Here is a 72,089-nt window from a genome sequence, read left to right on the forward strand (position 1 = left end):
TTAAATGTCCTAAAACTATGTAGCAAACATATCCAACATGTGTATGATGACCTAAATGGAAAACATGGACCACAATTATAATGTAGCGATGTATGCGTAAGGATGATGTGCTGGCTTGGGATCTGCATTAGATCACTCTACCTCTAAATCCTCACCCTGTTTTTCCTCATGTGTTAGATATAAGTCTTCAGTGTGAGATCGCTCAGACTCTAATTTTATAAGAATGAGTTTTTTAACTGCGATGATACTGTTGAAAACATTTGAAGTATATTTTATTCAAATACTTTAGATTGTCTTTAGTAAAGTTTTATTTTTATTGGAAAAAAACTTTAAAAAATAACATACAAGTTGTTAAAATTGTTTATGTTAGCAATGCTAGACCTATAGTAAGGTGCATTAAATGCTAATTAAAATGAATAAAACCCTAGGGTAGCACTATTTCTTAGAAAAGTATCCCCAGTGCCCTGAAAACATTAATTAGTAAGGGACTAGATTATTGATGGGGAGAGTTCTTTAAAGATAACTGGGCAGTTACATCCTTGGGACTAGAAAAGAGAAGATTCCGTGTCTGTAGTCATTGTCTAGTCACTAAGGGAGCGAAAACACAAACACCAAGAAAGTAAAAACAAAGATTCAATCGTATTAATAAGAAACATTCATCTGGCTCAAGCTGTTCTGTTAAGTAGTAATTTTAGCTTGGTCTCAAATGTCTCCCACAGAAGTCTGAGATTTTTCAAAACACATTTCACCTATGCCCATTGGATGACTTCTACTGATATCCAGGTGGCATGCTTACCACTTAAAACCCTTCCCCATATATCTCTTGTAGGTTCAGGTAATCTCTTCTGAGCAATTTATGAGTGCCTGCCACACTCTGAGATGGACAATGCTTAATGTAGGGGAGGGTGAAGACGTCTGCCTCGAGGCATTGTTTCACCTTGCTGCCAAAGCAGCTGGCAACGCTTTCCATTGCTGTAGAGGCTGTTGGTGCCAACACCGTGGCTGCTTTGTGCCCCCACAGTCCTGTGGAGATGTTTGAGCTTTCACTCACTTGTTAATTACAGGTCTTAAAGACTCAAGCATAAACCAATGGGATATCACGGGAAGGGAGCTCTAATGACTAACTGAATTCCAGTTGAGAATAATTCCTCCAATTTTATGCTGGTCTTTGGACCACATTTTTGCAACCAATTTTTCTTAATAAAAATCATACTTTCCCCAGAAATTCTGTATTTCTGTTTGTGGACTGTTCACAAAGCAATTGTTGGCAACTCAAAAATTCCCAAGGGTTAACTATGTTATACCAGCGCTCTGTTTTCAACCAAAAAGTTTTCTGTATAGAAAAGTCAATATTCCTGTTGTACATGAAATTCATTCTAAATAATGCTGTTACTTGGAACTCTTTCATAAGTCTGATATTTGCAGGACTTACGGGTTACATTGTAAAATAAGCATCTTTTGTCTTCCTCATTGCCTCATTCAACCTGCTCATACAGTAGTTACTCTTTATTCATGGTGATAGCTTGGAAAAATTCCATGTTTTCTTTAGTAATTTGGGGGCAAGTCAAAGGTCTAGCATCAATTTAAATCATGAACAGACTCAGCAGTTAAAATACCGGTCCAAGACATTAATTAAATCATGAACTTAAAGTGAAGTCTTCTCCATTCATTGATCTGGGATCTACAATAGGTAGGCAGCCTGTCCTAGACAAAGAGGTCATGGTGAGCTGCTTCTAATGTCCAATAAATGCGCTCTAGCCTTTCTCTCTTTTCAATAAGGCTTGCTAGAGATATATTAATTTTATTAATTTTCAAAGGACTTAGTTTTAGCTTTATGATTTTTGTATATTATTTATACAAGTTATTGATTTCCATTCATTTTTTATTTCCTCCCTTGTGCTTATTTAGTTTAGTTTGCTCTTCCTTTCCCAGTATTTTAAGGTAAAATGTTGGGTGCTTATTTTCCCTTATGAGCATTTTAACTTATCACACTTAATGTTGAAATATACATTTTTTGATAAACACTGTGTGTTTATGCATCTCACAAGTTTTGCTACACTGTGTTTTCATTATCGTTCAATTTTACTTATTTTCTAATGTGCCTTGTTCTTTTGTATTTGTTCTAAAATTTATTTAGAATTCTTTAGCTTTATGCTCACATATTTGGGATACCTTAGATGCCTTTTTGCACTGACTTCTAATTTATTTCTTTATTTTTCAATTTTGTTATTGTTTTTAAAAAATTGTGTGGGTACATAGTAGGTGCATATGTTTATAAGGTGCAAGAGATATTTTGACAGGCATGCAATGTGAAATAAGCACATTATGGAATTTGATTCAGTTGTGCTCAGGGAACATAGTCCATGTTATTCAAATCCTTGAAGATGTATTCTAACTTATTTTAGGTTCTCACATATTGTCATCTTATTAACCTTTCATGTATATTAGAAAAACAAAGAATATTCTGCATTGGTTGGGTATAGTATTGTATAAGTGTCAATTAAGTCAGGTTGGTGGATAATGTCAGAATTTCTATGTTCTTATCCCATTTTGTTTTCTTATCCTAATTATTAGGAGATGTGTTTAAATCTTAAATTTTACTTGTATTTCTCCCTTTAGTTTTGTTCATTTTCTGTGGACCTGAACCTCTGTTATAAATGGGTAAATATTAAGGATGACTATATTTGTCTATGAATTCACTCTCATATTATTGTAAAATGATTTTCTTTTTCTCTATACTTCTTGTCTTGTAATCTATTTTATCTGACATTTACAAAGAATCATTCCTGTGAATACTGTTTGCATGGATTATTTTTCATATTTTTCATTTTATCCTACTTGCAGCTTTATATTTAAAGTCTTTCTCTTTTAATAATCACTTAGATTGGCCTTGCTTTTTATCCAGCCATACCATCTCTGCTTTTATTTAAAATGTTTAATGTATTTATATTTTATGTTACTATTAAGATGGATTTAAATCAACTATCTTACCATTTGTCATTTGTTTTCTATGTTCTTGTTCTATCTTTCCAACATTATTCCACATTAATAAAATATTTTTAATATTTCATTTTATTTTATAATATTTTTGCATAAATATTTGCTTATTTATTTAGTGCTTACTCTAGGGATTGTTGTATGTATTTTTACCTTATTCAGTGTATTTTGAAATAATATTATTCAACTTCAGTTTTAAAGAACCCTACAAAAGTGTGTACCTACTTAAATCCTTCCATTCCTAAGAGATATTATTTTCATATATTTTACTTTTACATATATTATGAATCACAAATGATATGTTATTATTACTATCAAATATGCCACTTTTTTAAAGAGAGAAAAGCTCATATTTTTGCATGTTTTTATCAGGATAAGGATGCTGGTGTTTTAAAAACAAAACAGTAAGAAATGGGTGAATGTGGCAATTACAGGTATTAATTTAACAAATAAATTTTGAATACTCTAGAAATATTAATTATATACTAAACAAGCTACAATTTATTTGTATTTCTGTCTACTACATTTTATCTGCATAACAAATGTCTCCTATTTTAAAGAACAAATTAAATGTAAAAGTAATGTTTACTTTTCCAGGGGATCGTATATTTTTTTAAATTTTAGATAAGAGAAGGATCCTGGATAACTTAAAAGAATATAAAGCTATATACTTTATATGCATTTGGATTTAATTCTAATTCTAATATTTTGGAGACATAGTTTTATTTCATTAAAGCTTAAATGGAAAAAATCAAGTTACATTATTTCCTCAAGGAAATTAAAATTAGTTTAAAAATAACTGCCTAAATAATTTTATACTTGATATAATGTCTACTCTCATCAGAAGACCTATTGCTCCTTTTGTCAATAAATACAGTAAATAAATTCTAGCACTTTTCTTATGTTCCTTTTTTGTTTTTTAACCTCATCGAAAGCAGAGTCTGGCTTTAAGTTGAATAAGTTAGTGAATTTAGTCAATCCGTATTAAAGGAAAAGTTAGTTAACATCTTTCTTACTACACCCATGACAGTTTGATTTTCCATTTGTCTATATTATTTGGATAATTCAACTCTTTATTATCAATAGGATGATTGACTAACTATCAGGCAGATAAATTTTGAGAACTGAGAGCAGGAGGAGAGGTAAAGGAGAAGCTAAGTATAGAATAATTGAGTATTTTATGTTTGTTTATTAGGGAAACAAAAGAATGCTATACTGGATTTGTTCATTCTCCAATCATTTGTGTTGAGTTCAGTAGCTCCTAAGTATGTGTTTTCTTTAAATTTTTGTATTTTCCAAATGTCACATTTTTGATGAATGTGAGTTGGTTTAGAAATAAGTAAAATTCATTGCATGAACTCTCAATATAAAATAGGAGTAAATACAATGAAATCTTGTCATTGCTCATAAAGCCTTCAAATCCAAGGTTTCATTTGCCAGGAAAAGAGAAACTGAATGTAATTGCTTTTCAACACTGAAATAAAATGCTTGTGTTTTAGGACATTTCAGTTTTGTGTATTGATGGGCAGTGGTGAGGGCTGATATACTATTGCTAAATTGCTAAATGTTATTAGGAAGGTTTCCTAAGGTTAAGGGTATAAAAATGTCAGTCAACAAACCATACTTGTGGTGAATCATTCAACGGTATTAAACCTGATGTGCCTCCTAGGTTTAATGTTGCATTAACTTCATCTTGCATTAACTTCAAATCCATTACTGAGCTATGGGTCCAAAAATACCCTCTTTTTGCCAGCATTTATTTGTAAGACTCTTCTGATTGCACTGAGTTTCCTGTGCTGTCTTCCAATAATGACATTGTTTCAGCTGTGAGAACATATTAGGAAATATATGATGCTTGCAGTTTTGCAGAAGTTGATTTCCCCCTGTGGAATAATCTTCATTCTAATTTGACTTAAAATCCCTATAAATTATTTCAATCTCATTTTAGACTGGGACATATTTCATTGATTGGTAATAGCCTTAAATTACTTTTTATTGTGATTGTAATGTTTTCTTGTCAAATAGCAGGAAACAGTAAATTATAGAGTAATTTAACAGGTGGAAATATACACAAGCAAAAATTGTTAGCAACAAAGATAAACCATTAGAACAAATTCCAGTCTGTGCATACCTAATCAGTTCTTCCATTTCTACAGTTTAAGAAAGCAGTTCTTTCTTCCACAAAGTTTAGTTTATTTAGAATCCTGAACTCATTTTTAAAATGTAATCTGTATATTTGAAAATCATGGAACCATAAAGTTAGAATGCAACAAAATATATTTAATGGTATTTATTTGGGGTAAGGTTGCTTTCATAACAGAGACTCCATATTGAAAGCCCAGCAGTAAACTCTTATGCTAGCCATAAACCGGTAAAAACTCCTTGACCTTAAATGAGCTTTTCTAGTACACACTCAGTCAAAATGACGTCATCACTTTTAGTGAAAGAGAAGTGGGTTACATACAAGAAATATAATTACATTGAGAATACTGTAACCATAGAGTTTTCATGGAATTTGTTTGCACATTTCAGATGGAAGTCCTCAGGGATTTCTAGTAGGCTCTAATCAGAAATAAAAAGTTATGAAAATCAGTTTTCTTTCATAAGAAGGCTGAATCTGCAAAACCTTCTAGTTATCTGAGTGGCACTGTTATCTAATCAAATGTGAGTACTCCATTTCTAAACCCAAATCAGATCCACTTTAGTGTCCTTAGAAAATAGCCCAACATTTCCAGAATCCAGTGACATAATTAAAGAAAAACATCACTTTGGAGAATTTCAACAACCCCTTAATCATGGACCTGGCTTTTTGGAAATTTTGAAATTATTAAATTTACTACATTGATGAATGAAATTAGCAATAGTCGGTTATTATAAAAGCAGATCAGTGAAGAAATGAGAAAGACCAAATGCAATGACACGACAAATAGTGAACTATATTTTATTTTGGGAAATATTAAATAATATTAAAGAATCATGTGTGTACGATAGTGTATAAATTGTATGCTTGACTGCATTTGTGTATCTGTATATCTTTAAAAGTATCTTCAATTAAATATTACATTTTTAATCACTAGAATAGCATATAATATATTAACATTAAATAAAGCTAAAGAAATGTACTATACAATTTTTTTCAATGAAGTAATGGAATATGGTAGACATTATATAGATTTCTGTGCCAAGAGGCTGGTTACAATATATACTTTTTATATAATTTTGTTCATGGAATCCTTTTCTGCATAACTATAAAAAGGGTAAGACTTATTTTAAGCTATGACACTAAAATTAAATATCATGTTTACACCTGCCTTAAATACATTCTGAAACAATAAATAATGACATAAATTGTTTAGCATAGAGTGGATGTTTCATAAGTTTTAACCATATTATTTTACCAAATCTGAACTGTTACTCACATATGAGTGGGTTCCATTGCTGGAAGGTAACGGCCCAATGACTACAACCAGGGAGGTTTAAAGAAGAGAATTCTATTACTTATCAAAAGTAAGAAAACCAGGGACAGTTCCCAAAGCAATCCCTCTTCGAACAAAGATGTAAGTGAGACATTTATTGTGTTGTTCAGCCGAGTCATTGTATGTAAAGGTCAGGTAAAGGCAGCACAGGCACCGTCATGGATCATGCTTCTTCATACATCACATATATAGAAAATGGTGAATAAGCTCCTCCCTGGGGATGGATGTTAGTGAGTGATATGGTTTGGCTCTGTGCCCCACCCAAATCTCATGTCAAATTGTAATTCTGTGTTGGAGGAGGGCATAGTGGGAGGTGATTGGATCATCAGGGCAGATTTTCCCCTTACTCATGATTGTGGGTGAGTTCTCATGAGATCTGGTTGTTTGAAAGTGTGTAGCACTTCTCCCTTGGAGTTCTCTCTCTCTCTTTCTCTCTCTCTCTTCTCTCTCTCTCTCTCTGTCTCCTGCTGCCATGTGAAGAAGTGCTTGCTTCCCCTTTGCCTTTTGTCTTCCACCATGATTGTAAGTTTCCTTAGGACTCCCCAGCCATGTCTTCTATGTAGCCTGTGGAACTGTGAGTCAATTAAACCTCCTTTCTTTGTAAACTACCCAGTCTCAGGTAGTTCTTTATAGGAGTGTGAACAGACTAATACAGAAAATGGTAATGCAGAGAGTTCATCAAAGTTTGCCTCCAATTTAGGCTTCTCTGGGTCCAACACATTTTTGTTTGCCAGGGCTGGGCTTCTTCCTGTAAGTTTTGGATGCAACAAAACCTCAAGGTCTGACAGTTACTAATGGTTACTTTTTCAGAGTGTGCATCTGAAAATATGGGGGACCCTTGATTGCAAACCTCCCTGAAACATTCCACTCCTGATTCTTGAGGGGTTAGAGATGGGGTCATTCTTCTGTATCTACTTCATATTGTGTCTTCTACAGTTAAAGGAATGAATCTCTCCAGCTGCTGAGTTCGCATAAGTTTTTGGGTCACCTAAAATTGCTTGAAGGGGCTGGTATTGTATTAATAATACAAGCGGAAGATGGAACTGTTGAAGTTTGGAGGAAACAAAGTTTACTATCAATGTAAATGTACAGGGACCAAAAAGTAACCTGAGAACAATGACGACTAGGGGCCCCAGCAGAGAAAGAAACCAGGTGAAGTGAGAGTACATTCTAAACTTGGTTGGTTGAGCTACACTTTTGAAGGAATAAAGCTATTCTGCTTGTTTAAACATTTCCTTTATATTAACCTCTATTTCCCCAAAGGCATGTACCCAGGTGCGATAGAAGATATTGGCGACTGCATGTATCCCTCCTTGTTCTGTTAGTAAGTAGTCTAAGTCCAATCGATTATCCAGTACAACATTAGCTAATGTATTTAAAGAAACATGCATATTTTGGAGATTCTCCCTCATTTTAGCTTCCAGATTCTCAAGTGTTCGGGTTAAATTTCTAAGGGTGACCTCAGGCAAAATTCCAACAAGGGGAAACCAGAATTAGTGCAATAACCCTTTGTGGTCTATTATAGTGGGTGTTCACATTATGAAATGTTATCTGATGGGTCCCAGACGGCCCACAGTACATTGTCCTAGCTGTATTCCATTGTCAACACGGGGGCGAGCCACTGCAAGTAGCAGCGGAGAGGAAAGAACCATAGGGGATTTATAGCTAGGGAGCGGGTGGTGGGGTGAGCCACAGGTGAAAACATAGCCTGGAGGTGCACACCCTCGTGGGAGTGATGAAGTTTAACAACCAAGCAATTGGAGGCCCCAAGGAGTACAGGTGGTCCCATCACATGAGGAGAATAAGGATTCTCCATAAGTCAGGCTAAGATTTACTTGTCCATTTGAAGCTCTTCCGTCAGCTTTGAGGGTGGGAAATCATAGTTTCCAATATCCAAGGAATTAATTTATCCCTTGCCAAAGTTTACATTATGATAACCAGTGTTACGGTCTATTATGTCCCCACAGACCTCTGTGAGAAAACACTAATGGTTGGTGTTTGGAGTGCAAGGGCTAGTGAGGTTAAAGTTGAAAAAGTACATAACAAATTCCTCTCCATAACATGTTTGACACTTTTCCCCTTTTCTTGAACTCTTTAAATGAGCAAGGCCTATTCTCCTGGTGACACGGCCCTTAGGGGTAAGTTCCACACAATCTGTAGGCCAGGAAGGACCCATTCAGATCACAGTGGGCACAGGAGGGATTTGGGATCTCCACTTTGCCACCCTAAGGTTAATGTCTCCCCTCAAAGATAAGTAACACGCCACCTCATAGGAGTCTGGAGATGCCTATGGCATATTCAGCATTGCACAGGTTATTCCCACTGGGTATAACATGGGAGAAGTTTACTAAGCATTGGCTTCCCAGAGACCACTGGCTGAGAAGCCAAGGGTCTAAAATGGCCAACCAGCGTAAGGGAGAGAGAGAGTTCATTCTAAAATATTGTATGGAGAAATTCATTACCAACTAAGAATCTCAACAGAATAGAAAAGGATAATAAGCATGAAGATTCCTAAGGATAAGAAAGATGCCTACTATGTCAAAAGAATGACAAGGAAACATTTTATTTATCGGAGCTTTTTATTCTGAAAACCAATTTGAGGTATATGACAGGTTCACAAGTGTATGCTGCAGAGGCATTCTCCGGGAGCTCCTGGGCTTTGTTCACTCTGGAGTGATGGATCCAAGGAGTTATTCCCTGGAGTTTAAGGGAACAATTTGTAGTTAGAAGAGTTAGGTAGGGCCCTATCCTTGCGGGGGCTGAGTTGGTTCTGGGGGAACATTGTCTTCCAGGTCTTGAACTATACCCAGTCCCCTGTGTTGTATGAGTGAAGTTTTACCTTGGAGGGGACTGTGAAGCTTAGGTTGCCAAAAGGGTTAAGAGAAGCTACCATGAAACCCAAATGAATGATATGCTTTTGTGTCTCTTTCTATATCCTTGTCTTGGCAAGAAAGGCAGCTGGTCAGGCCCAGATAAGGCCTTTCATATAATATTTCAAAGCGCTAAGTCCCACTTTGCCTCTAGGTGCTGCTTGTATATAGGCCAAAGCTACTTGTAAGAGCTTCAACCAATTCTCTCTGGCTTCGTGACATAACCTGGCTAAAGTACCCTCGAGAATTCTATTAGCCCTTTAAATCTTCCCTGAGAATTGTGGTCTCCAGGCAGCATGCAACTTCCATTGTATGCCCAAGACATGGGAAGATTTTGCCACTAAGTTAGAAGTAAATAAGGACCCATTATCCTTCTGGATGGACCTAGAAGACTGAATGGGGGGATCGTGTTTTTAAGTAAAGCCTTTATGACTTTTCCTGCCACTTTGGTCCAGCAGAGAAAAGCCTCTATCCAATCGGTAAAAATATTAACAAGTACCAAGGGCTATTTAAATCCTCCAGGAGCCATAGGCCTACGAGTGAAGTCAACGTGCCAGTCTTCCTTGGGCAGTTTCCCTGAATTGTGTCACTTTAGCGAAAGGAGGTATGGGAGGTCTGGTTTGGGCTTTGTTTTTCTGACTAGATACCATCACTTTGTCATTGTTTCCTTGGGGTTCTCTTTATGAGAAACCACACATAGCCTGAGGAGTCAGGTGAATGTTTTACAATAGCCCATCTCAGATTTTTGGGCACTCATATCTTGCCTCTCTTGCTTAGGGCCTACCCCACTGAGAGGGAACTCGATGATATCCTCTTGTGTGACTTCCTGCAATTCCCCAGGGGACACTTCAGTTCATATTTGTAAAGATGTACTGAAGAAAGCAAGGACATGTGGAGGACCTCCCCTCTTCTTACAGCTCTTTTAGTCACAGAATCTGCCAGGTTGTTCCCCATTAGTATTTCAGAGTCCCCATCTCATGACCCCAGCAATGGACTACAGCAATCTGTCCGGGCATTTCCATTACCTGCAGCATTGCCAACATTTCTATTGCATGTTTGATTTCTTGATTAGTGGCATTGAGAATCCCCTTGTCTTCCAGAATGCAACAGAGGCATGGGCCACAAAGAATGCGTATTTTGTGTCTATGTAAACAAGTCAAGGCCTTGTCCTTTCGTAGTGCTAGGGCTGTGGTTAAGGCCATTATCTCAGCCGCTTGGACTGAAGTCCCTTCAGGGAGGCCCTTAGGCTTGATAGTTTTGTGTAGGGACACAACTGTGCATTCTGCCCTTCTTTGGCATCCTTCCTTGAACGGACTGCCATCTACAAGCCATATGTCTTCCAAAATAGGAAGAGGGTTGCTCTGCAAATCTTTTCTACTGATATATGTTTCCTCTATGGTGGTGGAGCAGTCATGAATTAGGGTAGCCTTGGTAATGGGCATTAGGTTAACAGGGTTTAGGATTTGGCATACATGCAGCGGATGCTGGGGGTGTACACCAGCAGGGTCCAATACTGCAGCATTCTGTGCTTGTTAACCAGTGATGCCCCCTTGACTTCCAAAACACTTACTTTTCACTTGGTGGGGGACCTGAATTGTCAAATCTTGGCCCATTGTGAATGTCTCAGCTTCCTGGGTAAGTGTACAAGTGGCAACCACTGCCACTTGCAATACCATCAAGTTGTTTAGAGAAGTAGGTCACCACCCTTTTCATGAGTCTTAGCATCTGGGTCTCTACTCTTAAGAGCTACTCCCTGCCTTTCATGGATGTAGAGATCAAAAGGCTTAGTAAGGCAGAGCTAGAGCTGGAGTTTCCAAAGCAGCTATTAAAGCTTCCGGAAGGCCTGATTACAATGCCTCTTCCATTTGAAAGCTTTGGTGTTGGACCCTCAGAGCTTGTCACAAAATGGTTTTGCTATGAGGCCAAAATTTGGGATCTAGATGCAGAAAAATCCTGCCCTGCCCCCAAATTCATGCAACTTCTTATAGTTTCTAGGAGAGGCCGGACACAAACAGCCAATTTCTGGTCCTGAAGAAGCCTGCGCTGCCCCTGAGAAAGAGCATGTCCTAAATATTGGACCACTGGACCATTGCCTTCGACATTCGGGCCTCCTCTTTTTTTTTGTTTTTGTTTTTTTTTTTTTTTTTTTTTGACAATTTATAGGTCTTCTCTGTTAGAAAGTTCAGGACCAGAATGGCGTTTTTATCAGAGTCCCCCTTAGAGGGGCATGAGGATATCATCTGCACATTGGAGGAAATTGCTCTGCCCTGTCTGCAAGTCCTGCAAATCTTGGCTTAGGATACCCCCACAAAATGGTTGGGGAGTTCTTTGAGGTCCTGGGAAAGGACCATCCAGCAATACTGCGGTCTCTGACGGATCTTACGTTCTTCCCATTCAAAGGCAAATAATTCCTGAGAGTCAGGGCTTAGAGGAACACAGAAGAAGGCAGGTTTGAGATCCAGCACCTTGAAATATTTGTTGTCCCCTGGGAGTCTGGCTAGCAGTCTCTGGGGGTTAGACACTATGGAGCGAATGTTTCGAGCAGCTCTGGTGATCACTCAGAGGTCCTGCACAAACCTATACTTTCCTGATCTTGGTTTCTTAATAGGCAGGATATGAGTATTTTATGGAGACTGACAAGTCCTGATCAGCTCTTGGCATAAGAGGCTTTCTAACACAGGCCGTATTCTCTGTAGTGCTTCAGATTTGGGGGATACTGTCTTAACCTTAGTGTTGGGCTGTTTAGTTTTAACAATACCTGTACAGTTTCTTCAGTGACAGCTCTCCTATTTTTTCCTGTGACCATATTTCAGGGTTATTTGTGCTAAAATATCATCTGAGGTCTTCATGAAGAAGAGCCAGGAAGTCAGCTCCATGAGGTCTTGGAACCCCTACTTCTAACTAGTCTTGGTCGAGGCAGGCCAAGTGGCCAGTGGCTATGTGTTTTGCCAACAAGTTTCTCCCTAGCAAGGGGATGGGAAACTCAGGGCCATACAGGAACTAGTGGATCCAGGCCTGTGAACCAACTTCACAGGTAAAAGAGAAACTGAGTAATATCTCTTTAATATTGCATCTTTTTTTTGAGAGAGAGCACCCTTCCTGGTGGTCAATACAGAGAATGTGACTCTGCTTTCAAACAGAAATTTGATTGGCTGCATACCTTCTTGTAAGGTAAAACAAGGCTCCCATGGAGAAATAGGGAGGAGCCATTTGGGAACCCATGGAACCCCATTAATCCTCTTCTTCTGTCAAAGGAGTTGTTGAACTTCCCTTAGTTTACTCCAATTAACAGAATGTTCAATGGTTTCTTTCATTCTTCTCAACCACATAATATGGTAATGTTCAATTTCTTTTTTTACTCTATTCTAGTACTGGGGTCCCTGTTGGGTTCTGCACTTGGGGCCGATGGCTCTGCCAGCATTTAATGCTGTTATCAGGCTGGTTAGCATTCTGCTTGTCAGCCTCACACCTATCCTTAGCCAAAACTGTGAATTTCTCCTCCGCAGTTAAGAGAGTAGTCATCAGGGTCTGAATATCAGCCCAGGTAAGGTTGTGTATGAAAAATATGCTTCTTGTAAGAGAAACAGATCCCTCCAGGTTAGCTTAGGCCTTGGGTAAGTGCTTTCCAATTATAGAGGTCAGAGATGGTAAACGGAACATGCACTCAGTTCAAACTCCTCTTCTCATCCAGCCTTGCATGCCTCCTGGCTTGTAAGAGCTCTCCCTCCAGGTTGTACTATCTGGGAAAGCAGGATAGATGTTGGAAGAGGGAGGAGGCCCATGACACGTCAATTGGAGTTTACTTTCCAAGTCGGGCGAATATGGGGGAGGAGACTTCCCTTGTAAGGATGGAGAACCAGGGCGTTTGGGATGGCAGACTCTCTCTCTCCATCTTCCCCAGTGTTGAATTTCATGGGGTGAAGAAGGTCTTTCTCATCTGAAGGCTTTCTAGGACTGGGAGGACTTTCTCTGGTGGTGCAGTCAGAGGTCCAGGTGGTTCCACCTTGAGAGCACAAAGTCTTAACTTTATCTGTAGGGCCTTGTTCTGGTAAAGAAACATAAAATATTCGATAGGGCATCTCATCCTATTTCTCTTTCCACTTCCAGGAAAAAATCTAACTGCAGAATACTAAGGCAATTAAGCAACCTGCTCCCTGGCCATTGTTCTGGTCTGCCTAAGGCATATTGTGGCCAGCTACTATCACAACCACAGAGTCAGTTCTTAAACAGAACCACCGAGTCTGCGGTTCTTTGTTATAGCAGCTGAAGCCTGTTCATATAGTTGCAGGCCAGGTTGTATTGCAGAAGCGAATCATCTTCTCCTTAGTCTGGGGGATGTCCAGAGATTTTCCAGTGCTGGAGGACACACCCTAATAGGTTTTTCTCTGGCATTGATGTTCCATTCCCCACATTCTATGATCTCTTCCCCAAATTCAGGGTCTGCTCCCAACTCCCAGTGGGTTTAAACAAAGGGTGAGCAGTTACGCAGAAGTGTGATGATTGACTTTTTCAACTTTTTTTCTCAAAAAGTAACAAACATATCTGATGTTTAGAACAAACCATAAACAAAAGTACAAAAGTACAAGGGAAACCTGGTGGGTCCATAGTGCAGCCTCATAGACTTCTCTGCCCATGCTGCCCAGTAACTTCTCTGCATTAGACGAGGTAGCTGCTCCTTCTTTTGAAAAACTAGTACATAAGAAGAATGCACGCAGGTGGTTCAGGTATATGATAGCTATATGCTTTTCCTCCTAAGTTAACAATTTCCAAGCCTAGCTAAGTGGCTAGTCTGTCAAGGTCAAGGGCTTTCAGTCATCCGTAGGTCACTTACAACTTTGGGATATGCGCCCCAATCTAAGGGCCATAAACCTACCTTCTTGGAAAAATTAATCGTTTATCTCCCTTTTGGCTAGCTGAATTCTGATTGCCAACCACCTCAATGGATACGTATTTCAATAATTCAGACCAGGAGGTGGCCATTGCCATTTGCTGGTCTGAATTATTGAAATACATGTAATGGGGGTGTCTCTCAATACTCCAAGGCACAAACCATCCAAAACCAGAAACCAAAACTAGAGGTGTACTGCAGTTAATCCAGGGATCCTGTTGCTAGATCCAGAGAATTCACTCTGTTAGTCACTCTATTTAGTCAACTCTATCTGATTCACTCTATTAGTCAACCCATGGGGCTAAGACCATCTTGAAGGAACGCTGAATGAAAGGTCTGGACAGCCACTTTGACTCTTTGAGGATAGGTCCCAGTGATGGCCAGCAGTCCCAGGGTTGATTTGTGCTAAAATATCATCTGAGGCCTTCATGAGAAGGGCCAGGAAGTCAGCCTCATGAGGTCTTGGAACCCCCTACTTCTAACTGGTCTTGGTTGACGCAGGCCAAGTGGCTAGTGGCTATGGGTTTTGCCAATGAGTTTCTCCTTAGCAAGGGGACGGGAAACTCAGGGCCATATAGGAACTAGTGGATCAGGGTCTGTGAACCCTCACAGGTAAAAGGATCCTTGAGAATTGTGCTCAACCTTCTCAGGCAGTGTGAGCAAGTTAGCCCGGGTGAGCTGCTATTGCCCACTGCTTTGCCTATTGGGAACCTTCGAGGAGTTAGGGCTGGGACATGAGTCCTAGTCCCATCCCTGTTTCCGGAATTTGTTACCTACACAACAGGTAGGTTCAGTTGCTTGGCAGGTGACAGTTCAATGACCACATCCAAGGATAATTTAACAAGGGATTGTACTACTTGCAACAGGTAAGGAGACCACCAGGGATAGTTCCCAAAACAGTGACTCTTTGAACAAAGATAAAAATGTGGCTTTTATTCTGTGGCTTTTATTCTGAGTGATTGTATGAAAAGAAGTAAAGGCAATGCAGGCACGGTCATCAATCATGCTCTTCGTATATCACGTGCATAGAAAATGGCCTGTGGTCATGCAGAGAGTTCAACAAAGTTCATCTTCAACTCAGGCATCTCTGGATCCAACTGGTTTTTGTTTTGCCAGGGATGGGCTGCTTTCCAGAACTTTTTGAAACAATAAAAACTCAGGTGCAACAATTACTAGTGGATACTTTTTTGCAGTGTGCTCCAAAAACCTGGGAGCCCTGGGTAACAAAACTCTCCATTTGTTAGACAAGATTATGTTCTACTCTAAAAGAACAAATAAGCAATGATGCTAACATTTTAAAATATTTCAATATAATAGGTGGTTTTATCTCCTTAGCCTTCAAATGTCATTCTTCTGTTCTGAAAGCTTCGAAATTGCCTACGCATTCAATTTTATCTTAATAAAAACTATACAAGGCTTCAACCACTTGTATTTTTTTTAGGAGTTATAAACCACTTTGTAGTTGACTTGTTTCACTCATAAAATGGGCACCCTACTATTATGTTCCATGACTGTTTTCATTCTCAATTACTTTTTTTGTTCAATGCCAAATCAATGAATAGCTTATTTTTTCATTTTTAAAAGTTTTTAAAAATAGTTTTAAATGGAAATTATATTCAACATGTGAAACACCAACAATACATATGAACTTTACCAACAGGTTCTAACAGTACATTCCAAAGAAAAATATCCTCATGCTTTCAGCAAGGGGAGTGGGAAAAGAACCGTTTTAAAATACACTAGAGCATTCTGTTCTTGTTATCCAGAGCCTACGCTGCTGGGGTATTATCAGAGCCTGAATAACCTGAAGGAAGGAAAATACTCAACCGCAGTAAGCTAACCATCCTCTCCCACCCAAGGGAGGTGAGGGTGACTGAGACACATTTGTGAAGTTTGCAGTCTAGAGGTATAGGCTCACTAAATGCTGGAGACCTCATCATAGGACAATAGAATGCTTTCCCTTCCTGTAAACCTCACTACCACCTTACAAAAGGCTTATTTACGATAGTTTATTACCCAAGTGCATCATGTACCACTATCAAGAAAAATGTCGCAAAACATAACAAAAGGCAAAACAGACAAACAAACAAACAAAAAATCCCACAGTTTGAAGAAATAAAGCAAGCAGCAGAACCAGACATGGCAAAGATATTGGAATTATCAGAATTTAAAACAACTACAATTAATATGTGAAAGCATGCAAGAACAGATGGGTAATGTAAGCAGATAAATATAAATCTTAAAAACAACAGTAACAAAACATAGAGGTTAAACACACTGTAAAATTAAAAAAATGATGTCTTTAATGAGTTTGTTTGTAGATTAGACGCAGCTGAGGAAGAAATATCTGAGCTTGAGGACATCTCAATAAAAACCTCCGGTACTGAAAAAGCAAAGAAAACAAAGACTGACCAAAACAAGCCAGAATGACCAAGAATTGTGGGACAACTACAAAAGGCTTGAGAATAGCAGAAAATAAAGAGGGAAAGGGACAGAACATATATTTAAAAGTAATAATGACTGAGAATTTCCTTCAAATTAGTGTCGACACCACCCCACAGATGCAAGAAGCTCAGAGAACGCCAAGCAGGATAAATGTCAACAAACTACCACATAAGCATATGATTTTTAAACTAAAAACGTTTAATCAACCAGTAAAAATTGTGTGTGTCTATATATATATGTATAGTGTACAATGTAATAATTTGACATATGTATAGCTTGTGTAATGATTATCACAAACGAATTAATGCAGTCATCACCATGTGTTGTGTGTATATGTGTGTGTGTGGTGAGGACACTTAAAATCTGTTCTCTTATCACATTTCAAAGAAAGTTTGTATATTTCAAAAAATTCATCTGGCCGGGCACGGTGGCTCACGCCTGTAATCCCAGCACTTTGGGAGGCCCAGGCCGGCAGATTGCCTGAGGTCAGGAATAGCTTGGCTAACAGGGTGAAACCCCGTCTCTACTAAGATATATAAATATTAGCCAGGCGTGGTGGCGCGCGCCCATAGTCCCAGCTACTTGGGAGACTGAGGTAGGAGAATCGCTTGAACCTGGTAGGCGGAGGTTGCAGTGAGCCGAGATCACACCACTGTACTTCAGCCTGGGAGACAGAGAGAGACTCCGTTTCAAAAAAAAAAAAAAAAAATTTATCTATGTCATCTAGGTTGTTAAATTTGTGGTTATAGAGTGTTCCTTATATATATATTGTATATGTGTATATATATGTGTAATATAAACATGCATATATATATGTCTATGTATATAATATATACACACAGACATATATATATGTATTTTTTTTTTTGACATGGAGTCTTGCTCTTGTTGCCCCCAGGCTGGAGTGCATGGCGCGATCTCGACTCACTGCAAGCTCGGCCTCCCGGATTCAAGAGATTCTCCTGCCTCAGCCTCATGAGTAGCTGGGACTACAGGTGCCCGCCACCATGCATGGCTTGTTTTGTTTTGTTTTGTTTTTGTTTTTGTTTTTGTATTTTTAGTAGAGACAGGGTTTCACCATGTTGGCCAGGATGGCCTTGATCTCCCCTGAGCAGCCCACTTCGGCCTCCCAAAGTGCTGGGATCACAGGCGTGAGTCACTATGCCCAGCCCATAATAATTTTTAGTATCCTTTCAGTGACTAGGACATCTGTCGTAATGTCATCTGTTTTATTTCTGATAATAGTAATTTGAAACCTCTTTTTTCCTAGCCTGAAAATTGGTAATGGTTTATTAATTTTATCTATCCTTTCAAAGAGCCAGCTTTGTGTTTCATGGTTTTTTCTCTATTTATTTCCTGATTCTAATGTCATTGACTCAGGCCCTCATTTTTATTTTTCTAGTTGTCCGCTTACTTTGGATTTAACTTGCTCTTCTTTTTTCTACTTTCCTAAATAGAAACCTAGATTACTGATTGTAGATCTCTCTTCTTTCTCTACAAATGCATTTAATACCATAAATTTCTCTCTAAGCACTGCTTTTGCTGCACAACACAGATTTGTTATGTTGTGTTTTCATTTTCCTTTAGTTAAAAAATATACTTTTAGTTTCTCTTGAAATTTTCTTTTTTCTTTCTTCCCCCCACCCCGAGACTCAGTCTGTCGCCCAGACTGGAGTACAGTGGTGCGATCTCGGCTCACGCCAATCTCTCCGTCTCCGGGGTTCAAAGGATTCCCCTGCCTCAGCCTCCCGAGTAGCTGGGACTACAGACGCGTGCTACCACACACAGCTAATATTTTGTATTTTAGTAGAGACGGGGTTTCACCGTGTTAGCCAGGATGGTCTCCATCTCCTGACCTCGTGATCCGCCCGCCTCGGCCTCCCAAAGTGCTGGGATTACAGGCGTGAGCCACCGCGCCCGGCAGAGATTTTCTTTTTCACTTTATCTTTTCGTTTCTTTGACTTATGTGTTATATGGAAGTGCATTGTTTTATCTTCAAGCAGTTTAAGGTTTTCCAGTTGTCTTTCTGTTACTGATTTCTAGTTTAATTCCACTGTGGTCTGAGAATAGACATTGTAAGGTTTCTATTTTTAAAAATGTGTTAAGGTGTGCTTTATGGCCCAGAATGTGGTAGATCTTGATTGTTGTTTGACATTAACAGGCAATAGTGTTTGTGAGAAGTCATTTACTTAAGGAAGTGTTCCCAGATTCATTGAGTGTAAAACTGAATCGTGTGGAAACAATATGAGATTATAAAATAAATATTAATGAACTATATTTCAGGAGACAGCAAATCGTGTATGGAAACCAAATGAAATGCTAGGCCAACAAAAACAGACAAGAATAAAGAGGTGAAATAAAAAAAGAACAAATGACAATAATATCAAAGATAGGCATTGGACTAAACTAATCAGGAAACTGAAATTACTATGAAGGATCAAAGCACAGGAAAGATGGTTTCTCCTCTACAGCAATGTAGCAATTTGCTGTGTTACTTGCATGCCATGCACACTTCTTACCTGTCTTACTATCTCATATGAAAATAAAAGGTTCCGGCCGGGCGCGGTGGCTCAAGCCTGTAATCCCAGCACTTTGGGAGGCCGAGGCGGGCGGATCACAAGGTCAGGAGATCGAGACCATGGTGAAACCCCGTCTCTACTAAAAAATAGAAAAAAATTAGCCGGGCGAGGTGGCGGGCGCCTGTAGTCCCAGCTACTCGGGAGTCTTGAGGCAGGAGAATGGCGTGTACCCGGGAGGCGGAGCTTGCAGTGAGCTGAGATCCGGCCACTGCACCCCAGCCTGGGCGACAGAGCTACACTCCGCCTCAAAAAAAAAAAAAAAAAAAAAAAAAAAAAAAGAAAATAGAAGGTTCCCTAATATTTATCCATTTTGGGAGCCATCAAGAAAAGACAAGGTCAGACTTATGACAGAGCATGTTTGTCGTCGCTGAAAACAAGACCAGGTCTATATGGATATTTCAGGAATTTACACTGGTACATCTTATGTCTAGTATCTAAGAAGATCATAAAATGAACAATTTTCTAGAAACATCTTTAAAAATAAACTTCTTACAAACTGATATTTCCCCTTTTTCAAAGGCAAGTTTCAGCATTGAGTTAGAAGTTTTGATCTGCATCTATGTCATCTGCTAATATCAGACAAATGTCATCATTCTTATAGGTGTGGTCGCACATTTTTTTTGGATTCAAAAGTTGTGCACATCAATTATTAAAATGTTTTAAATTTAAAAGTTGTAAAGAGTAGAAGTTTCCAATGTTATTTCTGGGTATGCTAATGAGATTACATTGTTTATGACATCAAAGTATCAAATATGACAACAAATTATTAAGCAGCTTCACAAAAGACATGAAGTCTTAGACCTTCCCTTAAAGTTTGAACTTTTCTCATTTACAAAATTACACTAATCTGGGGGACTAAAGTTTCCCAGGATATGCAAATTTCTGATTTCACTACACCAGTATGTCATTTATTGCTATGTTTCTATGTGTGCAATAGGCTTTCCTATAATAGTCTAGGCCACAACACCCACAGAACACAGATGTGTGCCTTTCTCAAAGTGAATGAGCTTAACCTGAAATGGCTTATGATTCATTCTGTTAATATCTGTGCAATTAGAGGAAGTAAAGCTACTTTTGGTTTTCCAGACTTAGCAGTAAAACTTATACTTTCAAAACCCTTTCAACTTGGGAGCATATTAACTACTACGTTTCTTTCAAGCCCTGACTTAATCTCATCATCTACTTAATCCATAAGTTGTACTTCTCCATTAAGAGCCTCTTCTTTCTGCTTTAGCACTTCTACTGCCCTGCAAATATTGTCTCTGAGAATCCCATGATGACATGACATTAATATGTTTGTTGTTCTAAAAAAGTCAAGTCACAGAATAATTTTAAGTTCTGAAATTTGTAGCAAAATTCAAAATGTCTTTTATAATGTATTTTCTCATTGTTGCTTTCATTTTTTACTTTCAACACTATTTGGTGCACTTTAATGATTTAATTCTGGTTGAGACTAGATTCGATTCTCTGATTTGACACAGAATAAAATTCCTAACCCTATGAACTATCAATGCTGTATGCTCTAGGGTATTGACAGAATATATCAATGCTCTAGATATTGATGGGGAAGCAGAATATATTTATAGAATATATCAGTGCTCTAGACAATAGTTAATATCTATAGCAGGTTTGACAAATAAAAGCAGATAGAAAATCAATCTGTAGTCCCAGATGCAAGTTTTAACATTAACTTTAAAATTTGACTTTTTTGTCATAGAAAATTAATGTGCAAAAATAAACAACTCAGAGCTATCAAGAGAACTATCAAAGGTAAATCTCCTGAGAGGAAAAATACTGGATTAAAATATATTTGGCCAAATATATGCCTTTGAATAATGGCAACAAATATAAAAATGTTGCATGACTCAAGAATAATCTATAAACCTACCTTCCTTTTCCAATAATACACATCCAGAAGAAGCTATAAAGATAGTTACGTATCGGGTATTGACTAAATAACACTAATCATCTGAATATTTAAAATCCATCATTTATTCAAACATTTGTGAATTACAGAAATTCCTTTTGTATATCATTTACAAATAAGCTTTAACTAAATGCTTCATATGACAAATATTTCATTTAATATCTCCTGAAGCAGCCCCTACCTTTGTTGAACAGCTGTAATTATTATAATTTTACCAAATATTATGAGATAATAACCCTTTTCTTACAATTTTCAATCACTGATTCTATTCCTGTATCCTTGAAAAACATGAAAGGAGTTGACTCCGATTTTACATGGTTATTTAAATAAATATTTTGATAACTTTGATATCTTTACATTTTCTTCAACCATCCATATATGTGGTGTAGACTGTAACTAACCAAATGAGTCCCTTTGGCTCTTAAGTACTTTTTCTTTTGTCAAATTTCATCTTAAAATGTGGTCAGGAGGATCTCTTGACCCCAGGAGTTTGGGACCAGCCTGAGTAACATATTGAGACCCCATATCTACAAAAAAATTGAAAAAGTATTAGCTATGTGGTGTATGTCTGTGGTCTCAGCTACTCTGGAGGCTGAGATGGGAGGATCGCTTGAGCCTGGGAGGTGGAGGCTATAGTGAGCCATGATCACACCACTGCACTCCAGCCTGGGCACTAGAGTGAGACGCTGTCTCAATAAAAGAAAATAATTAAACTTATTCTTAAATTCTCCTTATAAGCTTATAGGGAAGACACTTCTGATTATCCAATTACTTTAAAAAATGTTTTGTTTTGGTTGCGTAGGTGGAGCCAGTACATTTGGTCTAACTCATTACCATTCTTCCTTTCACCTTTCTGCTCAAAAAGAAATCTGCTTCTCCCCAGACACTGCTTTTTCTGCTTTTCTCTAGAGCCACGGAAGCTTTTTTTTTCTTCCTTCTACATCCTCCATACAACAGTCCTGCTTGTTCTTTATTCAGTTTCCTTTCCATCTCCCTAAAAACTCTCAGTTCCAAATATTTTGTTCCAACTTTCCCACATAGTGGCAAAGATCTGTGAACCTACCGTCATTTCTCAATTACTTAAGCTCCTGACACTCTATCTTATTTATTTGTGATTAAAATAAACACACAGATACCTTCCACACTTTACCTCCTCAATTCATTTTCTTATCTTGTCTTACCCTGCACCCTTTCTCAGTTATTCTTCCCTAGGTTCATACTCTAGAACTTCTCATTACCAATAACTACAGTCCTTCAAACTTTTAATTCCATGCATCTCAACAACCACCAACTTTTATCTTTCAAGCCAACTCTTTAGCACCTAGTATTAGTCTGTTTCACACTGCTGATAAAGACATACTGGGGACTGGGCAATTTGCAAAAAAAGAGGATTAATGAACTTACATTTCCACATGACTGGGGAGGCCTCATAATCATGGTGGAAGGCAAGGAGGAGCAAGTCACATTGTACATGGATGGCAGCAGCCAAAGAGAGAGGTTGTGCAGGGAAAATCCCATTTTTAAAACTATCAGATCTTGTGAGACTCATTCACTATCATGAGTACAGTGCAGGAAAGACCTTTCCCATAATTCAATCACCTCCCACAGGGTTCCTCCAACAATACATGGGAATTGTGGGAGTTACAATTCAAGATGAGATTTGGGTGTAGACACAGCCAAACCATGTCACACCTGGTTCCAACAATCTTTACACTCCACTGAGATCTCTGATTTTGGATTTGTCAGTCTTCTCTTCAATACCTCTCTCCCCTCCTTTTCCAGCTTAAATTTCATAGTCATTGTAACCATTGTTTTGCATATACCATAAACTCTTGTCCCTGTATTACTTGGCTTTTCTCCTTTGGCTTCATATAAGTTAATAGCCAATTATCTTCATAGTATATTGTTCTCCAATTATTCACTTATCTATAGCTATATCAACCTCCTTGCTATGTTCTCTGACAAGAAAGACATGTTCCAGCTCTAGGAGCGGGTCAGAGGAGCCTATTTGAGTTTGGCTGTCTCTTCTGCCTTGAATGTGCTTCCAACAGATATTTTTGTGGGCTCTTACCTCATCCAAGTCTTCATGTCTTCTTGTCACATGTCTTCTTGTCACTGAAGTCTACACTGACCATTTATTTAAAATTTGCATCTATCTTTTGCCATCTTCATCTATTTTTTTTTAACCCGTTGCTTTTTTTATTCCTTTATTATAGAATATACATTTTTTGGCTTTTCTTCACTGGAATGTAAGCACCATTGAGGCCACAAATATTATCAGCATATTTTTCTTTTTAAATATGTACCATGGACATAAGATATTGCCCAATAATTAGGCATTTAATAATTATCCATTTACTGAATTAATGAGTATTTAAATAAGCATTATAAAGTTATGTCCCCCTCATTTATTATTTTATGTTTTTTAAATCTTCTAAACCAAATTCATCTTTAGGTAAATCTACAATGAACATGTTCTTTAAGAATGGAAATTAACATTCTCACATGTATAAAATATCTATTCTGACTCTAGATGAGAACTTTTTAATTTAAAAGAAAAACACCACAAATGAGTCTTGTCCTTTGATATGACTGCCTTGGGTGACCAAGTTTTTTACCTAGTTATGTTGCCATATTTGGAATTAAAAAAAAAGTCTTCTTTTGTGATCTTCTTTTGTAATTTAAAAAGGTAATGAAGAAAAAAAGTCTCATAACTATATATTCACATTTTATTTCTTGACCACAAATTGTGCTATCCAATATGATAACCCATCTTATTCTTTACATTTAAAACAGCATCTGGTTTTTACCTAATTTAAAATCTACCCTTAAGGCATAATTATTTGCCACCATGTAAAATGTTCAAAAGAATGAGTAAGAGATTTGGAAGGCAATTCAAAATATACATCTCTGGAAATAGCAACATCATTTGAATGCATTTTTAGAAGAAACACTCATTCGAATATTTGAAATTTGGAATGTTTGTTAAAAGATAAGTAACATCACAGTATAGATATACTCGGAATCCTCCACTGACCTCTAGATATAAGGCTCTTTAAAATTTTCAACAAGACGATAATGAGAAAAGCAAGTAGGACCTCTCCTAATATTGTTATCAGACAATAATATTGATATCAATGATTATTAAAGATGAACTTGATTTATTTCTTTTGTAAAATCTCAATTTTAACTTTATATCCACAGTCTCTTCTTTTCTTAACTCTTCTCAACTACTAACATCCTGGAAATATTGGTTTCTGAAATTTTAAATATCTTAGTCATTTATTTTAAGTATGTGTTCCAAAATCAATACTTACTGTTGATCCACATCTAATTCATCAGAAATCTACTAATTATGTATATTTTGAGAATACATATATAAACAAATTTGTGACACACTCTGACCCACAGATAGATCAGCACTTACTTTAGAAAGTATAAAATGAACACATATCACACAATACGTAAATTCATGTTTTTGTTATTTATTTGTTAATAATCTTCCTTTATAATTTCTTCATTGTATATATGAATCTCTTTGGTACATAAGTCTCTGAAAGTCAAATCTTTCAGATTATTTTGAAAAAATAAAGACTAAATGAAAAATGTGAATTGATGCACATTTTATATTGTCGGTGTTATATGTCTTATGTTTTCTTTTGTCTTTGAGCTTTCTCAACATTAACTTTCCAAGTCATGAGTGTGTGGAACCAAAAATACGTGACAGAATAAATTCAACAATGTCTCTTTTTCACATGTATTTTAGTTATCTGTGTAGAATAAAAGTACACTATGATGCTTTACCTAAGCAACTGGGGTACTTACTTCATAAACACATAATTTCATTCATGTGCCACGTATTTGTTGGTGGATTCATTTTCTATTGCTCAAATACAAATTTCCACAAATCTAGAACTAAGTCTTTGGATTCGAAGCTCACCGAAAATAATTGAGGGTAAATATCTAGGTTTATTTAATCAATAGTCCCATTTCCTATAAAATTCTAAGACTCTAAAGAATGTCACCTGTTTATGCCAAGCTGATTTCCTATGAGGTTAACAAGTGATTTTTATTCCCACAGGAATATCCCTGAGTTGGATATTCAGAGGATGTCAATTTGGCTTGGGAGTAGTTTGGTTTGTTTAATGGTGTTTTGCTTGTATAACTCCTTTGTGATTTTTATTGTCAAAGATAAGTGACAGATAAGACGGTACAGGGTTTGAGTGTGGTGGAAGTTTTATTTAAAGTGTGGGCTTTGCCACCTCACTTTTTACAGGAACTATTTAGGACAGCAGGTGACTTATGAAAGAATGAGGGGATGTCCGCTGAAGCCATTGTGAATGGATTTTCCATGTTTTTATTTATTTTCCAGAAAGTATTTTTCACATGGCATAACTGAAAGTCTTCTTGTTTCAAACTCCACTACGAGTTCCCTGTAGTTGCCTCCCATATCCTGCCTTAGTTTTTACCCCTTTCTTCTCAAGGAGGTTTTGAAATGTCTTTGAGTAAATGGTCAGGAAGTCTGGTAGCCTTGGGTACTTGTAAAATCTTAATAGATTTTATTGTTTTCACATAATATTTTATCATTAGTTTAAAGCAGTTATAGTTTTGCAGAAAAATTGTCCTGATAGTAGATAATTCCCATATACCCCATCTCTCACCACACAGTTTCCCCTATTAACATTTTGCATTAGTGTGATATGTTTGTTACAGTTGTTGAAACAATATTGATACAGTTATTATTAATTAAAGTCCATAGTTTACATTAGGGTTCATGCTTTGTTGTACAGTTCTGTGGGTTTTGGCAAATGCATGTCATGTATCCACCATTAAAGTATTATGCAGAATATATATATATATAACAAAACAATATCCATTTTCATGGATGCACCACAGTTTGTTTACTCACTCACCTACTGAAAAACTGCTCACTTCCAATTTTAGCAATTATAAAGAAAGCTCCTATAAACATTCCTGTGCAGGTTTTTGTGTGAGTCTAAGCTTTCAATTCCTTGGGTAATACCCAGGAGTACCATTGGTGAATCATATGGTAAGCCTCCGTTTACCTTTATAGGAAACTGCAAACTGCCTTGCAAAGTGGCTGTAACATTTTGACTCCCAACTAGCAATCATTGAGAGTTCCTACTGCTCCATATCCTCACCAACACTGTTAACATTGTGTACTTTAGCTTTTCTAATATGTGTGTAGTGATGTTTTCCTGTTGTTTTTTGATTGGTAATTCCCTAATGACATATGAGGTTGACCATATTTTTTCATATGCTTATTTGCCATCTGTATGTCTCCTTTGGTGAGTTGCCTTGGTTATACCTTTTTATAAAAGCCTTATCATGTGAACATTATATAAAATTATCCTAGCTCTCCTCCTACCACAAATAATAGTGAGCTTTTGGAGAAATGAACATTCTATTTTAGGGAAAGAGCATATTTTTCCATTTGAAAGAAGTGAAGCAGTGGTTTGGAAATCACAAGGCAGACTACAGCTGTCAAGGGCTATCTTGATACTATATTTTCTGTTTCTTCTTAACACAAACTAGGCTACATTTGTTTGCCTTCTCACCGTTAGATGTAGACTTCGACTGTGTTCTAATCAATAAAAATGAGTGAATGCAATGTAATACTTTTTCAGGCCTAACCTACAAGAAACTTTCACAGATTATTTTCTTTTTTCTACTTGAGCCAGATGGTTATTGATCACCTTTAGAGTTAAACATTGAGGATGCCAGATCCTTCATCAGCCTGGGGTTCTGGCTGACTATATGAAACAAAAAAGTATCAGGCCCACCACCACCATGCCAATCACACTCAGTGACTGCACTGATGTAAGCAAGAAGTAAATTTCCATTGCTTTAATGACTGAGATTTCAAAGTTTATTTGTTATAGTCTCTAGAGATACCTTAACTGATATAATAATGAAATCCATATTCTAATACCTACAAACGTCTAGATGCCACTTCAAAGTATATTCAGAGGAAATTGGTCTAATAAGTAAATTTAATCACATATATGAAAAGTCTCACTTGTTTACATGTTTAAATTTGCTTTGATAATTTTAAGGGAATCAGCATCCATAAAGCATGAATGGATGTGAAAAAAGCAAGTAAATTGGTGAAGGAGTTAGTCAAACACTCGTGTGTCAACTATGGTCATTATTTTCATTAAAGTAATAATAAAACTGGCTGAAACCTCTTACACACATCCACATGCATACAAGCACATTATCACTCAAGGTTTCTCTGAACATAACTGACTTCACAGAAGGCTTAGTGAAATAGTGACATCATAAAAAAACTAGCAACCCAAATTTAAATAATAAGCGTATCTATCTATTAAGCAAACTCAGCCATCTGACACTGTGAACTTTTTACTACCTTGCTCTTATGCCAAAGAGAGCCTCATCTCTTCATCTCTTGCATCTTCTTTTATTCTTCTCTTTTTCTCTGTATTCCTTTTGATTCTAAAGAAATTTAGACTTTCCTTTGTTGTTTCGTCTTTTTCTAGACAGGCTTTTTTTATATACTCATGGAGTAATAAACTCTCTTCATAAGCAAGACACTTTTTTCTTGCAGAAAAGTTATTTGTAATGCTAAAAGTAATTAATTTATATTATTAAATGTTGCAGTTACAAAAAGTTATCTGCCTTTGCAGTTGCACACATTGAAATAGCATACTATTTTAAATTTTTCTGTTTACTCTTTCTATTGAATACTAATGAAACACATAATTGCATAGTAAGTGCACTATTTAAGTTTTTATTCTTCACTTCTAGAGATTAGACTTAAAAAACCATAACAAATTTTTTTTGAAGACATGAAGAATTACCTGTAAGTGGCAATAGTTTAAATAATTTATTTAAAAAGTCAGTCTTTCATTTTACTGTAAAAGTACACCTAAGGAACAGTAAAACTTAGTAAACTGTTTACATCTCATACATTTTCTTATTGGGAAATGTCAAGGTAGAGTTAAGATATTTAAGATCGAGTGAGAAAGTACAAAGATCAATGAGGATATCATATAACTGGTAATGACAGCAGACTTCAGCCTCACCAGCATTCACTTTTGTGTCAACATTCTCAGGATTTCAACAGAGCCTCTTATTGCCATGTGTTGCATGATGCTCACTCATAGGTACCAACTGAAAAGGGCTATTTTTCAAATCCTACATGTGTAAGCTTATGAGGTTTCAGATTTTTTTTCATATTGTTCTAAAATCTTGGCATCAGAGAAAAATGTTCAAAACTCTCCAATAAAGTGACTGATAGTAACTTCTATGCCAAATTTTAATCAGAAAAATGCTCTGTTTGATATAACATACACATTGTTAGACAAGAACCTACAGGTTTTATATTATCTGGCTGGGAGCAAAGGAATAACAATGGATGGTAGCAGGCATGAAAACAACATCAATCTCTTTGTACGTCTTCCTCAGAGCTTTCAAGTGACCAGGTGCAATGTCAATGATCAACGAATGAAATGAAAGAAACCTTTATTTTTTTTTTTGAGTAGTATGTCTCAATAGTGGGCTTAAAATATTTTTTAAAGCACACTGTAAACAGACATGCTGTCTGTCATTCAGATTTCTTGTTGCATTTGCAGAACACACTCAGAGTAGTTTTAGTAATTTGCAAGGGCCTTAAGATTTTCATAATAATACATGAGCATTGGCTTCACCTTAAAAGTCAACATTGGATTAGCCCCTCAGAAGAGAGTCAGCCTTGTCCTTGGAAGTTTTAAACCTGGCATTGACTTTTCCTCACTAGCTATTTTGTATTGCTAAAAAATACTAATAATCATCTGAGCCTTCGATGAGACATCACCTTTTTTCTGGTTGAGGACTTGCTGCTCCACCTTGCACTTTTATATGATGAAGATGGCTTCTTTCACTAAAACACATGAACCAAGCCCTGAAGCTTCAGACTTTTCTACTGTAGCTTCCTGACTTCTTTTGGCCTTTATAGAATTGAAGAGAGTTAGAATCTTCCTCTGGATTTGATTTTGGTTTAAGGGAACATTGTGTTAGTTTGATCTTCTATCCAGATCATGAAAAATGTGAAAAATGTCCGTATCAACAATAAAGCTGTTTTGATGTAAAAAAAAAAAAAAAAAAAAGGCTCAAAAATGTCTCCTCAACCTAGTTTTTTCCTCCATATCCTACACAGGAAACAGAAATTTCCACCATTTGTATTATTCCCTAGGATTAAGATGGTGACTTTACAGGAAATTTCTAAAAGGGTACTCCATGAATCTGCCTGATTTTTTTCTCAGATAATTCACCCCTGAAAGCTATATTTTAATGCTGACTTTAAGGGGGGCACAGAAAGCCTCAGACATGAAAGGAATGTTAGATGTCTGAGGGAAGAGGGCAGGTGGGGCTGTTTATAGATGGTCTGACCACCTAACAGGGAGTGAAAAATAAAGAGGAAATAGAGGATGAAAGCAGGGCACTTCTTTATAAAGTCATAGCAATTTGGGGATAGCATTTTCCTATCATAATTATCTGAATTTTTTTTTCCTATCACAGATTTGTTACTCAATGCAGATGAGTTATTTATAAATCCAAAATCCTGCATAGGTAATCTATTTGAATAAATAAATTTATCAGATTTGGTAGAAAGAAGGCAAATATACAAACATAAATTAACTATGTATATTTTAACAAAAATGGTAGTTTTAAAATTATATATTATGCAAAATAATAATTCTAATGCCCCCAAAATGCATGAACTCTACATGAATAAAAACATTATTAAATAAATTTGAACATACTGAAATAAATTTAAGAAAAGTCATTTTTGTCAGCATCCTTCCCTATGCAACTGCTTTTATCTTTTTAATGCACATCAATTCTTAAAACGATGTCACTTCCTGGAACTCCTTCTTAGAGGATGGCCCTCCGGCTGCCAGAGCTCATTATAAATGGGTATAAGGAGACCCACAGTGTGTGAAATCAAGTGCATTAGGGGCAGCTCCTCCCAAAGACTGATTGGATTGGGTATAAAAATACTCCAGTTATCTTTGACTCATTATGTCTGATGTGTCTTCCATACTCTCCAGAGCTTTCCTATGAGATGGAACCAAATGAGTTTCATGGGAATTCCAAGGAAACTTACTTGATACAGACTTTTTGTTTGAATTCCTTCTAATAAAAAAGGGCTTAGTAACCAAAGCTTAATTAGATTAATGGAATTACATCAAACTAAAAGCTTCTGCCCAGCCAAAGAAACAGTCAATAAAAAGAGATATAACCTATGGAATGGGAGAAAACATTAGCAAAAATTTATCTTTTAAGGAGTTCGCACCCAAAATATATAAGGTACTCCAACAACTCAATAGTAAGAAAACAAAGAACTTGAAAATAGTCAAAGAATCTGAACAGATATTTCTCAACAAAAGACATTCAGATGGCTAAAAGGTATATGGAAAAAAATGCTCAATAGCACTAATTTTCAGGGAAATGCAAATTAAAACCACAGTTTATCACCTCACCACCTGTTAGAATAGCTATGATCAAACACACAAAAGATAAATGTTGGCAAGAAAAAGGGAACCCTTGCACATTGTTGTTGAAAATGTAAATTAGTACAGTCATTGTGAAAAACATGGGGCTTCTTTCATAAAATTAAAAATAGAATAATCTTACAATTTAGTAATTCCATTACTAAGTACATATCCAAAGGAAATGAAGTCGTATGAAAAACATATATCCACATACCATTTTTACTGTAGTACTATTCACAATAGCCAATTGTGGGGAAAAGAAAGAGATCAGCCTGTTACTGTGTCTATATAGAAAGAAGTAGACATAAGAGACTCCATTTTGTTCTGTATTTGAGATACTGTTCATCTGTGACCCTACCCCCAACCTTGTCCTTGCAAGAGACATGTGCTGTGGTGACTCAAGGTTGAATGGATTTTGGGCTGTGCAGGATGTGTCTTTGTTAAACAAGTGCCTGAAGGCAGCTTTCTGGTTAAAAGTCATCACCATTCTCTTAATTTCAATTACCCAGGGACACATACACGGCCAAAGGTCGCAGGGACCTCTGCCTAGGAAAGCTCGGTATTGTCCAAGGTTTCTCCCCATGTGATAGGCTGAAACAATGCTGCTAAAAGGTTTATGGAGATGTTTGCATATGCATCTCAAGGCACAGTATTTTCCTTTAAATTTATTCATGTCACAGAGGTTTTTGTTCATATGTCTTACTGCTGATTTCCTCCCTACAATGATCCTATTGTCCTGCCACTCCCTTATCTTTAAGATGGTAAAGATAATTATCAATAAATACTAAGGGAACTCAGAGACCGGTGCCGGCGTGGGTCCTCTGTAAGCTGAGCACCGGTCCCCTGGGCCCACTTTTTCTTTCTCTATACTTTGTCTCTGTGTCTCATTTCTTTTCTCAAGTCTCTCGTTCCTCCTAACGAGAAACACCCACAGGTGTGGAGGGGCAGGCCACCCCTTCAGCCAATATATATATGCAACCTATGTGTCCATGCATAGATGAATGGATAAAGCAAACATGTTATATATACATAATGGAATACCTTTAAAAAGAAGGAAATCTTATCATTTATGATGATAAGGATGAACCTGGGGTACATTATGTTAAGTGAAATAAGCCAGGCACAGAAAGACAACTACTGCATTACCTCTGTATGTGGAATCTAAGAGTCGAACTCATAGAAGCAGGTAGAATGGTAGTTTCCAGGGTGTGGAAAGACCAAGAGGTGTTGGGGAGATGTTGTCCAAAGGATGCACAATTTCAGTTAGATAAGGAGGAATAAGTTCAATTGATGTATGATATGGTGACTGTGTCAACAACAATGTATTCTTGAAAATTGCTAAGAAAGTAGATCTTAAGTATTCTCACTACAAAAAATGATACATATATGAGATAATACATATGTTAATTTGCTCAAATTAGTCATTTAATAATGTATACATATTTTAAACAACCTGTTGTGCAGGAAATATATATATATATAAAACTTCTGTTAATTAAAAATAAAATACTAAAAATTGATACTTAATAATTACCTTCTGATTATGACAATTATACTTCTTCATTTTTAAGCCTTATATATGTTATTTTTCTTGGTTTGGTTCATTAGCCAGAACTTCTGGTAGCATGTTGAGCAGAAATGGTGATAGTGGGCATCCTTATGTCATTCCCAATCCAGGGAGATAGCTCTCAATAACCTGAGGTATACTTTAAAAAATGTTTATTTTATTTACATCTATGGCAATGCTTCTTGCCTTAAACTATTCCTATATAACATCTGGATAGCCAAATCAAATTTTGTTTAATTTATATTTTCATTTTATTGGTGTTTCTATCCATGACTGTCATTACTTCTGTGCCATTTTTAAAGTGTGTCTTCTTAAAGCAGCATATGCGTGATTTGTTTGTGTGTGTGTGCATCTGTGTGTGTAATCTGAAATTTTCCTTTTAAGGAAGCAGTATATTTGTATTAATTATATTAAAACTTACATTCCCTTTTACTATATGTTTTATATATTTAACTTTTCATTTTTAAGTTTCTTTTTCCCAATCTTTTCTGTCATTTTTCTCTTCTGGCAGATTAATCAAATAACTTGTTAAAAATTCTGTCTCTTGACATGCCTAAAAACCATAAATCAGATCACATATGTTGTGTTCAAAACATTTGTAGGTGGTGTTATCTTTTCCCAAGAGCTTTCACCTTTTTACCAGTTAAAGAGGGGTCTGATCACTTAGTTTGCAGTTTTGGTAATGTGGTTACTTTATTCCTTCTACAAGGTGAATTACTGCAGTGTTTCCAGATGACTACTTAGCACACTCTTTTGGGTCTATTCCACTGATAGGACCTGAACTCTAATTTTTGTCTGCTCAACATAAAGAAAGCAAAAATCCCACTCTAATTTTCACAACACTTTTTGTTTAACTTTTATTATTATTATTATACTTTAAGTTCTGGGGTACCTGTGCAGAACGTTCAGGTTTGTTACAGAGGTACACACATGCCATGATGGTCTGCTGCACCCATCAACCCGTCATCTACATTAGGTATTTCTCCTAATGCCATCCCTTCCCCAGCTCCCCTGAGCCCTCAACAGGCCCCGGTGTGTGACATTTTCCCATTTAGCACAGCTAAATACGTTTCTTGAGGGGAATACTAGCCTCTAGGAAGTTCAATTTTCAGACCATTGCTCCTCACGTTCTCCCAAAGGTATTGGCCACTTGAGGTTCTGACTTTGTCTCACGATCTCAATGAGACCACACTCTCAGAAACATTAATCTTTTCAGGTTTCTCCCTCTGTCTTTTCATACTTATGAAGATGTAGGGTGCCACATTTCCCTGGTTCCTGGAGACTTCCCTGGTACTGAAAGTCCTATGTCCTCAGAAACTACATAGTTTTAGACAAACTAGGATGGGTGTTCTGCCTTCTAGCAAGTAAATATTTGGCCAATAATAATGAATAAATTTTATTTGACTTTAAATTCTTCATTTAAATAGATGCAGATGGATCTAAAGGCACAATGAAATTTCCACAAAATGATTTACATTAAAATCTGAGTTATTAAGAATCTGTTTCAAACACTAAGAAACTAGGCTGAAGAGGATTAGAGAAAAGGCAAATGGATTAGCACAGTAAGTGGAAATAGGGGATAGAGTTGAAACTGATTAGGTTCCATTGAGGAAAATGCATATACTAAATGGTGGAGACAATTTAAATAGTGAATTGAGCTTGCCTGATCTGAAAGTTACATAAACACAGGTGGTATATTAGTTTGCTAGGGCTCCAGTATTAAAATACCACAGATTGGGTAGTTTAAAAGACAGAAATCCATTGTCTCATAGTTATGGAGGTGTCAGCAGGATTGGTTTCTTTTAAGGGTGTAGGGAAGGAACTTTTCTAGGTCTTTCTCCTTGGTTTGTAGATGGCCATTTTCTTCCTATGTCTCTTCATATCATCTTCCTTGTATACATGACTATCTCTGTGTCCCAATTGCCCTTTTAGGAGGAGATCAGTCACGCTGAATTAGGGCCCAACCCTAGTGATCCCATCTTAACTCAGCTAATTGCATCTGCATGTATTTCTAGGTAAGTTCACATCCTGATGTGCTGGCGGTTAGAACTTAAATACATGAATTTTGAGATAAAAGAATTCAACCTCTAATAGGTGACAATTCAATAAGTGAACTGTAAGAAAGGAGGGGCACAGCAATGTGCTAGGAAAAAGGTAGACTTTGGTGGCTCTGTTACAACAAATCTTTGTCAGACACAGACGTGAATTACCTGTGTACTCTTTTCTACAAAGTTGAAGTATATAAAGTGTTGTTTAACCAGCTCATCTATTTAAACATGTTTGTCTCAAATGTTTATGTCAGCACAGACCACAGAAGGACTCATAAAGACTGACACAAAAGTTCGCTTTTTCTAGATCATGAGAAATTGTGTCTACATAACTGCCGACCTCTTAATACTACAATTGCTATTTTAAATGAATCAACTTTGAAACCATTAAAATATTTATTTAGCTTTAAAATTTTTGAATTATATTTCATAGGATTATGTTAAATTTCTAGACAGAGTTTTAAAATAGTTTAAAGAGCTATGATGTATTATCTTATATGAAATGAAAAAGATTATACCAAATTGTCATTTACAAAATATTCAGTTTGACTCTGGCTGATTTTTCAGCTCAAAAAACACAATATGATTTAGTACGTAAAAGGTACCATTTGGTCATTATTTACTTCAAAGCTAATTTATTCAAAATTACTTCAAATATCTACCTACCCTTCAATTTGTTAACATAGGAAATGTATTTCTTGAACAAAAACTTACAAAATTTCTTTTCGCTTGCTAAATGTAGTTTTAAATTTAAGAATGACAGTAAAAATGTACAACTATTTACGTTTTAAATATGAGGAAATGGTTTCCAATTTTACGAAGAGAGAAGACCACATTTATATAACCTTTAGGTTTTTTCTCCTCTAGAAGCATCCTTGATGAGATTTTACTAATCAGAACTATCCACTCATCTTGAGAAACCCTACATATCATTTGACCTTCCCCATAAATTTCAGGCATTTAAGTTGAAATCCATAACACTCCTTTTCTGTACTGACTGCCAAATTTGCTATCATACCATATGTCCAGCATACAATTTGCATTTGAATTGGGAAATGTAAATGATGCTTTAATGATTTCATGTGCTAAAGTGTAAATAAAGTAAGTGGCAGAAAGGAAAATCAACACACGTGCTATAAACTTTTTATTTGTAATATTATTTCAGTCATGATATTTGCTAAAGAAAGGATATGTTCTCTAGAGCTATTAATGAATAATTTTTGGAAATAAATATTATATTTAGAAAGAATTAGAAGTACGTTATACGCTCCTATGAGAGATCAGTTATGAAGCCATGTTTAATCGAGCATTCACTACACGTTTTCTCTAAGATGAATTTATGATTAGATGATAACTGAAATTTCATGATTTGATGCTTCACCTTAAAAAAGTTGACAACACATACTCAAGGTGCTTTTGCAAAATGAAACACATTTTATTAATGCTCATGTATATAAATACTATATATTTATGAAAAATAGAACACATTCCACAGAGGTACTAAACAACCCAGAATTGTAAATTATATTTCTGTTAAAATAACAAATATTCCTTGAGAAAACAAATGTTGATTATTCAGTTTGTTTTATTAATATTTTAGAGAAAAAATATAGTTTTATACATTATTATAAAATACAAGGAAATATTTATATATAAATATAATAAATATATAAATATAAATAGATGTATATATTTATATATGAATATGTATGAATTTATAAATTAATAGATTTGCTTATGGTGGTTGTTTATATGTTAAATTCCATCTGAAATTAAAAAGCATTGAAAACTAAAACATACACCATAACTCATTAATATATTTCAACTATTTGAACAGAAATATTTGCAGGTCAGTGTAAAAGTCTAACCCAATAAGGCAATAAGGGAAATACAAAGGAAGATAACTATAAGAAATAATATTTGAAATACTCATATTTATGATTTCTAATTTAATATGGTAAACAGTCTATAGAGTACGAGGCCAAAAAAAGCATGAAATAATAATGACAATGACAATGCTACAGTGAAAGAACATGCTTTTTTTTCTTAAGCTTCATAGTTTGATCTACATTTTCAATGAAATTACTAATAAAAAAGTTTTAAAATTTAGTTGATATGAATATATAGGCCGTCACAGATTACTGTGGCATTTGTTTTCTCTAGACAAAACAGAAAAAATAATAGTTACATTTATCTGTAATATATGTTAATAAATAACTAGATATCTTGAAATATCCAAAGATTTAGCTGAATTTTAAAATAATGTCAAACTATCTACAACTGTATACTTGCAAAGAGACAAGGTTTAGAATCATATAACTTTAAGCCTAATATGTGTTATTGCAATAATCTGATCCAGCCTCTTTCTATTAAGGTGGAAACTGAAGTGCACCAAGATTAAATGACATGCCTGTTGCTTCACAGAGGCCAAAAAGGAATCAAAACCTAGGTCATCTGATTGGCAAGTGAGGAAGTACTAGTAACATGCCTTTCTCTAAAGGCACGTAAAGCCCACTGGAAGAGGTGTCAACATGTGTGTATCACCAAGAATAGGATATGTTTTAGATCTTAATAATAGCAAATATACAATTTAATCTCATTACAAGTCAGTAAATCTAAATATTTATGATAAATGTTTAGCTACCTATCTTCCTCTTTTAAACTTTTTCTTTATTTTCTTAAAAAAAATAATAGATTCTAGTTATCATTTCAACCCAGGTTAATTCTGGGATGTAGTTACCAAGATGGCAACTGCATTCCCAGACTCTGTAACTGTGAAAAGCAGTTTTATCACTCTGTTGGATCTCAAGAATGAGTGACAGTGTTGTGTGCAACTTCCTCACTAACTCCTTATTGACAAAGCCCCTTGCCCCCTTGCCCTGCTGTTTCTCCTCGTTCTTTTTAGCTGAAAATGGCAGTGATCTGAAAGCAAGTTATGGATGACAATCAAGTATTCCTTCTGTGATTGTAATTTTTTATACTGTGACAGGTAAAGACTAGTTTTCAAACCTGTGATAAACATTCACACTTATTAGTAATGGAATCCAATCAAACCATTTAAAGAACATGGAATTTAAACTGGGTAAAAGAGAGCTTGTATACAAATACCTTGTTTGGTTTCTTCCCTGTCAATTGCTAAGAAAAAAAACACATGGTGAAATTCGAGTGCTATTAAAATTCCCGGTCGGGCGCGGTGGCTCACGCCTGTAATCCCAGCACTTTGGGAGGCCAAGACGAGCAGATCACGAGGTCAGGAGATCGAGACCATCCTGGCTAACACGGTGAAACCCCGTCTCTACTAAAAATACAAATAATTAGCCGGGCGTGGTGGCGGCGCCTGTGGTCCCAGCTCCTCGGGAGGCTGAGGCAGGAGAATGGCGGGAACCTGGGGGCGGAGCTTGCAGGGAGCCGAGATGGCGCCGCTCACTCCAGCCTGGGCCACAGAGCCAGACTCTGTCTCAAAAAACAAAACAGAACAACAACAAAAAATTCCCACATGACCTAAAGTCAATTTTACATTGACTTGCTTTTGTGTGAATTCTCATAAATAGATTTATTCACAAAAGGTCTGTTTAAACATATGTGCATATTAACTAAACTTATTTTTTTGGAGTGGAGGAAACAAGAGCAGTTTTTTTGCCAAGGAAAGAGTAGAATAAGTGTATTTGATAAGAAGAATGAAAGGATCAGAAAAGTGAGGACCCAGTCTCTGGCCAGAAACAGATTAATGCAATCATGTAACCCTATATAACATTAGGAAGTATTCAAAAACTTACCATTTTAGGGTTTAGTATACGTCAAGCACAATTCTAGCTAAGTTACAAATTAACTCATTTAATTTGTGTGATATGCCTATCATTTAATAATCATAATAATATTTGTTTATGGACAAGAATATTATTGTCCAATGTTTGAACCTAATCCATATTGGTACAGGGATTCAAACTCAGTCTAACTTCAGATGGGCTATTTTTAACCACTTTCAGATCGCCTATTTTAAACCACCTTCAGCTTGCCTATTTTCAACTGTTAATACTATCCTAACCAGCCTTCCATAATGTTATGAGGTATCTGAGAAATTGGTAATTATGTGTCTTTGGTTGGGAAATCAAAGGGAAACAGATTTTTGGAGAACAAGTTTACCGAAGAAAATATGTCCGTATTCATACCATTTAGAACAATGCTTTACATATAAAATACTGATGATTTAATTATAGTAAATTTTGTCTAGGGCTCCTCTCGCTTGATGAGGAATAACTCTGGAAATCAAATATTTGAAATTAAAAAAAGAAAAAATATATGCTGTTCATCCAGAGGATAACCAGTAAATATTTGTATTTTGGCGATGTAATACAATGAAGACAATAATTTTTTAACACCTACTACAAGTCATTTTACCCATGCTTTTACATTCACCCAACAACCCCCAAAATGAGCCTCTACTCTTAAGGAAAAGTATAGTCTAGTGGAAGAAGCACAAAAGTACAAAATAAGAAAGGAGCATTAACATAGGGTGTTTGGGGATGAGCAGGTAAATACTGAATGTGAAAGGAGTGAGGCAGCAGCCAGTACTATTTCCAAACTGCACAGTGGGAACTTCAGTTTGGACAGGTCACTTTGTGAGCCCTGTTCCTATCCCTTCCAACATTAGAAAGTCATCCTCACCAAAGGCAGCTAAACAGTCTCCATTGAAGAACTTGTGTCTAATTGTCTGTCAGTAGCAAGAACAATGACAGAGATGTATAGCTCAGTGTTATGAATTAAATTCAATTAATATATTTTGCTAAACTATCTTAACAAACGAAGGTAGTTTCAGGGAAGTAACCCAGTGCTACACGGGACCAGTTAGATAGTGAACCAACATCACACAGAAAGATGCCCTGAGCCTGGCCCATTCTCTATGTGTAGCCAGAATCACTAAGTTTATAGCCCATCCATGAGCAAGACCTTTCTGCTGAGATTTAAAATAGAAAGAAAAGCACTCAGTAAATGTCTCAGTTTAATCAGTCATACTTTAGAAAGCCAGCCAACAAGCATACCCATCATCCATCTGGGTAAAAGGCTTTATCAGCTTTTAGACATTAAAGGACTCACTCTGCAAAGCTCTTTCCAGACTAATGGTGGCTCTAATTTCTCTATTAGATGGACCAGAATATTAGGGAGGCAAATCTTTGCTATTACACTCCCAGAGAACGAACTCCCCCACAGCATAGATGAGTATAATAGTTGATAAAACCTTGAAAAATGCAAGGTTAAAATTGTGTTTATCTGCACCACACCATCTGTATCCCCTAACAGCTTGAACAGGAAGGATTTGTTCCTTAAGCATTATTAGTTTTGCTAAAAATTGTCCTTGTTTTTTGCTACCTTGAGGAAATAAATGGCATTGTGAAAATGAAACCACACTTATTATAACATAACCTAACCTATGGACCAAATTTCAAAAGCAATTTGATCATTTGACGTTATATTCCTCCCAGTGAGAATAAATAGAAATATGCATGATTTTTTCCCTTTTCAAGTTCAACTTGCCCTTTATGTCAGTTTTCCTTTCACATTCTTTTTTTTTTTGTCAAATTATTGAAAACCTAATTGGTTTATATTATCTCTCCAAACATCTCCTGAACTTATCTTTCAAAGTTAATATTGTACTATTTTGTTAATCTATTGTGTTAGAAATCAAGAAGGTGTTTTCCCATGGGAGATACTGAATAGAAGACGGTTGAGGGTACTTCTAGGTGTTGGTAATATTCTACTTTCTGGTGATGAGAGAGACACACCTAGTCCCAGGAGTTGCTGTGGCCCCAGGTGACAGGTAATCAACTGCAAGATATTAGAGTGGGGCCCTCCAGGACCAACTGGCCCAAGCTGACTTGGAAACTGCTTACAGATATGTGAGCAAATCATCTGGACCAGTTTACACTAGAAAATCGACTCTTTAGAATCATGAGGTATGAACAAGCCAGTTCAGCAGTGAGCTCCTGAGCAAAGACTGCCCATTGATAAAGCCTCGTGGTAGACAGAAATAGTTAGGCTTCTTACCCTAGTCTTAGTCAGTGATTTGGGCCACTCCAAAAAGAATGCGACCTCAACTAAAAAGCATGGGAACTGAAGGAATTAATCACTAGATATAAGAAATTAACCAGACTCCCACCAGCTAAACAAGGAACATGTTCCTGAGAGGGAATCTAAGCTGTGCCTCTCTGAGTCAGATTTAGAAGTACATAACTGGAGTCAGAGGGCAGAGAGAAATCGATTGTTGTAGTTATGGCTTCTGATTTGTTCCCACCGATCTGCATCCACCTTTTGGGTAGTATCCTCCACACCGACTCTGGGCTTTGACCTGTGCCATTTGATCTATGAGAAAATAGTGAATTCATAACAAGATAAGACTTGAAAAAGGCATGCTTTTGGAACTTGCTTTCTTGCCACTTCACAACCCTGATAATGTGGATAATCCCAAGGTAGTCTGCTAAACTTGCTCCCCAACAGCCAAGTACCACTGTGGACTAGCTACCCAGCAGCCTAGAACCACTGTTGCCTTAGCCCAAAGCTAGCTAAATGCCAGACACTAGATTAAGAACACCTGGAGATAGTCAGCACCTCCTCACCCCTCATCCATCCCTTTCCCTTCACCCCTGCTGATCTGCCAACTCATTACAGACATAGGAGCAAGCAATCGGAGTGATTTGCTATGTAGCCATAGTTAACCGACTTGGTAAGGAAAACTCTCAACATACACTGTGGGGATATAACAAATACAACTTAAATAAATTAAATATAAAGTTAGAGATTATAATAATGTAATTTTATATAATTACATATAATACCATATGATACGCTATATCATTATAATGAAGAAATATTATCTATAATGTAGAATATGGAATAATATATTAAAAGCTTTGAAGGTAATATATGCTAATATTAACAAATAGAAATTCTACAAAGAATTTACTTGTGAGCAGTGGGTATGAAAAAGGACTACAATGTAAGACATTTATTCTTTATTTTATTCACTTTTGTGCAATTGAATATTTGTTTTCTTGAACACGAACCATGTTTATAATAGATTTACAGGGAAAAGGAGAATACAGTTATCTTCACTTATTTAAATGCAAGGAATACTTTAAACTTTTGGTTGGAGGATAAGTTAAATGATTTTTAGGTGGATAAGTCAAATAATTTTACTATGTAATTTAAAATATTATTTTATTTTGGAATGAACAGAGATATATATCTATGGGATAGAACATAGAATCTGCATTAGATTTTACATTTTTATTGATATATAATTGATTTAAAACAAACTGCAAATATTTAAAATGTATTTCATGTGTTCCAACACATGGATATGCCCATGAAACTCTGATCAAATTCATGAGAATCGACATTTCAATCAACCTGAAAAGTTTCTTTTTGTCTGCTTGCAATCAATCTCATTCTCTCCACACCACCTTAGGCAATAACTGACCTGCTTTCGGTAACTACAGTTTGCATTTCTACAATTTCATGTAAATGGAATCATAGAGTATGTACACTTTTTATGTGGCATTTTCATTCATTGTTATTATTTTGAAATTTAGCCATGTGGTATAAATCAATGTCTTTATTAAGTAGTATTTCATTGTATGTGTACCTAAGGGTTTTCTTATTCATTCATCTATTTACAGACACTTGAGGCTTTCCAGCATCTGGTCATTGCTACTAAGGCTATTATAAACATTTGTTTACAAGTCTTTATGTGAACATGTTATTTGACATAGAGAAAGAAGTACTCATTAATGATCAAAGAACAAAGATTACAAACTGATAGAATGGATCTTAGTTTTTTAGGGATACAGAAAGTAAGCAATTTTTGTTTGAGCACATGAAATCAGGATAAGTGGGCTGAGATGAACTTTAATACAAATTTTTGCTGCAATGAAATTAGATCTTAACTCAGTATCTCAGAGGAATATAACTCGTATTTTACTCATAAAAAATGATGTGACTGGCAGATTCATGGCAGTTGTTCAGTTGCTATCTCCTGTGCTCACTACACTTATCTCCAGATTGCAGGTCACGTTCAGTTTGGCTTTATCTTCATACTTAAAGCAGCAGCTTTCTAGAGCAACTTTTCTCATAATGGAGGCCAAAATTGCAGGAGGTCAAGAACATCCATGCAAGCACATGGTTTGTAGGTATTGGGTTGTGCTTGGTGTATATTATATTCATTCACTTTCCATTGTCCTAAGGAACACAAAGAGCCAAATCCAACTCGAGTGGGTCACGTGGCAAGAGTGCCATAGAATACTGCTATTAACCTATGTGGTAAAGGTAATCTATTACTGGAGTTTGTATAGATTGGGGTCGTGGTTGCAGAAGGTCAGGATTGCTATGGCAACTTTTAAAATAAGACAACAACGAAATTTACTGCATCAATTTAATCTTCCTTTCATGAAAGTTTTCTTTGTAGTATGCAATGCTGTTGGACAGCATTATACCCACAGTAGATTTTTTTTTCAAAGTTGAAATCAATCCTCTTAAACCTTTCCCCTGCTTAATGAACTAAGTTTATATAATATTCTAAATCCTTTGTCATTTCAACAATGTCCATAGCATCTTCACCAGTAGTAGATCCTATCTCAAAATATGATGTTCTTTCCTCCTCCATAAGTAGCTAGTCCTCATTCATCAAAGTTTTTTCATGAGGTTACAGCAATTCAGTCATATTTTTAGGCTTCATTTCTAACTACAGTTCTCCTGCTATTTCTACTACATCTGCAGTTACTTCCCCCAATGACGTCTTGAACACCCCAAAGTCACTCATGAGAGTTGAAATAAACTTCTTCCAAATTCCTGTTGTGTTGATGTTTTGATTTTCTACCCTGAATCACAAATGTTCTTATGACATCTAGGAAGGTAAATCCTTTCCAGAAGGTTTTTAATTTATTTTGCACAGATACATCAGAGGATTACTATCTACGGCAGCTATGGCCTTATGAAATGTACTTCTTAATAAGACTTGAAAATAAGAATGACTCCTTGATCCATGGGCCACAGAATGGATGTTGTGATAGGAAGCATAAATATAACATTAATCTCTTTGTATGTCTTCATCAGAGCTCTTGGGTGAACAGATGCATTGTCAATGCTTAGTAGTATTTTGAAAGGAACATTTTTTTCTGAGCATTAGGTCTCAAAACATGGCTAAAATATGTAGTAAACCATGCTGTAAATGTATGTGCTGACATCTAGGTTTTGTTTTTTCATCGATAGAGCACAAGCAAAATAGATTTTGGCGTAATTGTCAGGGGCCCCAAGATTTTCAGATTGGTAATGAACATTGGCTTCAACTTAAAGTCACCAGCTATATTAGCCCCTGACAAGAGAATCAGTCAGATTATGTGCAGGGGCCCTTGAAAACAGTATGCTGAGAATAGATAGGGCTCAAGGACAGTACCTCCAATTGAACTTTTAATGAACTCCCGTAGGCGCCAAGAAGGCTGACAAATAAGGAAGAGCATAGAGACAAGGAACTAAGCAAAAGGTTACATCTGGGTAAAAAAAGTTTGTTTTGCATTGTGTTCTTTCTGCTGACGTGGGGTTTATGGAGTATAAATAAAGTGAGGCGGAGGCTCTGAGCGCGGCCGCCATGTATGTCTTGTCCTGTGTTGTCTTGTGTGTTCATTCCTTTGTTTAGGAAACACGCGGACCCCAACAATTATCTTTTGAAACTGTAAAGCCAGACACTGACTTCTCCTCTCCAGCTATGAAAGTCCTAGATGACATCTTTTCCCCACATGATCATATATAACATTAATCAGTTATTTAGTGCAGCCACGTTCAGTCATCTTAGCTCTGTCTTTTAGCTAACTTGCTACAGCTTCTACATAATCACTTGCTGCTTCACTTTATACCTTAATGTTATGAAGATAACTTCTTTCCTTAAACCTCATGAACCAACGTCTGCTACTTTCCAACTTTTATTTTTCAGCTTCTTTACCTCTCAGTCTTCATAGAATTGAAGAGAGTTAGGGCCTTGCTCTGGATTAGGCTTGGCTTAAGGGAATGTTGTGACTGGTTTGATCTTCTATCCACATTACTGAAAACTTATCCATATCAGCAATGTCTGATTAGCATTCCTATTTTATGTGTTTACAGGAGTAACACTTTTAAATATTTTTAATCATTTTTTCTTTGCATTTACAACTTGGCTAACTGCTTGGCACAAGGAGCCTAGCTTTTAGCCTATTTTGGCTTTCAACATCTCAAAATGCCATCCTCACTAAGCTTAATCATTTCTAGTTTTTAATTTAAGGTGAGAGACATGATAAATGTCCTTTCATTTGTATACTTAAGAGGCCATTGAAGGCTTATTAGTTGGCCTAATTTCAATATTCTTATGTCTCAGAGAATAGGTAGGCCTGAGGAGAAAATGGGAGATGAGGAAAAGCCAGTTGGTGGAACAGTCAGAACACATACAACATTTATTGACAAAGACTGCAGTCTAAGATGGGTTTGGCTTGTGGTGTCCAATTATAATATTAACAACAGAGATCACTGAATGTGGGTTACCATAACAGATATGATAATAATTTAAAAGTTTAGTATTTTATAATAATTATCAAAATGAGACAAAATGATAAGTGAGAAACAAGCTGTTAGAAAAATGGCATCCAGAGACTTGCTCAATGCAGAGTTGCCACACACCTTCAATTTGTGTAAAACACTACATGTGTGAAGCCCAACAAAGCAAATCGCAAGAAAATAAGGTATGCTTGTGTAGGGAAAAAGCCTGTTGCATGGCAAGAGTGACAACATTTTCAAGCAAAACCACGATGTTGACCAATGTTTGACCCCTGCATACCAAGGTGTTCTGCGCTAGGTCTTAAATCAATGGAACACAACTAGCCCCTCAAGAAGGTGCTTATCTAAACTCCCAGTGGTCACAAGTTTCAGTAAGAAAGTCTGAGACATGACCAGCTGCACATATTTTATCCTAAAAGTGTGTTGTATACAGGATACTTTCTGGAGGGCAAGTGTGAGGAGCTACTGTCTTGAAGATGCCAAAGCTATTGCTTCTGTTTATAAAGTCCCTATCAAATATTTTTCTTCCTAAGAAACCAGCTTTTTCAGCCTCTTCTGGGGAGCTCTGAGCTACCCTGGCTTTTGGTGTTAGGTTTGCGTGTATCTGCTTACTGTGAAACAACTTGCCATTGTTTTTCCTTTTTCTTCTTCTGTTGAATTTTCTGTATGCTTTTGCTCCTCCCAGAAGATCAGGGAAGTGGCTGTGTGTATATACCTAGTAGACACATACTATTTTCAATTGCTTCCTCAAGCTCTAGCTCTCGGTAGATCACTAGAGATGGTGACATAGTAGAAAGACACTCCCGCTGGAGTCACCTGGCAATGACTTGATTGGGTTCCCCACTCTCCGTGGGCAGGTAAGGCCTCAGAGAGCAATGAGGAGAGTATTAAAGCCCAATGAGACTACAAAGAAAGACCTGCAAAACAAGAAATTGGTTCAAATCCTTCATTTCCTTCCTATTCAGCACAATTCTCTATTTTTAACTTTGCTAAAGGCCTCATCAGTTTGAGTAATGACCAACACAAGATTAATTACTGTAACCCAAGAGTGTTTTAGGCTAGAAGCAGATTTAGATGGATTAACCACCAATTTTATCATAGGGGCGTAGAGGAGGACAAAATGCATAGAAAGGAATGTACATAAAGAAAACTAACATGGGTAACATTTCTTGGTAATTTTTTAAAGTTTTTAATTATTAACACTTAAAATATATATTATTATTTAACAATAAAAAGGCTAGACTTGAAAAAGCCATGTGACCACAAAGTTTATTAAATGGAAGTTTCAGGACTCAAATCTAATTTTACCGCTTCACCACCAGAGCATGAAGTGTCTTGCGATTCACCCACTTACCTATGTTGATCAAATTCTAAATGAGCAATAAGAAAATCTTTGAAATGAATTAGAGAGAAACTGGATTTTTTTTGTATGCAAGCTTTGCATAAGAAAATTCAATAAATACAAATGTTTTATAGAATTTGCAGAGCAAGTGTTGATGAAATTTTAAAAATTATGTAAATTGCTGAAAATCATTTGGGAGAGATCTTATTTTTAATACAATTTTAAGGACAAATATTCTTTTATAAATCACGTTGCATTCCTTTGATTACAAGCAGTTGTATGTTCTGATTTGTATTAATTGTTACTTATTCTTCTCTATCTGTTTAGCTCTATGCATCTCTCCCTCCTTTCCCCTACCTAAATTGAAAGAAAATTGTTCAAAGTTCAAAGTTTTGTCTCATTGATAGTTGCTCACCACAGCACAATGCCTAATATGAACTGTTAAATTCTCAATTAATGCTCTAAGAAGTTAAATAAACCAGAGCCATTAAATACAGTTCTTGGGAAGCTCTGAGGTTAGAATGTTTTATTTGCTCCACAGGTTCCTTTTCTCAACACTAGGCAAAAGGTTTTGTACAAAGTTAAAGTAGCCATAATATAACTGCTTGTTAGAATAAATACATTTACCACTTACTCTTTATGCCGAAAGCTTGGAAACTCAATTGTCAAAATAATATTGACAGTAAAATGGCCAGTAATAACATTTTTGACATGTTCAAGAACAGTTTTTATTTCTCTGTTGCGTTTATCTATCGCAAATATATATAATATAATTTTTTCATGGTATAATTCAAAGCCTTTCTTTTTTTAATAAGAAACAGTTGTATAGTGTTTACTAAGTACAGGCAATATTCTGAATATACTTATGAATGTTAAATTATTTTCATACCTGTGTAGGATAAAGGTGAAGAAGCAGAAGTATGCAAGGAGAGCCTACAGACTGCAAAGTAAATATGACATCTGTGAAAGGAGAGAGGAAAGGAAGAATAGTTGGACAGGAAGAGTTGCAGATTGAAGCACAGTTCTAAGAAAGATTCAGTGAGTCAAATAGGGAGTCCATGAGCCAAAGATGTCAGTAAGTGAAGTGCTGAATACTGCAGGGATGGCAGGGCACTAGACCTGCCGTCATGGTAAGTCATTGGCTGGAAGCATTCTGGTCAAGCATGGTTCATTACAAATGCAGTGATACGTTCAGAAGGTGACGGCTGGAGATATCATGTCTGCTGTTCCTTACAGCAAGTTTTAATAAAGGAAATCTGAGGCCTGGAATTCCATGTCTACCATTCCTCACAGCAAACCTGTAAGTTATTTTTTTACTATAATTCCATTTTACATATGAGAAAATGGAGAATTAGAGATTAAATAAATTGCCCAAGACCACATCTTTTTGTTCAATCAAGCTAAATAATTTTCTTTTTTTGTGGAGTGATTGTTTTTTACGTTTTTCGACAAAATCTCACATATCTACATGTGATTGGTTAATTAAGTAACTAATGATAAAATCATCATGCAATTCTACCATTCTAGGTGTAAATGTTTAGAGAATATTCAGCTTCCATGTGATCTGTTTTTAAACTTCCTCTCAGTAGCAATTGCACTAAGCAACAAGGAATTGGGGAAGTATAAAGTTAGTGATATCGTTAGAAGCTGTCTGAAATAGTAAATAAAAATCCTAAGGAAACTCAGAAAGATTAAAATTTACTTACTGTTTTATTGATATTCATCTTCCGTTTTATATCAAGGTAATATTGGCAATTCATTAGGTAAAGGAAGAGCTCATATGCTTGAGAACTTCCTTTATATTAAGGGTAAAAGTTTCCCATCATTGCTAAAATAAATATATTGAGTTTTCTCTCCAGGTCAGTATTCTGTGATGTATATGTTCATTTTTATTGTTTTCATATTATACTTCCTCAAAATGTGTGACTACTCTTCACCACTGGAAAACACAGTGACCAAGATGCTATGCACTAGCAAACTAGCAAACAAGTCTCTAATCTCCCATCAAACATTTGTCCTAATTCTCTAGGTCTTCAGTTTCTCATCTATACATGAGGAAAGCTAACCTCTACCCAAAAGGTTAAAAAAAAAATTGTCATAATTAAAGTCACCCTAGAAGCTATTTTTAAAAAATCAGGTTTCTCAGCCCAAATGTAAAGAATCAAACTATATAGGCTAGTATGAGCCTGGGGAATTCTCTAAAAGTGTACAATGATGAACCAGGTTTAGGTGTCACTAAACTATATAACCTGCAGTTATTACATTCTTTTAAAAAATCTCTCTACTTACCTAATGTTAATATTTTAAAATTTCTTTGCATGCAAAATTAATTGAATGTTTACATCCAATTAAATTTTTTATGAGTTTTTTGCCTTATACTACGTGAGCAAGAAGAGCACTAAAATATACTATAACTATCATATTTGGTTTTTAGCCAAATACTATATAAAATATAATATTCTAAAGCATCACGTAAATTAGAAACATAAACTATCTTTTTTATAGGCTAATAAAGCTTTTGTATAAAAATTTAAAATATGTTACCTTCAATGATATGTTAATCTACTACCAGTAGAAATACTTAACATTTATTAAAGATAAAATTTCATACAATGACTTGAGTGCAATTTTTTTTCAAGTGGGAATTCTTTGTGCATTTGGAAATACAGCCCTCTACCACTATACAGTTTAAAATTTCAATTGAATGATGTTTTTAATTTGTTTCTCTATTCTCATATATCATCAGTAGATTACCACTTCATGTTACAATTACTCACAATGCTTATCTGTAAATGAAATTTGAAAACATGATGGGAACATAATGCACTGCCAGCACAAGCAGAAACACTGCTCCGTGCTCCTATCACACCTTACGTCAACATGTTCATTCTTAATAATAAAAAAGTGCACCTTCAAGGAAATAATTTGATTAAACCCTATCAGAACAACTAACATTTCCTATTTTAATGTAACACTTCAAATACTCCAAATCTCACAAGCTGATCTACATGGCAGTGAAGCGCATCATGGCAACATTTTTCAACACACATAAGCAAGACACTTGCTTCTGTGCTGTCTTTGTTTCTGTCTCCATGAAACATTGCAGGTATGATGAAATGAACATTCCTGAAGTGTTTTGTTGTTGTTCTGAAACTCATACAATCACGAAAGTCTCTCAAGCAGTTGCATTAGATTAAGTATATTGAATAACTTGCATCTGCTTCCTGCTACTGCCATCACCAGCTCCCCAAACATGTATCCCCAGACGTTATTTTTATTCAGAACTTACCACTCGCTTACAGAAAGGTCATTAGAAACACCTCTACGCGCTAATTATTTGATCGCATGCTCTATTTAATTCTGAAATCAGGGAGAAGTCTGGAATAAATTAAAGACTTTTGCAAAGACATGAAGTAACAAAAGTTATGTCATCATTCCAGGGATCGTAAAGAAAAATATTTTTAGAAACACAATTGAATGTTGCATTTATATAATTAAAAGAGTGACTCATGAAATTTGCAAAAAATTAAGCAGTAGAGATATGCATACAAACACAAAAATTTTTAAGTTATCTTTATCACAGTCCAGCTCCATCTCTTGGGAGTGATCAATATTAACCGTTGAGTGTGCACTCTGCTACACTTTTCCTATGTCCTTTATGTATATATGCAGAGATTTTGAGGCTATTACGTTTATTTTCTCGTAAATTACACACTGCCTCATAACCTGTTTTTTTTTTCAGTTAGCTGGACATTTCATAGGTAAACAATCTTTTCAAAATATGTTTACAATTTTATTATAAACATATACATACATAATTTTAAATTTCAAACATATTACTTGCCTTATAATGAAAAGAAGCCGTATTTGGCCTAAGCCACACTTTGACTCACATTCCCCATAGGCAACCACTTTTACCTTTTCAGGCATTCATTTATTCACCAAATACTTATGGAATGCCAGGTGCTATTCTTAGTACATGGATAGGAAATACAGCAAAGAATAAAACAGCTAACTTTTCTGCTTTCAGAAACAAAATATTCAAGGGAGGGAACTCTACCAAAAAAGAAACAAAAAAGCTTCAACTAATTAATAAATTATATGTTAATGGTGATTAGGTGATGGAAAATGACAAGGAAGTATTTAGAGTTGTTATTTATTTAGATAGTTCTTCAAATATTTACTTCTGCATTAAAATGTTTTTAATACTATTTTTTGGTTTTTCAATACCAAACACTGTTTATTGTCTTCCAATTTTGCAAGATGAGAAATTATCTAATTTACATTCCCTTCCCTTTTCTTATTACACACTATATATACACACACACATATGTCCACACAAAGAATTTTAGGTTAAAATAATATCCATGGTTCATCCTTATGACTACATATTATTCACAGAAAAATTTAAATATTTTTATGATTGTATTTCCTTTATTGAGCAACCTCTCTACCTTTGATATTTAAAATTACCTTATTTTGGCTGGGCGCGATGGCTCACTCCTGTAATCCTAGCACTTTGGAGGGCCGAAGTGGGTGGACTGCGTGAGCTCAGGAGTTCTAGACCAGCCTGGGCAACATGGTGAAACTCCGTCTCTACTAAAAATACAAAAAATTAGCCGGGCATGGCGGTGTGTGCCTGTAGTCCCAGCTACTCAGGAGCCTGAGGCAAGAGAATTGGTTAAACCTTGGAGACGGAGGTTGCAATGAGCCGAGATTGTGCCACTGCACTCCAGCCTGGGTGACAGAGCGAGACTGCATCTCCAATAAATAAATAAATAAATAAACTTCCTTATTTTTTCCCTCCCTCCCTTCCTTCCTTCCTCCCTCCCTCCTTCTCTTCCTCTCTTCTTCATTTAATGTTCCTAGGAATGTTTGCATGGGATATGCGTTACAAAGGGCGTCATCAGGAAAACAAAGCAATCTAGATTCCAAGCATGCCAAAGCTAGAAGAGCAAAGTTCAAGGTAAAATCAGTTTGCGGCTTCCAGGAGAACTGAGATGTAAGGAGTTTGTTGCTTAAAGAACCAAAATGAGTGATTTGGAGCAATTAGCACAGAATCCACTGCAAACTTTGTTCTCGCTGTCCTCGCATCTGCCCACTGCTCCCATAATAGTACATCAAAGGCAGCATCTAACTCAAATTTTGCTGGCAAGAAGGTCTAGAAAATCTCATTCACAATTTTATCCCACAAGACGTATAGGAGAATGTGAAGTGGAAGGGATAATGTTAAATAACAGACAATCCAACAAATAAATATAAAAATCTGAGACTGTATGTAACTGTAAATTTACTTACCTAACAAATGATAAAAATTAACAGGGTAAGTAAGATTTATGTCGGAAAGATTTTCTCTTTCTCACTTTTGCTGTTTTTTAGGATATTCTTTCAATCTCCTAGTTGTTGAAATTTAATAAGGGTAAACTTTTAGGTTGATGTTTTTATTCATTTTGTTTATTTTAATTTACTGAGTTAGAAACAGTCTGAAATTTTTCAGTCTGAAAATTCATGCTTTTCAGTTTTAATGCATTTTCTTATGCAGTAGTCCCCTATTACCTGTGGTTATGCTTTTGATGGTTTCAGTTTCCTGAGGTCAACCGAAGTCTGAAAATACTAACTGAAAATTTCCAGAAATAAATGATTTGTAAGTTTTAAATGTCCTGTTCAGGATGTCAGTCATCCCTTGTCCAGTGTACCTACGCTGTATACAGACCAAACTGTTAGTCACTTGTTTAGCTCTCTAGATTATCAGATCAACCGTCACAGTATCCCTCAACGTTTATATTCAAGAAGCCTTCATTTTACTTAATCATGACCCCAAAACACGAGCGTAATGATGCTGATCATTCACGTATGCCAAAGAGAAGTCTTAAAGTGCTTTCTTTAAGTGACAAAATAAAAGTTCTTGACTAAAAGAAAAAAAAAATCATAGATTGTTCAGTGATTAGAAATAATCACTTAGTGATTATCTCTTAGATAATTTAGTACCTGGCTTATATTCGAACAGTCATAGGTTGTTCAGTGAAGAGAACAAATATATTTGTGAAATTATGAAGAAGGAAAAAAGAATTCATCCTAGTGTTACTGTCACACCTCAAACTGTAAAGGTTATGACCACAGTGCATGGTTAAGTGTTTACTTATGATGAAAAAGACATTCAATTTTCAGGTGAAAGACATAAATAGAAATGAGTTCTGATTGACGACAATTGTGTTCTATAATGTTCTTGGTTTTAGGCAACAATAGGGAATCTTAGAATGTATTTCTTGTGGTTAAGGGAGGAACTATTATATATTTTTCTTTGATAATCTCCTAACAGCTTTTTTCTGTAGTATTTTCAGAAGCTCCTATTAATTGAATATTTGATTTATTGTAGTACTGTCTATTCTTTCTCTTGTTTTCCATTTGTCTACATTTTAGTTCTATATTCCAAACTATTACTTTCATTTTTTATCTTCTAACCCTTCAGTGTTTGTAATCAGCTGTGCAATTTCCAAAATTGTGCATTTTTTAAAAAGTGTTTCTTTAATAGCATTTTTTATAGATGCAATATCTTCTCTTAGATTTTGCAGACCTTGAATCTAATAGTTCCATTAAAATTCTGCACTAAGCTTGAATTTTCTCAAGTTATCTCTTTTGTTATCTGTCATTTATGTAGAAAAATTTATGGGAATGCCTGTTGACTTGACCACCATTCTTTGTTTGGTATTGAGGCACTAGTAAGCTCCATAAAGCCCTGGGAACTGTATGGGAAGCATAGAGAGATAGGCCTCATCTTGGTGTGATGGTACAGGCACCAGGCTATTTCCCTGGACTATGCCAAATTGAAATCCGTCTATTAGGCAAGCATTTTCCCAAAGAAGGATGCCCAATCTCCCATATAGAGGCTATTTGCCTATTCTATTTGAATTAGTTGACTATTAGGAATAATAATCTCTAATACATATCTTTTAAACAATTTCTCAATTTTTTTCCTTAGACTGTGGTTATGGTGAAATTTTATGTAATTTTTTTCATGTACCAAATATCCTTCACCCATGACTTTGACTCATGACACTTGCCTAACAAAATATTCTTTCAGAGTGTAAATGATTATTTTAAAGTAATTTTCAAATGTTTGTTTGTTTTGTAAAACATAAATATTCATTTATTCTATAAGGACCTCCCTCTTTCATTTTTTATAACTTTCAAATGAATGGCAAATTATGCTAAAAAAATTACTAAAATCACCATCATTTTCCACAAATTTGAAAAATCATCTTTGCCATATATTGCTTAGATAAATGCCTTGGTTTATAACTGTATAATTTAGTTATTTTTAATGACTTTTAAAAAATAATTTCAAAGTAAATAATGCACATTTTTAGCAGTAACATTATAGAAAATGTTAATATCAGATAGAAAATATCTTGCTTCACTTTTCTTTTTTTGAACATTTCCAGACTCTAGTCTATTCTTGGATGGTTTTCTTCCATTTGAACTGCTGCTAAGAGAAAGGAAAAAATTTTCTGGGGCTAAAAATGCTAGTCACAACAGTGCAATTTTTTTTTCTATTTTAGAAGTTATTAAAATTTTGCCCATTATAGATATGCATTTAGGATTTAATCAAGAAATATTAATATCCATGTCTTTTCCCTCGATTAATATGGCTGTGAATTTAGAAACTATTAGCAATTTTACAACTGAAGCCTTTATCTAGCCAATGAATAAATAATTTTTAATGAGAGGTTATTAATTGCAAAGTATATGATAACCACTTTATATGTATTATTTTGTTAAAATCTTATAACAAACATCCCACAAAGTAGTCATTATTATTCGCTTATTTATCATATTGGTAAACTCTTTCTGCTGTCTCACATGTTGCCCTCTTCTGTGAGAAATATCTTCCTCTTGCTCATCTTATATCCTAATTCTGTCCCTGATGATGAGTATTTTACTTTTCAGTTCCAGAAAGATTATCTTTTTGCTTTTAAATTATATATCTTTGAGAGTTTTCTTTTCATTGAAATTCTCTTCTGCCTATTCTGTTAACTATTAATAATATTTATAACTATCAATATTTGTTGAATATTAATTTTATGTCAGAAACCATTGTAATTACTTTAAAGATATGATTTTACCTATTTTTCACAGCAACAATTGAAGTTGGTATGATTATTATATCAAAATTACATGTGGAGAAACTGAGACAAGAAGAGTATAAATAACTTAGTCAGTGTCATCCAGATAATAATAGGTGAAGCTGAGTCACAAACCTAGGGGTTCAGACCACAGAGGTCATGAGTTTAAAATAGACTACCTATGCACCTGTCTCTGTAGGAGCTACTTGCTCTTCCTCCCTTAAGTCACTGAATATTCTTACACTCGTTTAGCTTTTTTTTCTGCAGATACATTTTTATCCTGAGCTCTGGAAATCCGAGAGTAGCAAGGGGAATATGGCAGTCTAGTGAGTCTGTCGCTAATGAGCTAAAAACTGAAACAAGATACACATGTCCAGAGGGAGCTGAGCTGCTATAGTAACTTTGTTAGCAGGGACATCGAATTCTTCTTTCTCTCCTTCCACTGTAGTGTCTGGCTTGTGTTCAAAGCAGATACATGGTCAAGAAGTCTTTTAGTGTTCCAGCAGGATACAGGAAAAGTGAAGGAGGGTGGAAAATAATTTTCTGGAAACTTCAACCAATTCTTCTTTAAATCTCCTTGGGCAGAAAATGGCCATATTTTCATAACTATTTACAAAGTATTCTGGAAAATGCATATGAGAGAGAGAGAGAGAGAGAGAGAGTGTGTTTGAGGACACTTCCATATTCCAATAATATAAGTTTCTGTGTCTATATAATTAACTTTAATCCGTTCACAGTCCACACTTCTGGCAATGAAGCTGTCAAGGGGTATACTGATACTGATTCTAATACATTATAAGATTCCAAATGTCACCCAATTACCAAACAAGCTCGAACTCCAGGATGTTTGCCTTCTGTTTACCTCTCTATTGGGACAGCAGATGACCTCTCATAGTCCACTGAGCTAAAGCTAACAGATGAGTCCTCTGTCTTCAGTAATAAACAATATACAAAGGCAGACATGAATTAAAAAAATATTTAGAAGACATATGCAGAAATTATTAGTACATAGCTTTTACCCAATACAGCTGTAGCAGGCATCACAGGAACTCCTGCCTGAGGCCTTCTCTGGTTCTAGTGTCTGAGAGGCACTTTCCTGTCATTTTCACTTGGCTATAATTGAGGTGGATGATGAGAAGGGTATTCAGAGTTCCTAAGCGATATTCAAATTAGCAGCCTACTTTATGATGGTATGGATTCAGGGCCTTTGGTGTTTTAAGGTACTTAAAGGCACAGGCAATTGTAAGGCAGGAGTAAAGTTCCTTTCGCCAGAAGGTAATAATGATAACACCCTCATTCCCAAATATAACAAGTTTCAAAGATACCCTTGCAGAGTAACATCAGTGATTAAAATTTAAGGTGTATGGTACCCTCGTGAGACACCCTGTATCTAGTGAAAAATTTAGAGCATTTTGGAATGTGTCATTTTTTGAAAACCTAACGAAATATAAAAAGGTGCAGAATTAGATGTCTGAAAATCTAGGTTCAAGTCTCTATATCTATATTTATTTCATATTTGGCTTTGGTCAAGCCACAGACATTCCTTAAGTTAATTTCATCTTCTTAAAAATGCTATTATCCTCAGCAAGGAACAAATGAGATAATATGAATAAAATAGTTTCATGGATTATAAAATAGCCCATTATAGGAGGTATTATTGTTATAACAGCAATCACTGAAGAGCATCTACTGTAATTGAAAATTTTCTTTATGCAAAATATGTCATAAAAGAAAAAAATTATATAGTATGCTGAGCACGCTATCAAGTATTGTATATTGCTCAAGGGGCATTTCTATAAGAACTTGGCATTGCTGTTCTCTCAGTGTCAAATACATCATTGTGCCTGCATTCTGTAACACCGTAATTTGGGGCGTCTTTCACAAATTTCTCATATAATGAATATACACAATTTTCCATGTTGAAGCAAAAATAGAGAGTGCTGGTTTCTTATGATTGAAAAAGATTATAGTTTATTGTAGAAATCAATACTTATCAAGGGCTCTGTGCCCTTTGTTTCAACAAACTTTAAAAGCCTAGCTCAAATATGTTCCTTAATGACTGAGGAAATATACAAAACATACTGAAATATTGGGAAAAATCTGGGGCGATTCAGCATGTGCAAATATAGATGTCTCAGTCTGTGTTTCCTATTGTGCAGATGGATTTTTCCCCAGTGCGCCTGGAATGAGTCCATAATGTCTTGCCATATACACACATCCAGGGTTCAAGCCCACGGCAATCTTTTCATTACCAAACCCACTGTCGAAACATTGGCATCATATCAAGAACGTGGAGACAGCAAAGCTAAATTCTCAGTCACTAGGACAGAGAATGCTAGATCGGCTACATGGATATTTCCTTTGTGTTAGAGATAATTATTCCAACAAAGAGTGAAAGAATCATTTTCGTATGACCAGGCAAAATTTCAAGTCTTATTTTTCAGGGGTTTCTGCATTTAAACATCATATATTTGTGGGTTTTGTGGTGTGTATACGTGTGTGTCATATCTCTCTATATATGCACATATAACATGTACATGTATATATTACATATTACATATATTTATATTAAATCATCATTATACTTAGTGAAAAAATCTATCCTGAACCCCACCTCTACTTAACATCCACATCTACCTAAACATACAAAAAGTTAATTATTTTTCTGCCTCTATTTTTTGATTTTGTCTATATCTGCATGTGACAAAGGATGTAAAATCTATTCCCCTTATTACATATAAAGTAGCACACAATCACACACTTCTGTACCTCACTTTCTTCATTTAATAGTAGTGTACAAATACTAATATATACATTTCTCATTATTTTCTACAGAAGCATGTTCTCCACTTTATGGGAATCCATAATTATTTAACCAGTGCCTTCTTAATAGCATATTACAAATAATTTAATATTTAAAGACTACTTTAATGGAAACCTATAGAAGTCATTTCCCAGGAGAGCAAGCACAAGTAGACATGCAGATTAAAATGTTATACACATTTATAATTGTGAAAGATATTGTCATATTTTCTACAGAGAGATGGTATAAATTTAATATGCAAATAGAAATATATAAAACTTCCTGTTTCCTCACAGCCTCACCAATGTATTATGTGATCTCACTATGGGCTTTGAGTCAATATATTATGTATTTGGGAAGAGAGTGGCTTGGTGTAATTTTAAATGTAATTTTATCTTACTAGAAGTGAGGTTGAACATTTCTTCATCTGTTTAAAGAACAGCTACATTTATCTGTGACTGAATATTCTATAGTTTTGCTCATTTGTAATAAGAGTTTTGAACCTTTTCTCATTGACTTCTAGAAACTCTTCATGGAATTAAATATTATCTCTTTAACAAAGTATGAGATACAAACACCTTTTAATTTCAAGTTTCGTGTTTTCTCTTTTGAATAGGTGCATTGTGTGAAGTAACACATAGAAGTTCTTGACTTTTATGAAGTCATGATTATCAATATTTTCGTACATATCTTCAGAATTTTAATATTATTAGAAAAGACTTTCTATTTCAATACTATGAAGACATTCTCCCATCGTTTTTATTTTTATTATTTTATTTTCTACCTTTTTTCTTCATTTAAAACGTGTCCTTTTGACTTACAAATGTAATTTTATTTTTTTCAAGATTATTATTCAGTTTTCCCTCAATTTTTGGCCTTCTCTTTCATTCATTTGGCTTTATAATATTAATTTCTACCTTTTTTATTAAAATGTGTATATATTTAAGGTGTACAGCATTGTAGATATAATGGTGACATGCTGTATTATATGTAGATATTATTACTACAGCCAAGTTCATTAACCCATATCCATCCTCTTACATATTGACTCTTGTGCTTGTGGTGAAAACATTTAAGATCTACTCTTTTAGTGAATTTCAAGTACATATATAACATTATTAACTATAGTCATTCTGCTATACATTAAATCTCTAGAACTTACTCATTCTACCTAACTGAAACTTTGTACACTTTGACTAACATCTCTCCATCCCCACACCATTGTTAACTACCATTCTACTTTCTGCTTCTATACATTTGACTTTTTTAGATTCCAGATATAGGTGAGATTAGACAGTATTTTTCTTTCTCTGTCTGGCTTATTTCACTTGATATAATGTCCTCCAGTTTCACTCAAGTTTCAGATGGCAGAATTGGCTTCTTTATAAGGGCTGAGTAATATTTCACAATTTCTTTCTCCATCTATTTAACAGGTACTTAGATTGTTGCCATACATTGGCTATTGTAAATATGCAACCATGAATGTAGAAGTGCATCTATTTCCTTGACACACTGATTTCAAATTTTTTGGATATAAAGCCAGAAGTGACATTCCTGGGTCATAGGGTAGTTCTATTTTTAACAGTGAGGAAACTCCACACTGTCTTCCCTAATGGCTATATTAATTTGCATTCCCCAAATCAGTATCCTAGAATTCCCTTTTCTCCACATTCTTACCAAAACTCATTATCTTTTGTATTTTTATAATGGCCATCCTAACAGGTGTAAAGTGATACCCCACTGTAGTTTTTATTTAATGAAAACTACTGATGATTAGAATGTTGAGCATTTTTCATATACCTCTTGGCCATTTGTATTTCTTCTTTGAGAAGATGTCTACTATTCATGTCTATTTTAAACCCAGGTTATTTTTTTTTATTGCCTCTGAGTGTGTATGTGTTCCTTATATATTTTTAATATTAACCTCTTATCAGATATATGGCTTGCAAATATTTTCTGTCAATCCATAGGTTGTCATTTCATCATGTTTTTTTCTTTTTCTGTGCAGAAGCCTTTTAGTTTGGTGTACTCCCAGTTAATCGATTTTTGCATTTTTTGGCGTGTGCTTTTGGAGTCATAGCCAAAAGGTAATTGCCAAAACCAATGTCAAAACTTTTTAATATATTTCCTTCTAGGAGTTTTAAGGTTTTAGGGCTTACAATTAAGTCTACAATTCATTTTGATTTTATTTTTGAGTATGATATATGATGAAGGTCCACTTTAATTTTTTTCTTTGTCGATACTCAGTTCTTCTAATACCATTTATTGAAGTGACTGTTCTTTCCCTATTATATATTCTTTGTGCTCTTGGCGAAGACTAGTTGATTAATTGATAAGCATGGTTTATGTCTAGGCTCTCTCTTCTCTTCTATTGCTCTATGTGAGCGTATGGCAGTACCAAGCTGTTTTGATTACTATGTATTTTTGATTAGCTTTATAATACAATTTAGGAAATGTGACACCTTCCACCATCTTCTTGCTCAGAATTGCTTTGGCTAGTTAGTGTCTTTTTGTTCAATAAATATTTTGAATTTTTATTTTTATTCCTGTGAAAGAAGCTTAGAATTTTGATAGGATTGCATTGAATCTACGTATTATTTTGGGAAGTATGAACATTTAAAAAATAATTTTTCCAATCCATGAACATGGGATATATATCCATTCATTTGTGTCTTTTTTCAATTTCTTTCATCAGTAGTACAGCTTCATATCATATATCAATATGTATAGTTTTCAGTATACAAATCTTTCACTATATTACTTAAATTTATCCCTATTTTTTGTTGCTATTTAAAATGAGATTATTTTCTTGATTTTTTTGGTACAGTTTGTCTTCATTTCTTCTCTTTCAGAGTCTTCCTGATTAGTCCTTATTTGTTCATATAAATCTGAAATTAACATGTTTAGCTCCAAAACATTACAAAAACCAAAGAAAATTAAAAACAAGAAAACAAAACAAATGTTCTCTTTATTATTACTAATGAAACCATGTTGAATTTATAAACTCATGTTGGAGTTAATTCAAATTTTAAGCCTAGCATTTTAAATTGAATTATTCAAAAATATAGTTTTGTCTTGTGTTATAGAAGGGGAATAAAAAAAGAACAAAAAAGATTTTGAAATGGGATACATTGTTATTTAAATATTATTTTATAGTTCTGTCCAATTATGTCTTAAGCATCTTTGAGGCTGATAACAATGGATTACAATCTTACCTTTTCCATCATAAAGAATAACAATTTTTAATACAGCAAAGCCTTAGTAAATATTTATTGGAATAAGTCTTAAATATGATTACAATAACTGTGTTTAGGGATATATTAGGCAGCTCCTCCCACTTTATATAAAATGCTTAAAGTTAGACACAGCACACAGTTTATAGATATAATTTGTATAGTATTATACATAGTTTATTTTATTTTGCTAGTATGTAAATATATAGAATGTATATATAAAATGTATATCCAATGTTAGATCTAAGGTTTTTTTTGGTTTATTTTTGTTTTGACAGTGTCTTGCTCTGTCACCCAGGCTGGAGTGCAGTGGTGCTAGCTCAGCTCACTGCAACTGCCTCCCATTCAAGTGATTATTGTGCCTCAGCCACCACACCCCCTAATTTTTGTTGCTGTTGTATTTTTAGCAGAGACGGGGTTTTGTCATGTTGCCCAAGCTTGTCTCAAACTCCTGGCCCAAGCGATCCACCAGCCCCAGCCTCCCAAAGTGCTGGGATTATAGACATGAGCCACCATACCTGGCCAGATTTTACATATTATATAAATTTATAATGCAAAGATATAAAATATAATCTATACAAAAGTTGAATGATTTCCAGCTGTCCAGTTAGCAGATATTTTAACATAAAAAATATGGTTTTTTCCCAAATTTTAAACATTAATAATTCTGGATGGTTCACAGAATTGTAGCATTGAGTATTGAGTGTCATAGGCTTGTCCATGGTTCTAACTGGAATTCCAAAATTTCACATCACTTAAAGTTTGCCAAATGGCTTGATATTATGATAGTGAACCTATTTTCTCCTGATATCTTAATTGAATTCTGGTCATAATCATATAATGTATTAATTTAGATTTTTAAAATACTGGTAGATTTACCAATAATTTTACTTTTACTAATCTGAATCTACTGGTTTGCGTCCAATATAATAGAGCCCCAGATATAGACAGTTATATATGTAGAGATTGGTATAAATGTCTATGTTCCTTTTGTTATAAATCCCCATCTTATTATTTTAACACATAGGATTAATATTATTATAATTAAAATATTCTTCCAAGTTCCCAATGTAAAAAGATACCACAGAACTATTTTAAATGCTACAAATTGTGTTTATATTTTCCATACCCCTAGAAAGTTTCATGAAAATTCATGAGTTTTTAATATTAAAAGGAATATGTGATTGTAAAATCATTCACACATACTGATATGCAGTATTAAAATATCCAAAAATATATGTAACCTACAATTAAGATACCACTAAACTAACTACTTTCAGGACTTAAAGTATATTTTTCAAATATTTGTATCTACTAAAAAGGTGTTGATAAGACATAATAATAGATTCATGCTTACTTATGCATATAGAAATAGATATAAATAAACAGGAATGTAAAAAGATTATAGTCAGAGTCACTGAATAGTTCATAGAATTGTAGCAAAATTGAATATAACCAGACCTTGAAAACTGGAAGTATCAAGAGTGTTCTCAACAATTTTCTCTTTTATATTTTATAAGTGCTCATTTTAAAATTCTTTAAATTTGATTAACATTCTACTCACTTTTTCAAAAAAAAAAAAAAAGCCAGATTAATGTAGACCGTATTATGGTTATTGACATGACAATTCTCAGCTGCATGTCCCCAATGCCAGCAGAAATGCAAGAACCAGAAAAAAATATAACTACCCCTCCAGAAGTAGTGCTATTACCAAAATAAAATTGTTGTGAATAATTGTTAAAGGCCTATTTTCAGAAAGCCTTTTAAAATAGAAAATATCTTATTCATAATTTTATTTCTATATGTTTATACATATATTCATATGTAGACTTATATTTAAGACATCTTATATTTATGATCATCATTTTGCTTCTTTTCTGAAAATACCAGCTGTTGCACAACTTTACCGAAAGTAAGGAATAGTAAAGATACATTTCAGCCTTTGCCTTGGAGGAAATCTCTTTCACATTTTTCAGGTATGTGAAAGACAATCATAAGATAAATTTCTCCAAATTTTCTCTGTATTCAGGAAAAGGTTTGTGCTTTATACATAAAAATTATAATAATATATTACCTTTTATTATGTTTTTAATATAATATCCATGTAAAAGTCGTTTCTACCAATATGTAGAGCACCAATAGCCAATAGGATATAATAACATTTGTTTTTAGAAAATAAAGATGATAGGAAGTGTAAATTTATTGGTATAATATATGCATTCCAACTACCAGTATAGACATATATTAAAAAGTGTTGGTTACAAGATTATTGAACAGAGACCATCAGAGTGCCTTCTTATAAAATAATTGACCACTCAGATACATGGTTCTGTTTAGAAATCATCGTTGAAAGATTAATGGTTATAGACACAATGCAAAAGATTTTATTGCCATTTAATTCACTATTCTGAGTATGGTATGAGATGCTGAGAGTAAAATGGAGCAGAGATTAGATTAAAAGCTTACATTTTTAATAAGCTTTATATAAGACAACTAATTAAGTATGTTAACTGCAAGGCTAATGTTGAGGCCCCAGTGTAAAACATAGGAAATATAGCATTAATGTTCTAATTTAAAAGGCTTTCAGTTGCAATTATATCATTAATAGAAAATTTAATTTTGTAGAGTAGTATAGGGAACTAAAATTAGCATTCTTATTTTATACACACACATATACTCGCACAGAGTTAAGCATGTACGTTGTATTAGTAATGGATTTCCAATATTTCTATGCCGTTCTTACTAAGGTAAATTTATTAAGAAAATTAAATACTAATGTTAACACAAAAATCATTTTTACATAAAAAAATTTAGAGAAGCATGAATATCAAGCTTTATATTATGAAGTAACAATTTTCTTGATAGTACTAAATTATATCTGAAAGTTATCAGAATAAAAATGGAGCCCATATTGTTTTTTAAAAAATCTTGATAAGTAGAGTCACCAAAAGCCTTGAAGAGAGGATTTATATGCTTACAGGCCTGACGACAAAAACTATCACAGAAGACTGCAAAAACCACAACGTTCCACAAAGCCTATTTGCAACCTTACACAAAAAATACCTCTGCAAAAACATCTGCCCGAGAACTGCCAGACCAACATCAAACTAGAGTTATCCTTGTTATTGATATTTGTAGCCAAGGATAATTATTTCAAAACAATGATATAGTCTTCCTCATTTTTTCCCTTAAATATCTTTATCTTCCTTTACCTCTCTGAATACACACATAGTTTACTATGGCACACATTTTCCCACTGCATTTCTCTATTCCCAAATAATTGCCATTTTCTGTTAGAGATCCTCTGTTCGTTATTTACATTATTTACATAAAAATCATGGCTCTTATATGAAATGACTTAATCTTTAAATATGTTTTACTACATTGTTGTATCTTAATCTTTATCTATTAGAATTCTTGGCAGAAAATGACTCTTGGGACTGAGTTGTAATAGTGGCAAACTCATTTTAAGCTAGTTGAATTCATGTTGGTTGTGAACCAATGATTAGAATGTAGTTCAGACTCAAAAAATACAGCATCAGGTTATTGAAAGCCATGAGGCTCTTCCTTTCTCATCTGATTGTCTCTGTGTCTCTAGCTCTAGACAAAATTTCTCTACGTAGCAAAAAAACAAAACAAAACAAAACATAGCTTTCACCAGTTCCTGAGATTTAGATTCTGTAGTTTGAATCATCTGTAAGAATGATAACATGCTCTAGCTTCTAGTTTAAAAACCTTATGCAAAGGATTCATTGTCTAGTCTAGGACTAAGCCTAGCCATTCTGTGGTCACCCTACTAACTTACCTTTGATGAAGCAAGGAGCAGCTATGATACTAACTTGTAATCCCCATGATAATTATGTGATTGTGAAGGAGGCAGTTGCTAGAAAAGGAGTACAGTTTCAGAAAATTCCAACAATTAAAAAAAATTGGAGAATTAAAATTAGTTTTTCAGTTGCCCGATTAAGAAACTTTTCTCTGGAACATTGTTGACAAATGACCCCCTCTTTGTGTTTAAATAATTCTCATTGTTAAGAATGTATTATTTTGATCACTATTTCTTGCAAAATGCAGGCAGGCAGTTACGAGTTCCAATCTTTAGTCTACCTCGTGTACCATATGTGACTTTTTACAAAAGCCTAACCTCCATAATCTCAGTTAAACTGTCCCTTCTGCCCAGCAGTGCGATAAGGACTAAGTAGAAGAAGGTGGCAGAGCAGCAAGCCTCTCTATAGGTAAAGCTTCTGAAAATGTTAGTTCCTGTGCTGTTATAAACTTTTCTCAGATTCTGCTACAAACTGCCTTGATTTTTGTTCATTCTGCTAGTTCTGTCATGGAGATTCATGCAAACGATGTCAAAATGCTCTTCTACAAAAACACTTCAGATACTTGAGGATCATTGATATGCTTTCTTTAAACACACCTGGTATATTTGAACCTAAGCAGAATTTTATCTGCATACAAATTTTGTCTTGCTATATTTGACCTCTTATTCCAGTCTGTCAGGATTTTAAACTACGGATTCTGGTACATGGAATTCTAGCTGTCAATCTCAGCTTGGGGTATTTGATAACCGTAACTTCTACATCTTATCACATCACGGATAATAAATATTTGAAAGTGTAGACCCAGAGCAGATCCTGATCTTCTCTTTAAATAATTCTATCAAAGTTGACATCAACACACTTTGAATAAATATATTTAATAATCTACAGATCCACCTATTGTCTTTATATTCCAGCCCACATCTTTTTACCTTGCCCAAAAATTTGTAATGGAAGACTTTATCAGTCATTTTCTGCAACTAAGATTTGTAGATTTAATATAATGTCAATAGACATAACTAAGTAAAAGTAAATAAGTCTTTACAATCTCAGAAATTCAATTTTAATAAGATTAATCACTATCGATGTCTGATATTCAGAATTGTGAATGCATCATACAATAATATACATGAAATAGTATTTTATCAAGAGTTAAGAGAAAGATAAAGCAGTATTATTATGAGGCAAATTTCATTTATCTTAAATGAAACAACTACCAAAAAAAAAAGTCTAATTTGCCCCAAGTAGTACTCACTGAATTCATGTTGTATCCTAGCAATTACTCCTCTCTAGCTCCTCCAGTGCCATCTGTCTAGTTCCTCCTGTATTCTGTAGAGATGTGATGATACCACATACTGGATGATAATATTATTTCCTTAGAAATATGTTATAAATAATGCTTAGGTTCACAGGTAACTCTTCAGGGGCCTAATTATCCATAACATAGATATTTTTACCTTGGCTACATATTACAAATCCCTGAGGAGCTTAAAATGTTCTAGTGATCAAGCAATTAAATGCAAATTAATTGAATCATAGTCTCCACAGAAATCATTTTTAAAGCATTCAAGATTGGTTCTAATGAATAGTCAGACCGGAGAACTATGGACAACACCATTTCTAAGATTCTAAAAGCAGCATTGTTAAGATAGTGTGAGAAGAACACTCTTCTATGCCTAAGGTAAATTTATTAAATAGGAAAATTCTATCTTACGTCCAAACATAGCCTTTTTTTTTCTTCCTCTATGCCCTAAGAATGTCTTCACACCTTAGTGAGCTCTGCACTGCGGGCTTTTCCATTTCCACAGGTAACACAGTTTTTCAGCAACACTTATTTTATTCTTCCTCTTCCACATTCAAAGTTCTCATCCCCTCTCAACACAAAACATATGTGCTTCTCAAGTAGCTTGTGAGGGAATTGGTTGTTACCCATCTAATGTGTCACATGAGAAAAGAGCTCGTGTCAGAATGCAAATCTAAAGAATAACTGTCTGGTTCACCTGTCATTCTTTTCTTAATCACTTTTTCCATGAAGGAAGACAGGTGTTGATTTACATTCTTGCACAAGTTTCTTATCTCACTGCAGAAGAGTAATAGTTTCCAGGTTGCTATGGGTCCACAGGGCCACAGTGCTATATAGCACTACTAATATTTAGCTTCTTAAAGCATAATCTGTAGACCAGCAGTAGCAGGTTTACGTAGATTAGAATTGCAGAATTTTAGGCCCCATCTGAGTCAAAATCTGAATTTTTAACAAGATCACCCAAGAAACTCACTTCCACAGTAAAGTTTGAAAATCAGTGATTACCATGCACCTTAAAAAGAAAACAAGCTGATAGGCAAATTTACACATGCACTGCTGGCTGACATGCTGAGAGAAGAATTATCTTTTTCAAATAAAGTAGTGATGGCATAATATTAGGAAGTATGAACAGAGTAGCATTTTTATCTATATATCCTACTCCTCTCTCTATTGACTATGTGATATTAGGCTAGTAATTTAATCTCTATGAGCCTCGTTTTCTTGTCTTATAAAATGAAGTTAAGAATACTTACATTTCAGAGAGGTCATGAGACTTAGTTCCCATGTACATAAAACACCTGGTCCAAGTCTGAGATATCATAGATGCTAAGATAAGTCTATGGTTTCTCATAATATTGTAAAGCAGAAAAATTGGGAAGGAAAACCCCAGACAAAGGTGGTCAGGGTTTATGATGTCAATCATAGTGAGCTGATGGTCAGGAGATGGGGATTCTAGTTGGGATTTGGACTTACTCAGCATGTTGGTCAATGTCCATGGACCTCACATGCCAATGCCTCAGTTCTCTACATATGAAAAGAGAATTTTTAAAAAGTAAATTTTGACCTTTAAACTTTATGAATCTGATAGTTAATCAATATTTGACTGCTTTAATTAAATCAGCATTTTCAATTTCTGCAAGTTATATTTTTGACTACAAAGAGTTGAAATTAATTAAAATGGCTAGAAATCACTAATGATTGTCTTATATTACCCTTAATTTTGGTCTACTCTTTTCATCTGAATTATTCTATATGACAAGAGTGACACAGCAAAACATTGGATGTGCTGTTTTCATTTCTCTATCATTCTTTAATATTATACAATTTATCTGAATTAATGGGTCATCTCTCTATTTTCTTTTCTATTTTGACCTTTAAAGTCCATGTTCAGTGATTTTATAAGCTTTTTCTCAATACACACGTTTTTAGCTGTGTCTTTTCTGAAACTTTCCTTGTCTCATTAGTGCCTCTGTTTATATTTACGGAAAATAAAATGCCATCTTTTCCTAAATTCTATATTCATTTTTTTGTGTGTGTGAGAAGACAGTGCTACCTGCTGTATTACCTTGTTGTATTTTTTATTTGATCCATATCCACTGTCTGCAGACTCTCCTTTCTCTTCCCAAAATTAGTGCTATTCCTACATTGAAAGTAATATATGAGCTACACTTTTTAGACTTCCAGAATAATGAGAGGGGTTTGTAAATGACAAGCCAATATTAAAAACTAAGGTATGCCATAGATATTTGTTTTACCACATATTTTAGTATCTCCTCCCCCAAATACAAGTTAATGTATAGCAGGTTGAAGAAAGCATCAATCTCCACATTTGAAGCCTTTTATGAATATGAGGGAACTTGTCCATCCTGGCCATCTTTCACCTACCTGAGAATTACTATTCAAATTTATTTTGTTTTCTCTTTTGAGTCATAACTGACAGAGCAGGAGCATCACCATCTTGGACAAGCACCACCATTTTAAAGTACTCCTTGATCAAAAACCACCTAAATCCAAAGGGCATCAACATAATGGCTAAGGACAGCATGACCATAAACCACAAATGACCTCTCCAACCAGAAACATTCCAACCCTAAGACAAACCCCTCCCCAACCAGACACATGCCAGCTCCAAGATAACCTCCCCTCCAACCAGAGACATTCCAGCCCCACAATCAACTTCTCCTCCACACAGAAACATTCCAAGCATTCTTATAATAACTTCTCTCGCCCTGAACCCTTAAATACTCTTAGTCTTAAAGAGAGAATGCTCCTGACCAAAATAGGCTGGAAGTCCCTCTCAGGTTTATTCTCCAAAATAAAACTGTGTTTGACCGTTGACCCACTTTTTGTGTTTCTTTCTCCTTGCTTTAACTCTTACAATAACTTCCGTGTTGGTTTACACATCCATCGTGCCTAGTAATTAATTAAAGTAGAACAAGGTCTCACATATTTTTTTTTTTTACATTCTCTTGCAGCAGGGAGTCTACCTTACATATAGCCCAGCAACCTGGTAACCACCATTCCACCAAGCAAATGGTTTTCTGGCAAATTGGTAGGAAAAACAATGCTGTTTACAGCTGTCAGACACTGCAATTCTTTTCGAATTTTCCATAGCTCCGAAATCTCAAATTAATCTAAAATTTGTTGTGAATTCCTTTTAAAACCTGTTTATTACTCAAATCATTCTTTTTAAAAAGTATCAAGAATACTACTTAAACTTGCTCCCCTAACTTGTGTGTGTGTGTATGTATCCGAATAGCCATGAATCTGTCACCTACTTTTATTTAGGCTTTCATTTTTCAAATTTTAACCAGAAATCTAAACATAATTTAAAACTGGGAAGTATTAGTTTTACATTAAAGAAGTAGAATCATTCGGGTTTACTGCAGTAAACGTACGCATCCCTTAAAGCAAAGCTTTAATTAAAAGAGGTAGGGAAAGGCAGAAAAGTATATGGCGGTCTCTCCTTATGTTCATTGTACAAAATGAGTTCTGCCTTTAGAAGGGGACATTGACTGTGTTTTTAAATCTACAAATAGCTAGATATTATCAAGTCAGCAAACTGTCATAAAAACGCCTGGGTCCAAACATCATGCAAATACTTACTGTATACATTTCACTGGCATTTTTACCTCTTTGATTTATAAATGCCAGAGGTTTTGGATTGTTATGAGGGAAAAGAATGACACCTTTCCTTGATAAAGATGGGAGAGATTCAGAATAAAAGGTAGCAATCTTTGTCAGGCTGTAGCCTCAAAGATATGTTTTATTATAGTTTACAACAGAGCATTTGTCCTGAACTGCTGGTTTTCTCATGCTGAGACATGTTAACGGAATCATATTACTACTCAATAAAACCACTTAACATATTACAATAGTTTAAGCAGCCCCGTCTAGGAGCTGACTATGAAAACCATTTGCTGCAACAGGAACAAGAGAAAATAACAAAAAAGTCAGAAAGAAATACAGCATGCCACTCATTATTCACTAAAGCGAATTTTGTATGTGTTTACACCAAAATGAAATGCAAATCTCCAAAATCTCACATAAGATTCTTGCTCTGATTCCACTGTAACAGCTCTCAGAACAATGTAAAATAAAGTCTTAACTAATTTAAATGCATTTACATATTTTAACTAACATGTCTAAGTAATGCAGATATTATTGTTCTTCTCAAAAACAATTTTGGGAAATATATGTGACCTTAAAGATACTAAAATGTCAAACACACAGTACACACATACACCCACAAGCTGACTGAAGCTGACTGTGATTACCTCACTCTGTCATTTTCTTCCACAGAAACAGTCATTAGCTTGCCCTGTTCTTTTTGGTACTAACAGGTGATCACCTGCCATGTGGAAAATCTACATCTTACTGTGTTAAGTTCAATTCATCCCAGTTTTAAATTTGAAGTAGCTTCATTATATTGTGTGTCATTTCTGAAAGCAGAACCTAAGTTCAGCTAAATATTGCTGAATATAAAAAAAAATTTCAAAATAATGCTTTTCTTTTTCTAATGGAGATACTTATTTTCAAAAATGTTTTGAAGAGTGCTGGAACTTTTAGACTCAAATAAATTCAAACTCTGATGTATATTTAATGGGACTCAGTTCTGTAGCACCCATTGTCCACGGTTTCTTCAAATTCTCTACAGTGTGTGTCAAAATTCCTATTCCCCTTAAACTGATCCAGGATCAGTTTAGATGATTAATTGTATATTACATTTCAAAGTAATATCTAACTTACTCATGGAATTTTAAAAGGCTTGTATCATATATATAATATAACATAGAAAGCTAGATGTACTTGAGTCCAAATTCTTCTAATCAATTCTCCCCTCCTACTCTACAAAGAGGACAGATAAGGATGAGCTTTATTACATATAGCTGGTGCCAGAGCATAGAATCAATAGTTACTAATACAACATATCCTTAATCTTCACATTTTTGCCTTGCACCAGGTCAAGAGTGTTATCCCGTGATGCTTTGCCAGAGTCCCATTAGTGACTAAATATAATGAGTTGAATAGTTCCCCCCCACAAATTCATGTCTATTCAGAACCTCAGGATGTGACCTTATTTGGAAATACTGCCTGTATAAGTCAGATCTCACATTGCTAATAAAGACATATCCAAGACTGGGTAATTTATAAATAAAAAGAGGTTTAATGGTCTCACAGTTCCACATGGCTGGGAAGGCCTCACAATCACAGTGGAAGGCAAAGGAGGGGAAAGTTCATCTCACATGACTGCAGGCAAGAGAGTGTGTGCGGGGGAATCCCCTTTATAAAAACCATCAGATCTTGTGAGACTTATTCACTATCACAAGAATAGCACGGGATAGACCTGCCCCCATGATTCAATTACCTCCCACAGGGTTCCTCCCATGGCACATGGGAATTATGAAAGCTACAATTCTAGATGACATTTAGGCAGAGATACAGCCAAACCATATCGGAGTCTTTGCAGATGTAGCCAATATGAGATGATACTTGATTGGGGTGGGTCCCAAATCCTATGACTGTGTTACTGTGTCCTTATGAGAAAAGGAAAAGACACATAGAGGTGTGTGTCACATGAAGGCCATGTGGCAATGAAGGCAGAGATTGGAGTGATGCTTCTACAAGCTAAGGAATGCCAAGGATTGCAGGCAATGATCAGTCACAAGCGAGGAATGGAAGAGGCTCTCTCAGAGCCTCCAAAAGGAACCAGCCCTGGCTATACCTGTATTACAGACTCTGGCTTGCTGAGCCGTGAGAGAATAAATTTCTTTTGTTGTAAGTCACTCAGTTTGTGGTAATTTAATAGGGTAGCCCCAGGAAAATAATACATTAGGCTTATTTCATTGTTGTTTAACATATCTTCTTGTACTTAACACTATTAATCTCCAAACTTGTGTAAACTTTATGATCCCTTTGCTGCTCTTACTAAAGGCACAGAGGAAAACCTAATGAAGTTTAAATTTCAGTCTCTACAATGCAAGAGGCTCTTCCAAGGCTCTATACCAGATACTCCTTTTAAAAAATTATTTTATTTATTTATTTATTTAATCAAAGAGAATCCCACAAAACCTTCATTTACTTTTGGCAAAAGAAGTTTCTGGACACCTACTAGAAGCCCAGTAACAGATTGTTAAATAGAGGAATGAATGAGTGAATATATTATATGCTACCCTTCAACTCTAACCAGCTGAAAAGTAGTATTTAAAACTAAAGTTAATATCTTCAAATATTCAGGATTTCCATGAGCATCAGCCTTCATTCCTAGGAACAAGCAGGATTTGGGACAATGATTCTATCAATGTTAAGCAACTATAATAGGGTTGGTATGAACCAACAGTGGCAACATTTAAATTCAAGATAAATGTGCATGTTAAAATAGATTCCCTATGACTTTATCATAAAAATATTTGAGAAATGCTACAATGTAATTTATTAGTATTCCTTCTTCACATTAAAATTACTAAATTCCTGTGTGAACAAATATATCATATATAGTCAGTTCTCCTTATTCATGGTAGTGATGTTTTATAAAGGTACCACAAATACCAAATTAGCAAATACTGAACCAATG

The sequence above is a fragment of the Chlorocebus sabaeus genome, chromosome 22 (genome assembly GCF_047675955.1).
Source record: "Chlorocebus sabaeus isolate Y175 chromosome 22, mChlSab1.0.hap1, whole genome shotgun sequence".
NCBI classification, from domain to species: Eukaryota; Metazoa; Chordata; class Mammalia; order Primates; family Cercopithecidae; genus Chlorocebus; species Chlorocebus sabaeus.